Source organism: Phacochoerus africanus, chromosome 7 (assembly GCF_016906955.1).
Source record: "Phacochoerus africanus isolate WHEZ1 chromosome 7, ROS_Pafr_v1, whole genome shotgun sequence".
NCBI lineage: Eukaryota > Metazoa > Chordata > Mammalia > Artiodactyla > Suidae > Phacochoerus > Phacochoerus africanus.
This window is the reverse complement of record NC_062550.1, coordinates 65,376,040-65,448,128: the sequence shown is the minus strand read 5'-3', so window position 1 is coordinate 65,448,128 and position 72,089 is coordinate 65,376,040. Positions and strand designations below refer to the sequence as shown.

General features: G+C 35.5%; 2 protein-coding genes and 1 long non-coding RNA gene across 4 annotated transcripts in view; 2 read left to right on the top strand and 1 right to left on the bottom strand.

Annotated features, from left to right (window-relative positions):
* LOC125131228 (killer cell lectin-like receptor subfamily E member 1) overlaps positions 1-5,690 on the top strand; it is an 11,794-nt gene extending 6,104 nt beyond the window's left edge. The window contains exons 4-6 of one of the 2 annotated variants that reach the window (XM_047787558.1): positions 520-682; positions 1,881-1,981; positions 5,441-5,690. In XM_047787558.1, coding sequence (XP_047643514.1) covers positions 520-682; positions 1,881-1,981; positions 5,441-5,615 — 439 coding nt within the window. In that variant the 3' untranslated portion in view covers positions 5,616-5,690. The remainder of the gene's footprint in view (positions 1-519; positions 683-1,880; positions 1,982-5,440) is intronic. The other variant, XM_047787557.1, reaches the window with a different exon arrangement.
* Positions 5,691-16,871: 11,181 nt separating this feature from the next.
* On the bottom strand, positions 16,872-27,082 carry LOC125131805 (uncharacterized). Its single transcript, XR_007136022.1, has 5 exons — positions 26,938-27,082; positions 26,032-26,124; positions 25,145-25,228; positions 17,913-17,997; positions 16,872-17,666 (listed from the first exon to the last, which is right to left on the bottom strand). It is a non-coding gene; the product is annotated as an uncharacterized LOC125131805 (long non-coding RNA).
* A 32,485-nt stretch (positions 27,083-59,567) lies between these two features.
* On the top strand, positions 59,568-69,559 carry LOC125131227 (natural killer cells antigen CD94-like). The gene is made up of 7 exons (XM_047787556.1): positions 59,568-59,758; positions 60,739-60,807; positions 61,068-61,160; positions 61,306-61,368; positions 62,889-63,040; positions 63,820-63,926; positions 64,901-69,559. Exons 1-7 carry the CDS (start codon positions 59,752-59,754, stop codon positions 65,013-65,015), a joined length of 606 nt encoding a protein of 201 aa, XP_047643512.1. The 5' UTR covers positions 59,568-59,751; the 3' UTR covers positions 65,016-69,559.
* The last annotated feature ends 2,530 nt before the right edge of the window (positions 69,560-72,089 follow it).

Genomic DNA, 72,089 nt, shown 5'->3' with positions numbered 1-72,089 from the left:
AAGACAGAGGTAAGGGTTTTGTGGGTTTTTGTGTGTGTGTGTGTGGTTTTTGTTTTGTTGTTGCTTTTGTTTCTTTTTTTTCAAAGAAATTCTTGTAAGATTTCCAGCATTTGTAGGGGAATAGATTGCCTGATGTAAGGACAAATTTTGAAGGGTAGAGTTTGTATTAGATGGGCAAAATCTCAACAAAAGTTAATCTAATGTTTATATAAGGTGAAGACATTCCAGCCTCTAAATGTTATAAAGGGTATGGAGGTAAGAATACTAGTGATTCAGCCATTCCCTAAATGAATAGCTTCTAGTTCACCTGTGTTATGTGATCTATAAAGGGCCCAACATGTAACAGCAAGTTGAGAGAAAAATAAGAAAAATTTTCATTTCTAATTCATAATTTTATTTTGAGTAATTTTTGTTGCCTGCACGTAATGTACTCTAATGACAAAAGGTGGACTTCTGTTTGCATGGTACATTTTAAAAAATAATAAAATCAGTTTTTGTGATTGTTTTCAATGCCATGATAGAGAAACTGTGTCTGGGACCTCATCATTCTTGTCCAAAGAATTGGGTTTGGTTCCGATGCAATTGTTACTACATCTCCAAGGAAGAGTTAACTTGGAAAGACAGTCAACGTGCCTGTTCATCTCTAAATTCCAGTCTCATTAGGATAAACAGAGAGGAGATGGTAAGTTATTACTTTAACTGAGCATCGTGATGATATGTGAAATATTTGAAGTTGATGAGCTGGATTAAATTTTTACCTGACTTCTTTGACATTTTACTTGACCTCAGCACTAGACAAACAGCTGAAGTCTATAAGCAGTTTGTCTTTTATTTACATTTCATCAGCAAAATGTGGCATTGGATCGACCTCCTGTGTAAAGAGGAAAGATATGTTTTGAAATAATAGTGAGAATGCCTTTCATGAATGTATAAAGAATGATACAAACTATTACATTTAGAATGGATAAGCAATGAGGTCCTGCTGTATAAAACAGGGAACTGTATTCAATCATTTGTGACAGAACATCATATGAGAATAAGAATATATATATATGTATAACTGGGGCACTTTGCTGTACAGCAGAAACTGACAGAATATCGTAAATCAACTGTAATGTATATTTTTAAAATAATGAATTTAGAGGAGTTCTTTGGTGACTCAGAGGGTTAAAGATCCAGAATTATCACTGCTGTGGCTTGGGTTGCTGCTGTGACACTGGTTCAATCTCTGGCCCTGGAACTTTCAAGTGCCGTGGGCATGACCAACAAAGAAAAAAAAAAGAATGAATTTAGAAGGATACAGTTATTATAAGGACAATCTCAATCAGAGAAGAAAAGAACCTGGTGTAGTCCAATACCAAGATGGTACAGCCTTTGTGGTCCAAAACTACTGTCATTATGTAATCAGTGCATCAGGATCTAGAACACTAGATGAAGATGGAAAATCTGTCCCCAGCTCTGGCAATGTACATAGCACTGAGTTAAATACCTACTATGTGAGTTCCCCAGTTAAAGGAGATTCCATTATGCATATGAAGAAACATGATAGACATTGGAGGAAAAATTAATCTCCAAAATGTCTACCACGGTATTGCTGTTCTTTTAAAAACTTTGCTCCGTCATGCCCCAAATCCACACTATCTTTTTACTCATTTTTATTTATTTTCTGTATCTCGATGACAGCAGGGAATATGTGTTGTTCATTGCTGTATCATTAGCATTTCAAAATGGTCTTGGAATATAGCATGCTTTAATGAGTTTGTGGACTGGATGAATTGAATAAATATAAATATGATGTTGACATTTTTAAAGAGTACTTCCATGCAGTTGATTAAAAGGTAATAATGGGAACTTTGTATGTATTTTTTTTTTATCATTAGCATTTCTTCTCTTTAAAATATTTCTTTTGGATTGGAGTCTACTACAATGGGATTGACCGGCACTGGTTGTGGGAAAATGATTCACTTCTGCCCTCTGATATGTAAGTATCTGTCTAATATAATGCAGGCTTCTCTGCTCTTGACTTAATTGCTACATTTGACCAAAATAACAGAAATCAAGGGTTCCTAGGGAAGAATTTCAAGGTCATTGAGGGAACTGGGAAATGAGACAGTAACTTAAATCCAGTCCCATATCCAGCATGATTCAATAAGCAGGTAACACAACTCAGTTCCTTAATTAGCTCCTCCTGAGACTTTTTCTTACATATCATCTCAGTTTGTCGGGCTGTCATAACAAAGTATCACAGACCAAGTGTCTTAAACAAGAGAAATTTATTTTATAAAGTGCAGAGGCTAGAAGTCCAAGATCAAGATGTTGGCAGGTTGGTTTCTTCTGAAGCCTGTCTCCTGGGCTGTTTTTCCCAGAGTCTTCATGTGGCCTTTCCTCTGTACCTATGTCTAAATTCTCTCTTCTTATAAGTATACCATCTATATTACATTGGGACCCACCCTAATGACCTCATTTTAATTTAACTACCTCTTGAAAAACTTATCTCCAAATACATTCCGAAATACTTGGATTTAGAACTTTATCACATAAAGTTTGAAGGGACAGGGTTTCAGCCCATATCCCTCTTCCCTCTGGCTTCCCAAAATGAATGCCCTTTTCATATGAAAAATATATTTACCCAATCCCAACAGCCCCCAGTTCTTAACCCATCCCAGCATTAACTCTAAGTTCAAAATCTCATCTAACTAGCACCTAAATTAAGTATGGGTGAGACTTGATGTGAAATTCTCCAGGTGTGAGCCTGTGAATTCAAACAAATTACCTGCTTTCAAAATGCCATGGTAGGAATGACATAGGAATTCCTGTGTCAAAAAGGGAAAAATCAAAAAAGAAAGGAGTGATGGGTCCCAAGCAAGTCTGAGACCTAGCAGGAAAAATTCCATTAGATTTTAAGGGCCAACGGGTGGATGCAAACTGTTACAGTTGGAATGGATGGGCAATGGGCTCCTACTGTACAGCACGGAGAACTCTGTGTGATTGGGTCACTTTGCTGTACAAGCGAAATTGAAGAAATATTGTAAATCAACTATAATTAAAAAAATAAACTACCCAAAGAAGAAGAAAATCAGCATATCAGACAGATAATGACAAGGAGTTAGTATTCTCATGGAAAAAAAATAGAATTTCAAATTTTTTACAGGATTCAGTTTAACTGGTGAAAACAAACTTTACTTGCGGGGGGGGGGGGGGAAGGCTTTTTTAAGGGCCAAGAATAATTCCCTTTACCTCCATGTTCTCTCTTCTAGGCCTCTATGTTCTGGTCCCTGGGCAGTTCTCTCACCCAACCCCTTGGCTCTGGGCAGTGGTGTCCTGGCCCACTGACCCTAAGGAGATGTCCCACTCTCTGAGCCTCTGAGTAAGGGGATAATCCCCAGGCCTGTGCCTCTTGGGTTTGCAGTGCCAATGGAAGCCCTTCCAACCTCCAAACTGTCTTTGGGGTCCTTCTTTCCTTTTCTTGAAGGATAAAACTTTTTTTTTTTTTTTTTTTTTGCTTTTTAGGGCCACACCTGCAGCGTATGGAGGTTCCCAGGCTAGGGGTTTAATCGGAGCTGCAGCCAGCGGCCTACACCAGTCACAGCAATGCTGGATCTGAGGCACGTATAGCCTACATACACCACAGCTGATGGCAATTCCAGATCCTTAGCCCACTGAGCGAGGCCAGGGATGGAATCCATATCCTCATGGTTACTAGTCAGATTTGTTACCACTGAGCCACAATAGGAATTCCATCTTGAAGGATAAAACTTGTTCATAGCCATATAACTATATTGGCCCACTCTGTAGAATCCCAGATGTCTGACAGCCGTCCTTCATTTCATTCTTTGTCTCTGTCCCCTTCAGTCCAAGCTGGCAGTGTTTCTGCCAGTATAAGGTTCTCAAAAATTGTGTCGGCCTCCCACGTTTCTCACAAAAAATAATCTTTCTCATTTTTTGTAAGATGGACAGTCTGAGAATTTTCAAGATCTTCAGTTCTTGATTCCTTTTTGCTTAATAATTCCTTCTTCAATTTCTCTCTCTCCTCTCACATTTACTAAAAGCAACTAGGAGAACGAGGCTGTACCTTTAACACTTTGCTCAGAAATCTCTTCAGCTAAATATCAGGATCATCCATTACAAGTTTCACTTTACTGAAAGACCCTAGACAACCATTTGGCCAGCTTCTTTGCCCCTTTATAACAAGTATTGCCTCTCTTCCAGTGTCAAGTAACATGTTTCCCTTTTCCATCTGAGGTCTTTCCAGAAACACCTTTAACATCCATGTTTCCACCAATTGTCTCTTCCAGGCAATTTAGGCTTTTTCTGATGTGCATCTCAAAACTCTTACAGCTTCTTCACATTACCCAGTTCCAAAACCACTTTCATATTTTTTTTTTAGGTATTTTTTACAGTGTACCTTTTACTTGTACCAAAATCTGTATTCATTTTCTAGGGCTACTCACAACACATTCCCAGAGACCGAGTGGCTTACCCAACAGAAATTTATTTCCCTTACAGTCCTGAAGGCTAGAAGTCCGAGATCGAGTTGTTGGCAGGATTAATTTCTCCTGAGGCCTCTGTCCTTAGCTTGCCGATGGCCATCTTTTCCATGTGCCTACACATGATCTTCCCGTCTGTGTCCAAATTTCCTCTTATAAGGACACCAGCAATACTGGATTAGGGCCCACCCTGATGACCTCATTTTATCTTAATTACCTCTTGAAAGGTCCTATCTCCAAATACACTCATATTCCAAGGTACTAGAAGGCAGGATTATCAACATATGCATTTTTTTTTGGTCATACCTTGGGCATACTGAAGTTCCCAGCCCAGCAGTGAACTTGTGCCACAGCAGTGACAATACCAAATCCTTAACACCTAGGCCACTAGGGAACTCCTCAACATATGTATTTTTAAGGAGACAAATTCAGCCCATAACACAAACCATGGTTTAATATCTTCTTACTTTCTCTCTAACCACATTGTTCTCTAAGACTCAACTTTCAGGTCATTGGTATATCTTTAGAATCTTCTTGCATTTTAAATTCTACTCACTATGGGCCTAAAGGCTATAGAGCCTAAAAATGTTTCTTTTCTCCACTAGAAAAATTTACTGGGACCTGTTATTCATAGGCTTTTTATTATTTTGTTTTTAATTTCTGTCTGCTTTTATAAGCAATGATAACCAGCATGCTCTCCTTCCTTTCAGACACTTACATTCTTCTTTGAATTTTTATTACATACTTAAGGTTTAATAATCTATTAGTAACTTTTGAATTTATAAAGATCTTATTTATCTGTGCTACTAGTAGAAATTCAATTCAATCACATCATATTACATATATATTATGTTTTAAATATTTGTATATGAAGTGAAAGTTTTATATTTCTTCTCCCTAGTATTTGCTTGTTATATAATTGCATGGATACTATGCTATTTCTTCTCCTTTAGGTTTGATCTTCCTACACCTCAATCACTACAGGCCTGTCTATCTTACAAATCAAGAGAAGCTTATGAAAGTGAAAGTTGTGAAAATAAACAGAACTACATTTGTAAGAATCACCTTATTTATTCCATAAATTCACAGGAAAGAAGGGCATTACTCTTATCTAACCTTATGTCTTGATAGACTTGCCAGTGGTCACTTTCTTATTCTATCTAGAAAATATGTAAATTTACATCTTTGGTTTAATAAAAATAGAATCTGCTAAAAATATACGGCAGTGTCATTTTTAAAACGTACTACTATTTTTCAGCAGATATATTTTGATTTAGACTGCTTTTACTGAAATAACACTGATAATATCTAGGAGAATACGTTAATGCCAATGTATTTCAAGAGATATTGCCTTAAATACTTCCTGAATAAGACAATGAGATAAAGTCAATGAGATAAGGTTAGACTGTGTTGGAGATTAAACAGGTTGTCCTATGTAAAGTTACACTACTGTTGCTGATATATATGTTGCTTTTTCTTGTTTACAAAACTGTCAAAATATATTGTTAAGCAATAAAACACAGAACCAGATACAGAGATTAGTATAACCACACAAGAAATAGAATTATTTCATAGCTTTTTTTGGAAATTAATTTTCAGCTTTATTACTATCCAAAAGTCCAACTTACTTTTATAACAGCATGACTTTGAGACTAATTAGACCTACAGGTGAAAATGGGGAATGAAAAGATTTTGCTTTAAAATCTCAATTGTTAACACATTCTATGATGCCACCATCACCCTAATTCCAAAAGTAGACAAAGATACCACCAAAAAAGAAAACTATAGGCCAATATCTTTGATGAATATAGACACAAAAATTCTCAACAAAATTTTAGCCAACCCAATCCAACAACATATAAAAAAGATCATACACCATGACCAGGTGGGATTCATTCCAGGAGCACAAGGATGGTTCAACATGTGAAAATCAATCAATGTTATACACGACATTAACAAAAGAAAAGTAAAAAAACCACACGATCATCTCAATAGATGCAGAAAAAGCATTTGACAAAGTCCGACATCCAATCATGATAAAAATTCTTACCAAAGTGGGTATAGAGGGAACATACCTTAACATAATAAAAGACATTTATGACAAACCCACAGCAAATATAATACTCAATGGACAAAAGCTCAAAGCCTTTCCACTAAAATCTGGAACAAGGATGCCCACTCTTACCACTGTTATTCAGCATAGTATTGGAACTCCTAGCCACAGCAACAGACCAAAAAAAGAAATAAAAGGCATCCAAATAGGAAGAGAAGTGGTAAAACTATCACTATATGCAGATGACGTGATACTATATATAGAAAACCCTAAAGACTCAACCCCAAAACTACTTGAACCGATCAACAAATTCAGCAAAGTAACGGGATATAAGATTAACATTCAGAAATCAATTGCATTTCTGTATACTAACAATGAAATATTAGAAAAGGAATACAAAAAACAATGCCTTTTAAAATTGCATCCCAAGAGTTCCCGTCATGGCTCAGTGGCTAATGAATCTGACTAGGAACTATGAGGTTGCAGGTTCGATCTCTGGCCTCACTCAGTGGGTTAAGGATCCGGCATTGCTGTGAGCTGTGGTGTATGTCACAGATGTGGCTTGGATCTCACATTGTTGTGGCTGTGGTGTAGGCTGGTGGCTACAGATTAGACCCCTAGCCTGGGAACCTCCATATGCCACAAGTGCAGCCCTAGAAAAGACAAAAAAAATAAAGACAAAAAATAAAAAACAAAATCACACCCCCAAAAATCAAATACCTGGAAATACACCTGACCAAGGAGGTAAAGGACTTATATGCCGAGAACTATAAAACATTAATAAAGGAAATTAAAGAAGATTCAAAGAAATGGAAAGATATTCCATGTTCCTGGTTGTAAAAATTAATATTGTAAAAATGGTGGTACTACCCAAAGCAATCTACAGATTCAGTGCAATCCCTATCAAATTACCCAGGACATTTTACACAGAACTACAACGAACAATCCAAAAATTTATGTGGAACCACAAAAGACCCAGAATTGCCAAAGCAATCCTGAGAAAAAAAAACCAAGTAGGAGGCATAAATCTCCCAGACTTCAGGAAATATTACAAAGCCACAGTCATCAAGACAGTGTGGTACTGGTATCAAAACAGACAGACCATTGGAAGAGAATAGAGAACCCAGAAAGAAACTCAGACACCTATGGTCAATTAATCTTTGACAAAGGAGACAAGAACATAAAATGGGAAAAGACAGTCTTTTCAGCAAGTATTGCTGGGAAGCCTGGACAGCTGCATGCAACTCAATGAAACTAGAACACACCCTCACACCATGCATGAAAATAAACTCAAGATGGCTTAAAGACTTAAAATATAAGACAAGACACCATCAAACTCCTGGAAGAGAACATAGGCAAAACATTCTGTGACATCAGCCTTACAAATGTTTTCTCAGGTCAGTCTCCCAGAGCAACAGAAAGAAAAGCAAAAATAAACCAATGGGACCTAATCAAACTGACAAGCTTTTGCACAGCAAAGGAAACCAAAAAGAAAACAAAAAGACAACTTACAGAATAGGAGAAAATCGTTTCAAATGATGCAACTGACAAGGGCTTAATCTCTAAAATATACAAGCAACTTCTACAACTCAATAGCAAAAAACCAACAACCCAATTGAAAAATAGGCAAAAGACCTGAATAGACATTTCTCCAAGAAAGATATACAGATGGCCAACAAGCACATGAAACAATGCTCAATATCACTGATTATTAGAGAAATGCAAATGAAAACTACCATGAGATACCACTTCACACCAGTCAGAATGGTCAACATTAATAAGTCCACAAATAACAAATGCTGGAGGTGGTGTGGAGAAAAGGGAACCCTCCTGCACTGTTGGTGGGAGTGTAAGCTGATACAACCACAATGGAGATCAGTATGGAGGTATCTTAGAAATCTATATAGGAGTTCCCGTCGTGGTGCAGTGGTTAACGAATCCGACTAGGAACCATGAGGTTGTGGGTTCGGTCCCTGCCCTTGCTCAGTGGGTTAATGATCCGGCGTGGCCGTGAGCTGTGGTGTAGGTTGCAGACGCGGCTCGGATCCCGCCTTGCTGTGGCTCTGGTGTAGGCCGGTGGCTACAGCTCCGATTCAACCCCTAGCCTGGGAGGGGCCCAAGAAATAGCAACAACAACAACAACAACAAAAAGACAAAAAAAAAAAAAAGAAAGAAATCTATATAGAACTACCATATGACCCAGCAATCCCACTCTTGGGCATATATCTGGACAAAACTTTCCTTAAATAAGACACATGCACCCGCATGTTCATCGCAACTCTATTCACAATAGCCAAGACATGGAAACAACCCAAATGCCCATTGACAGATGATTGGATTAGGAAGATGTGGTATGTATACACAATGGAATACTACTCAGTCATAAAAAAAAATGATGTCATGCCATTTGCAACAACATGGATGTAACTATAGACTCTCATACTAGGTGAAGTAGGTCAGAAAGAGAAAGACAAATACCATATGATATCACTTATATCTAGAATCTAATATATGGCACAAATGAACATTTTCACAGAAAAGAAAATCATGGACTTGGAGAATAGACTTGTGGTTACCAAGGGGGAGGTGGAGGGAGAGGGATGGATGGGGAGCTTGGGGTTAATAGATGCAGACTCTTGCCTTTGAAGGGATTAACAGTGAGATCCTGCAGTGTAGCACTGGGAACTATGTCTAGTCACTTATAATGGAGCATTAAAATGTGAGAAAAAAGAACATATACAGGTATGAGTAAGTGGGTCACCATGCTGTACAGTAGGAAATTGACAGAAGACTGTAAACCGGGTATAATGGAAAAAAATAAAAATAATTATGTTAAAAAATGTTCATTTCTTTTGGTGGGAATGTAAAGGCCAGGGATCAAACCCACATCCTCATGGATACTAGTCAGGTTTGCATTTTACATTTTGCTGAATGTTATTGTCACATCTAAAGGATATATATATTTCCTAGTGATTTTTTTCTCACATGAATGCATTGGGTAGCATGTTTTTTAGAAAAAAATAATGGGAAAGCGAATGCATTATTAGGAAAAACTCCTGAATACCTGTATACTTCCTATTTATATAAAACAAATATTTTTGAAAATATGAATTATTCCCCCTTAGAGAACTAAATCAAGATTGGACAAGAAAGTTATAAAGCAGAGATACAAAGATTCATGTTAGACAAGCAAAAAGCTAGGCCATGAGACCATGATAAAAGTAATTCCCAGAGTTTCCGTTGTGGCTCAGTGGTTATCAAACCTCATGTCAGTATATCAATTAAATTACTCCCAATTGTCTCTTTCTTTTTTTTTTAGGGTCACGCCTGCAGCATATGGAAGTTCCCAGGCTAGGAGCTGAATCAGAGCTGCAGATGTTGGCTTATACCATGGCCACATCTGTGATATACGCTATAGTTTGCAGCAATGCCTGATACTTAACCCACTGAGTGAGGCCAGGGATCAAATTAATATTTATATATATGAAGCACACATATTCTCTAACTTTTAAACTGTATGTCTTGGCTGATGTATAAATATAGATCTCCTTAAATTTTTTACGGTAGAGTTTCCACTGTGGCTCAGCAGACTAAGATCCCAACATAGTGTCCATGAGGAGGCAGGTTTGAAATCTGGCCTCACTCAGGGGGTTAAGGATCTGGCATTGCCACAAGCTAAGGCACAGGTCTTTGCATTTTACATTTTGCTGAATAAACATTAATGTGCTTAATTTGCCTATGACCCCAGTAAGAACAAATGCATGTATGTGTATTTGTATATAACTCTCGTAAATCCCCCAAAAAAAGTCTGAATCTTAAAATACATTTCTCTCCAAGGGCTTTATATAAGGAATCATGGACTTCTATTTGCACAGTTATGCTTTCTTTATAGAAATGATGATAAAGTACTGTCTATAAAAGAATAATCACTGATTTGGGGGGCTTGACTTGTCTGCATTTTCTGACTCTTTTGGATGTTTATGTGTGCTTTATGCTAGCTATGTCTTTTGTCCCCCTGGATTAGAATAACAATTTTTTTTTTTTTTTTTTTAGGGCCACACCACCCATGGCACATGGAGGTTCCCAGGCTAGGGGTCTAATCAGAGCTGTAGATGCTGACCTGTGCCACAGCCACAGCAATGCCAGATCTGAGCCATGTCTGTGACATACACCACAGCTCACAGCAATGCTGGATCCTTAACCCACTGAAGGAGATCAGGGATTGAACCCACATCTTCATGGATAATAGTTGGGTTTGTCATCACTGAGCCACAATGGGAACTCCTCTTTTTTTTTTTTTTTAGAGTATAGTTGATTTACAATGTTGTGTCAGTTTCTGCTGTACAGCATAGTAACCCAGCCATATATATATATATATATATATATATATATATATATATATATACACATACATACACACATGCATACATATGTACACATTATTCTTCTCATACTATCTTCCATCATGGTCTATCCCAAGAGAGTGGATATAGTTCCCTGTGCTATACAGTCGGGCCTCATTGCTTATCCATTCTAAATGTAATAGTTTGCATCTACCAACCCTAAACTCCCTGTCCGTCCCGCTCTCCCCACTCCTTGGCAAACACAAGTCTGTTCTCTATGTCCATGAGTCTGTTTCAGTTTTGTAGATAGATTCATTTTTCTCTGTTTTAGATTCCACATATGAATGATATCATATGATATTTGTCTTTCTCTTTCCGATTTACTGCACTTAGTATGAGAATCTCTACTTGCATCCACGTTGCTGCAAATGGCATTATTTTGTTCTTTTTCAGTGGCCAAGTAGTATTCCATTGTATATATGTACCACATCTTAATCTATTCATCTGTCAATGGCATTTAGGTTGTTTCCATGTCTCAATGATTGTGAATAGTGCTGCTATGAACATGGGGGTGCATATATCCTTTTGAATTACAGTTTTGTCTGGATATATGTCCGGAAATGGGATCTCTAGGTCATATGGTAGTTCTATGTTTAGTTTTCTGAGGAACCTCCGTACTGTTCTCCATAGTGGTTGTACCAATATACATTCCCACCAACAGTGTAGGAGGGTTCCCTTTTCTCCACATCCTTTCCAGCATTTGTTATTTATAGACTTATTAACGATGGCCGTTCTGACCAGGGTGAAGTAGTATCTCCTTGTAGTTTTGATTTGCATTTCTCTAATAATTAGTGATGTTGAGCATTTTTTAAAGTGCCCATTGGCCATTTGTATGTCTTCTTTGGAAAAATATCTATTTAGGTCTTATGCCCAATTTTTGATTGGGTTGTTTGTTTTTTTGTTGTTGAGTGGTATGAGTTGTTTGGATAGTTTGGACATTGGGCCCTTGTCAGTTGCATCATTTACAAAGATTTGCTCTCACTCTGTGGGTTGTCTTTTTGTTTTTTGAATGGTTTCCCTTGCTATGTAAGAGCTTTTGAGTTTACTTAGGTTTATTTTCTAGTTTATTGTCATTATTGTAGTTGGAGCAAACAAGATGTTGTCTTTCTTTGTGTTTGGCTCTTCATTTGTCCATCCTCCTCTCCTAGTGGGTAAGGGCTGTCATGATTCTGAATTTAGTGTGGTTTCCTGTGCTCACACTTGCCAGACTGACAATAACAATGATGTTAATATGTTAATGAACACCTACATTCAGCCTTATCCACCTCACTTTCGGTCTCTTTCCCTCCTCCTTAAGCTATTTCCTGTGTTCCTTGGCCAGGTACACTGCTTTGACTTCCAATATATTTTACAGTTACTACCTGTTCTTTTAATTAGAAATACTGTTTCTTGTACTCCATACCCACCTACCTCATCCCCAAGACTGTATGGTAATATCAAGACTAGTGTAAGTGTTAAATGTTCTCTCAAGCAGCAACAGGTCTGTGGTTGGAAATATCACATGCTGTACGGTGTGATGTGTCAGCCACACATGTGCAAACGGTATTGAACTGATTCAGTGAATTCAACAGATGCACTATCTGAACAAAGAATGATAGGTCCATTGATCCTAAATGACCACCTTAGCAGCATTTCTGAAAATGTCAGCCCATGTCATACCAGAATCCAAACAATTTAGTTAAAAATTTAAACTCCAAACTTACTGTAACCGTTGCCCTCTGTTCTATAACCCCAATATAGACACCTATATGTATATTTTCTAATTTTTAAATTATTTATTAGTTGCTAGGAGATATGTTAATACTTATATATGTTTCTACATTGAACCGGTAATTATTATTATTATTGTTATTATTTTGGTCTTTTTAGGGCCACACCCATGGCATATGGAAGTTCCCAGACTAGTGGTCAAATTGGAGCTGCAGCTGCCAGCCTATGCCATAGCCACAGCAATGCCAGATCCAAGCAGCATCTGCGACCTACACTGCAGCTCATGGCAACGCAGGATCCTTAACCCCCAGAATAAGGCCATGGATCTAATCCACATCCTCATAGATACTAGCTGGGTAATACCACGGAGCCATGACAGAAACTCTGAATTGATAATTATTTTTTAAATTTTATTTTATTGGCACATAGTTTATTTACAGTGTTGTATCAATTTCTGCTGTACAGCATAGTGACCCAGTCATTCATATATATATATATATATATATATATATATATATATATATATATATACACACATACATACATACTTTTTTTTTCAATTGATCTTCCATTATGTTCTACCCCAAGAAATTGGATATAGTTTCCAGGTAATTATTTTAAAAGTCTTCAGTGCTTTAGACATTGTTCTAGGAGCTTCAGATAACAGAAGTAAAAAGTATACAAAATTTTTTCTCTGATGTCACTTTTTCTCAAAGGCTGACAGAACTAGACAGCAACAAAGTGGACACTACTTTTTTAGAACCAGAATTTCAGTGGTATGCATGTCTATTCTCTTCTCCATGCATTCTATTCATAGAGTTGTATTAACAGAAATTCAGTTAATTACAATATAGAGTGTATGTAGTAAGTTGTCTTTTTTAACGGCTCTGAAAAATTGTATTTTATATTTTTTAATTGTGATAAAAACACTTGACATGATGTTTACTTTCTAACCAGATTTTAAACTATAGGAACAATGTTCTAGAGTAGATTCCTAGAACTTATTTGTATTGCAAAACTAAAACTTTATACTTGTTGACCAGCAACCCCTCATATCTTCTTCCCCCAAGTCCCTGATAACTACCCTTTTATTCTCTATTTCTATGAGTTTGACTCATTTAGGTACCTCACATAAGTGGAATCATGCCATATTTGTCCTTCTGTGTCTGGCTTATTTCTCTTGGCCTGTCTTCCAGGTTTATCTGTGTGGTCACAGTATCATGTTATTTGGTTACTGTAGCTTCATAATATGTTTTGAAATCAAGGAATGTTCTACCTTCAGCTTGGTTCTTCTTTCTCAAAATAACTTTGATTGTTTAGGATCTTTTGTGGTTCCATTCACATTTTAAGATTGAGGTTTTGTGTTTTTTTTAAATGCTATTAGGATTTTGATAGAAATTGCATTGATTTTATAGAACACTTTGGATAGTCTGGACATTTCAACAATATTTTCTTCTAATCCTTAAACATACAATGTATTTTCTTTAATTTCATGGGATGATATATTTAATTTAACTTCTTCCATCTTCTTTAATTTCCTCCATCAATTATTTGTAGTTTTCAGGGTACAACTTTTCCACCTCCTTGGTTAAGTTTATTCCTAAGTATCTTGCTCTTTTTGATACTATTGTAAGTGGAATTATTTTCTATTTTTTTCATAGTTCACTAGCTCATTTTTAGTGTATAGAAATGCAGTTGACTTTTGTATGTTGATTTGTACCCTGTAACTTTGCTGAATTAGGTTATTAGTTCAACAGTTTTTTTAAATGAGGTATAGTTGACATATAACATTATATTAATTTCAGGATACATCACAATGATTTGACAAACAGTAGCCCACAATGCTGAACCTGCCTTGGTTTAATGTAGAGGAAGGGATTCGATGGCTTAGGGAGATCGGAATGTTAGAATGGATTTGTCATTCAAGACCATTCATCCATATGGGGAAGATCTGGAAGATGTAACTGTGAAAAATAAATTCGTAAGGGGAGGCCATGCATCCTTGAAGAGCTCTATGATCACTGCTATATAATTTGGGGTGAGATATACCTTCTTTTGAAAGAGCAATGATGGGGCATTCAGCTTAAATGTAATAGCAGTAATAATATAAGATCATGAGAATTACATATGGGGACTTCAAAATCCTGGTGCAGAAAATCTATTGAAAAGAGAAATTAAGATAATAAATATGCCTGGAGCCTCAGCTATCGAAATAGTTTGAAGAATTAGCTACCATCAGTTCTGCATTAGGATAATAAATTAGTTCTTACAGACATACATGTTAAGGGGAGGACACAGAGCAAAAAGGACCTTGGATATTTATTTTAGGTCTTTACTTGAGACTGAAAGAAACAGGAAGGCAGAATGATGTGAAGATGAGGCTTCTTAATGTGGCTTCCTCTTATAAAACAACATAGCTATTTTTTTTTCTAATAAAACATAGAGAAAAATATATTATTGGTGTGCATATATATATAATATATATATATATGATAAATGAATCTATAAGAATATGAAGAAGTCAAGGGAAACTAAGTAGGTTCTAAGAAAAGGAACAATTGAGAGAGATAAATAAAATTATTCTGCAAGTGAGAGTAGTTGATAGGAAAAGGAGAACACAAGAAAATTGACTTGGAGGCATTTAAGCTTCTTTCAATTTTTGAAATTAGAGTTGATTTCATTCTCATACACTAATATCAACCCTCTACACTTCCTGGGACCCTGAATAGCCAGGAAGGAGCCAAGAGATAGGGCTGAAGTTCTTGCTTGAACTCCTGCATCTTTGTCTAAGAATGATTCTAATATAAATACTTCTGCTTCATTGATTTCATTGAATATTATTCTATCAGGAATTATTCCATTAAATTATTATCATTCCACTAATTAAGATAATTCCTTTGTTATCCTCATAGTTACCTAATATTTTGTTATTATTTTAGTGGTTATCCTGAAAATTTCAACATGCATTCTTGAGTTTATGAATGTCCAAGATAAATAGATGCTCTATCTCTTCTTAGCTATTTTATTAGCCTTAGGTACTCTTAACTTCATATACCTCCCTTTTAATTTAATTACAACACTCACAATGTATTTCGAGATCATGCAGTTTTAAACCATAGACATTAATATTATGGTTTTCTATAATCACTGTTCATTTAGATTTATACCCATGTTATCTATTTCATTGCACTTTATCCTGATTATTGGCTTAACTTGGGATTATTTCCTTAAATCTAAAGACCATGATAGTCTATCCTTAGCGCAGCCTTCAGGGATGAATTTTTTCTCTATGTAAATTATCTTTATTTCACCTATGGAAGATAATTATACCCTCATATGATTCTCATATAGTCAGAATCTTTTCTCTGGAGATATAGTTTTAGTATGGCAGTTGTCTTTCAGTAATTATATGGCTTTCATGTTTTTATACGTTAGCTACCATTTGCTTCTTTACAAGTAAATTCTGTATTTCTCTGCTGGCCCTTCAGCTTTTATTTGTCTTTGGTTTTTAGCAAATATAATGATATGCGTAACTTTGTTTTCTTCTGGGGTTCATAATGCTGTGTCAATATGTAGTTTGAGGTCTTCTATCAGTTTTGGAACATTCTGAGACATTATCTCTTCCACTATTAGTTATGAGTAAATTGTGATTTACAAAAGGAAATTTTGAGGTAACAGATCATTAGGAGACATTGCTTTAACAAACTCATTACTTTTCAGGTACATTTTAAATTTGCTTTTCCTGAAAGAGTTTGCAGATGATCTGTCTATACAAGTTTACTTTGAAGTATAGTATGTAGATGAGATGGGAGCAATGCAGCTAGGAAAGACTTTCAGGTTTGCTTGTTGAAAATTATTCAGAGTGGAGTGCAGCCTTAGTCAGGGAGAATGTTGTCATTATGAGGAGTGTCTTCCAAGAGCACCATGTGGAAATTGTCAGCTTCTATATCATGAATCTACCATCACTGATATGGAATGAAGTTTTTATTAAAGGCAATTAACAGAACATGAATCCAATGAAAAAGAAGAAACAATACAGAGGAAACAGCCACATAGTAGATGAGAACTAAAAAACAAAGACATATTTTCAAAGCTCACTAGAATCTACTAAGGGAAAAAAATCACTTCTATTAATCTCTTTTTGTTTAATATTCCAGGAGATAATTAGTATAAAAAGTTACTCTTCATGAAGAACTAGTATAGTGTTTCATTCTTGGAAGTTATTTTTCTCATTTATTCCTCTCTGAAATATATATCCTGGAGAAAAAAGTAAATCTATAGCTCTGTATATTTATAAAGAAGCAATATTCTTACAACTTGATGTGATATGATTTTTTATTTTAGGGTCAGCATGTTGTAATGGTTTGATGCATGTTCTCTAGAGTAAAGCAATATTGGCTTAAATCATGTCTCTAATTCTTACTAGCTAGACAATTCTGGAAATATTTCTTATCTTCTCTTGGCCTGCTTCTTTATCATTTGGCAACAACAATAATAAGGTTATTGGGGCAGTACAGCTTTAATACATGATATATTCAAGTAGTATATGAATACTAGAAGAAATCAATAGATGTTAAATATTTCTTAAGTGCTAATTATGACTGAATGCCCTTTAGTTTTATGTTCTATGTGGTATCCCCCCTTCATTTGCCAAGGTCTGAAATTGTAATATATCAATATTTACTTTTCTATGCAAATATATTTATAATTTAAGCATCACATAATCATTTAAGCCCATATTTTGATATTTTGGGTTTGGTTAAGAAAGCTCCAAATATTATAATATATAGAGTTTAGCATGTTTGAATGAACTCAAGATGTAAAAATATCTCTATACTTATCTTCTGCACAAAAAAATATAGAAAGAAATATCATGCCATATATTTCCAGTTCTTCCTTGTTATGTGTCTTGATTAGACTGGATCTCAGTACCTGAGAACATTTTCCTTGTTGCCAAGATTTTATTTTCAGCACAAGTAAAATATCAATTTTCTTCAGAGAAGGACCAGTTACCTTTACAAACAAAAAGTATATACATGAAGATAACTTTGTCACCCATGATATCTCTATGTACTATAATTTTTGTATTAACTTTTTCAATTATGCTTTCCAACTTCAAGAGAAGTTCATGATAGACGAGAATTTCTCTAAGTGCACTGTGTTATTAATTTTGATCTTATATTTACTAATTGTATACATACCTCGAGATTTAAACAGTTTACATTAATATCAAGATTCCCATTGTAACCCAACACATACCTGTTTGGCTATATTATTTCGCAGTATGAAACCCCTCTTTGCAGACTGGTTTCATTTGTCTTCAGAATCCCTTCTAGACAAGAAACTGAAATGTGTAAAATTTATAAAATACACTTTAAGACATCACTTCTAAAGATTGAGAATGCAAATAAAATAGAAATTTAAAGCATTTTAAATACAATTTATCCATTCATTTTAAATTATTAACTGCAGAAAATACTGGGAAGTATTATATGCAAATGACTGATATAAAGTGTGAACTTGTTATTTATGACAGATATTTATGAGGTAATGACTGATGTTTTAATAACTGAAAGTTTTCACATCTGATTGATGCTATTCTAAGCAGTTAGTAAATCTGGACAGTCAGGACATAATGATCAAAGCTGTCTTTGGAGCAAATGCCTTTGACATAGTACACATCTGATCAGTCACAAAGCACTATTTATTCTGTCACTACAATTCTTCATGTCTGTTCCCTTCTTCACAATAACATAACATTTTCCATATTCAGATTTTTATTATTGTTATGTTGAGCTTTTATAATATTCTACAAACTTTCTGCCACCAGTTCTCAATTTCCACTATTTTCCCCAAAAGCCACTAGAGTTAATACTCTCAATGCATAGCTTTACTAATGCTATACTTTCAACCATCTTCAGAGACTAGCAATTATTTATGCACTAGAATTCAATCTCATTAAAATAAACAGTTTATAAAATTGTGACTTTTTTAATAACTGTATTTTAAACTATGTTCAAATATAAAACCTTTAACACAGAGAATTTCACATTGATGTATTTTGTTTTAATTTGAAGAATCTGGTCCTCCAGGTAACACAACTTTAATTAAAACAAAAATAGAGGGAGTTCCCATTGTGGTACAGTGGAAATGAGCCCAACTAGTATCCATGAGGACGTGGGTTCGATCCCTGGCCCCTTGCTCAATGGGTTGGAGAGCTGGCATTTCTGTGAGCTGTATTGTAAGCCACAGATGCAGCTCAAATCCTGTGTTGCTGTGGCTGTGTGCTGTGGTGTAGGCTGGCAGCTGTAGCTCTGATTTCACCCCTAGCCTGGGAACTTCTACATGCTGTGTGTGCTGCCCTAAAAAGCAAAAAAAAATTTAAAAATTAAAAAAATTTTTAAAAAGGAAGAAGAAAAAAGTAGAGTGAATGGAATACTCCTAGTTCAAATTTGTTTTGTTTAGTCTGAATGGTCTCTGGTTACTTCTAAGAGATTTTGGAGACTTCCCATAAATTGTACAAAAAATCTATCTGAAGACCTTATTTTATAAATGTCTGATCCCAGTCCAACTAAAAAATTATGTAACTTGTTAAAAGTCAAATTTCGGAGTTCCTGTCTTGGCTCAGTGGGTTAAGAACCTGACTAGTATTCATGAGGATGTGAGTTTGATACCTGGATTTCTCAATGCATTAAGAATCCAGCATTGCTGTGAGCTGTGGCATGGGTCTCAGGGGCAGCTGAGATCTGACATTGCTGTGGCTGAAGTGTAGAGCTGCAGTTGCAGCTCTGATTTGACCCCTAGCCTGGGAACTTACATATGCTGCAGGTGAAGCCCCAAAAAGAAAAAAAAAAATCAAATTTCAATTGGTCAAGTGCAGAATTATATGGCCAAGACTTTAGTTCTCTATATGTTATTCAAGCTGGAGCCCAAAATACATTGCTGGGCTCATAAGAATAAATTGTAATAGAGGGTGGAGCAAGATGGCAAAGTAAGAAGATGTGGAGCTCACCTCCCCCCACAGACACATCAAAAATACATTTACATGTGGAACAGTTCTCCTGGAAAACTAACTGGAAACTGCCAGAAATACTCCTCTACAACCAAGGTTGTAAGGGTGATATACAAGTAATTGGGTAGGACTAGGAGAAAAGCATTGGATGGGAACCTGTGTCCTGGGAGGGGACTAATAAAAAAGGGAGATTGCATGGGTGGACACTTGCCCCAGTGAGGGGGTTGAGCTACAGCCTGGGCATCCCAGTCTTGTGGTTCTACATGGAGGAGACAAGCCCCCTTGGCTTCCTGGAGAAGCTCCAGGACAGAAAGAGGACATAGAGAAGCTTACATGCCACTACATGAGGAGTGCAAGGGTGGTGGCTCTAGTGTGGTCCTTGGAGGAGCAGTGGCAAAGTCCCCAGTGTAGGAAGTCCCCAGTGTAGGAAGAAGGAAAAATACACACTTAAGGGAAACATAGCTAGTGTGAACCCAGAGCTCAGGACTTCTGCCCTAGCAACTTGGGAGCAGATTCTAAGGGCCACTGAGCAGAGAGGAAGGTCCACCTTATACACAGATGAGATCTATGTGATAATAAGATAAAGTGTGCCAATCTACACACAATAGGGGTTCCAGAAGAGAGATAAAAGTGGATCAAAAATGTATTTGAAGAAAGTATGGTTGAAAACTTCCCAAACATAGAGAAGGAAACAGATATCTAGCTAGGTACAGGAAGCATAGAGGGTCCCAAACAAGATGAAACCAGACAGATCCACCAAGACCTATCATAATTAAAATGGCAAAATTACAGGTAAAGAGAGAATCCTAAATGCAGCAAGAAACAAATAGAGTCAATTACAAGAGAACCCCCATAACGCTATCAGTGATGTCTCTGTGGAAACTTTGCAGACCAGAAGGGACTGTTTTTTTTCTCTTGGATATATTCAAAGTCCTGAAAGAGAAATACTTCCAACTTAGGATACTATCCAGAAAGATTATCATTTAGAATAGAAGGAGAGATAAAGAATATTTTAAACAAGCAAAAACTAATAGAATTCAGCAATACTAAACCTACACTAAAAGAAATATTAAAGGGTCTTCTTCAAATAGATAAAAGTAAGAATTCTATGGGAAAGGGAAAATACCAATAGAAAAGGAAAATATATAATCAAAATTGAAGATCACTTAAACCAGGATGTAGATTAAAAAACAAAAAAACCCTCAAATATATTAAGTATATGTACACTATGGGTATACATATGATTTTATATTGGGCTTTTTTCTCTTATTTTGCTATACTTGTTTTATGCCAGTACTGTGATGTTAATTATTTATAACCTGATAGACTATTTTGGTAGCTGGAAGGACTAGATTGATACTTCTCTTGTTAATATATTTCAATATGTGTTTTGTTAATCATAATTTTTATTTCTATGTATTATTTTTAATTAACATACTTATCATGAAAATACATTTGTATTGGAATCACCTAAAATCTTAGATGAATCGGGAAGAGTAATCTACACAGTATTAATTTTCCACCAAGGTCGATTTACTATATGCTCAATTCGTTAAATGCTCTTCTTTGTGTTTTTAATGAAGTATAGTATTTTTCATGAATCATATACATTGTTAGGTGAATTAATTTATTTAATCAAAAGTATTCACTGAGTACCTCTAATATGAGAAAATAGTTTTCAAAAGGAAAGGATAAAATGTAGAGCAAATATAGAAAGAGGCCTTTTTTTTTTTTTTTTTTTGCTTTTTAGGGCCACACCCAAAGCATATGGAGTCCAATTGGAGCTACAATTGCCGGCCTACACACAGCTACAGCAACGCTGGGTCTGAGCCGCATCTGTGACCTATACCACAGCTCATGGCAACGCCTGATCCTTAACCCACTGAATGAGGCCAGGGATTGAATTGGCAACCTCATGATTCCTAGCAGATTTGTTTCCACTGAGCCACGACAGGAACTCCAGATATGGCCTTTGTTTTAACAAGCTAATCACCTAGTAGGAGAGACAGACATTAAGTAAATAACTACACATAGAACTATACAAGTGAGGCTGAAAAATGGTATAAATGAATGGTACAAAAGATTTCGTAGTAGAGAAAGTTGGCCAAATTATAATTAATTGATTAGTCTAGGATTTGGTTATCTAGAAAAAAATGTAGAAGTGGATATATATACATACACACACACACACATTATATATATATATAATATATATTTATATTATGTTAATATAATATTAACATATATATATATCTGACAGATTCACTTTGCTGTATACCTGAAACTAATACAATATTGAAAGTCAACTACACCTCGATAGAATTTTTTAGATTTTTAAAAAAATTAAAAAGTAAAAGGAAGGATGCTTCAGGTAAAAAGTGAAACAAAACAGTCTATGCATATGCTTTGTAGCTAGAGGGATCACAGGTAGTTATAATTCATATCAATCGACCTTGAGAAGTCCTGATTTATGCTTGTTGTCCCACAGTAATTATTAACCTCATCCACTATCATTCCTAAAATTATCCTTGTTTTTCTGATGCTACATGGTAACTCTAACGCTGAGTTATCCAGTGAATTAAAGGACAACTACTGATTGGAGCCTAGAGAGTGAGAAACTATGTGACACTAGCTGGGGTACAGAGCCATGGACCAAGTTAGGAATGACCTTATAAACCACGTTAAAGCTTTTAAAATTTATTATTGAATTTACAGTATTAAAGAGCTAACAGTGAAGTTATGGTGAATTTACAGAATTTATATTTTGAAGTGGTTACTCTAGAAATGATTACAAGAAGTCAAGCATGGAGGAGAAAGAGAAAGAGAGGTAGGGTTAGAGAAAAAGAGAGAGAGGGAATGGGAGAGAGAATTGTCTTGGATCTGATAGGTAGTAATGCAAATGTAGAGAAGTGTACTAGTTCACTAAATTGAGAAAATCAGTGGCAATTAGATAACACAGTAGATTCCTCTGTTCATTTCACTAGATATCAGTTTCCAAGAAAGACAAGAGTATTAAAATATCTTTTTTTTTTTTTTGTCTTTTTAATGCTGCACCTGAGGCATATCGAAGTTCATGGGCTAGAGGTCCAATCGGAGCTGTGGCTCCAGCCTATGCCAGAGCCACAGCAATGCAGGATCCCAGCCATGTCTGCAACCTACACCACAGCTCACGACAACGCCGGATCCTGGACCCACTGAGCAAGGCCAGGGATCGAATCCGAGTCCTCATGGATGCCAGTCCGGTTCATTAACTCTGAACCATGACAGGAATTTCAAATATCTCCTTTTCTTTCTTGATGCTGGTAAGGATTTGGACTGGGAAGATTGTCTGTTTAAAAATATTATGGGCTAGGTGCTTTTCAAGATATTGAAGAAGAAAAGTCAAGTGAGAGGCTTAATACGTGGACCTGGATGTTAAACCACTAGCTCTTGATGATATATAATGAAACTCTTAAATTTGTATCCAGCATTGTTATTAACATGTTATTCTTATCATGATTGCTTTTTTTCAGTAGACTTTCTTGGTATATATGAGTAAGAAAGCATAATATCTACTTATAATTTTAAACTTAAATATTTAATTTTAAATACGTGCATCTAATAATTTTTCCTGCATTATTGATTTCTTTGCCTAGGACATCCAAATGAACACTGAATAATAGCAATTATATCAGTCATCCTTGTCTTCATGATTCTTTGAAAATGATTCTAATTTTTTTTTAACCCTGAAAGATATTTGGTAAAAAATCTTCCTTCTACTTGCAGTTATTACTTTTCTCCTCTATACTGAAAAATCTGGTAAATGTACAAACCCTCCCTTGCCGTTAACCAAAATCTGTTCATCGTGTAGTGTTATTTCAGTACAGTAATGTATTATGCTAACTTTTTTTTGTAGCATTTGGTTTCTGTGTTTGTGAGGGATAATGTTCTAAAATATTTTCTTGTGTATGAAAATAACTTGAATAGTGCTGTGCTTACATTATAAATTTAGGTTGGAATTTTCCAGCTTTTGTTAGCTACTAAATAATTTGTCTACAAGTGATTTTTTTGCTATTAAGATATTTTCAAGTTCATTCCTAAAAATTATCAGTCAGGTACCTATTTGGATGCACAGAAATATGCATTCAAATGGATTATTTATTTATCTATAGAATGTATTTATATTATTCAATTTCTCTACATTGTCTTGAGTCTCTTTATCATCATATATGCCTTTGTAGGAAATCATACATTTAACAAGGTTTTTATTTTATAAATGATATAGTTTGCTCTGTTCTAATTTATTTAGACCTACTGAATGCCTTTTGAATAAATTTGTCCTTTATGTGTTTTGGGCTTTCGTTTTCTCTGCTTTGTGAATATAAATTATCTTACTTTTTGTATTTGAAGGAATTCTTCACATTTCTAGATTGCTAATTGTGGTGACTGATAACTTTACTCTTTAAAAAGACATATGTAATTTTAAGACATACTGGGTTCAAGCAATGTGTAGACCCATCTAGCATACTGATAAGTTTTATCTTTTTTTTTTTTTTTTTTTTTTTTTTGCTTTTTAGGGTCACACCCATGGTATACGAAAGTCTCCAGGCTAGGGGTCAAATTGGAGCTGCAGCTGCTGGCCTACGCCACAGCACAGCTACAGTAACTAGGGATCCAAGCCATTCCTACAACCTACACCACAGCACACAGCAACAACAGGTCCACGACCCACTGAGTGAGACCTAGGATCAAACCAGCATCCTCATGGATACTAGTTAGATTTGTTTTTGTTATGCTACAAGAGGAACTTCAGTTTTTTTCATTTTTTGATGACTCTCTGCTTACCGTCTTTTATTTCCTCTATTAAATTCTTTCTTTCAAATTACCTGACTTGGCCTTACAGTTAATTTTTAACAACTCTACCAATAAATTCTATAAATATTTTTGAGTTTTAGCACATCTCAAGCTGGTGACTCTAAAGTCAATAGCAATATGATAAAATATAGAATGCTGCTATTATTTTTCATTTTTATCAAATACTCACTATCCATTCACATTTTTGATCAGATCACCAGGCCTATGCTATTGATGAAAACTCTAAAATTGAATTGCTAAAATTACTTCTATATAATTAAAATAACAAAGGAGACCTTTTAAAATAAGTTGAGGAAATCCTTAGATTCTGTTTTAGATTATACAAAAATCGCATTCTAGGTGTTCCCATTGTGGTGCAGAGGAAATGAACCTAACATGAGGATGAAGGTTCAATCCCGGGCCTTGCTCAGTGGGTCGGAGATCCAGCATTGCCATGAGCTGTGGTGGAGGTCACAGATGCTGCTCAGATCCTGCATTGCTGTGGCTGAGGCACAGGCTGGTAGCTACAGGTCCAATTTGACCCCTAGCCTGGGAACTTCCATATGCTGCAGGTGTGGCCCTAAAAAGCAAACAAATGTATTCTAGTAATTTTCGACAAATTAATGCAAAACTGAAAAATGCTTACCTTTAGCTATCATAATTGAAGCTATTATCAGAGCAATTAAATAGAGCAAGGCAAATATCACTGCAGCAATGCACCATGGAGATCCTGCCCAAAGAGAGAGAAGTGGTTCACTGATGATCAATGGAAACAAGGTTAAGGAGTTGGGGTTAGAAGGAATTTGGGTTAGGAACACTCCACCCATTAGAACTGGACTGAACTCTAAGCCCATGGGAGTACTGCATGGTTAGTATTCTCCAGTCTGTGAGGAAAACTCTAAAAATTATTTTGAAGATTTGGAAATAGCCAGGGGAAATATTAATATTTTTGTGTAGGAATGTTCTTGAATTCACAAGTTTCTCTACTGAAGAAATTTGTGATTACAAAGGAGCACTTTGGAAATCCTACTAGAGCTTTAAATTATCACACTCTTTAATTAAAAATTTTTTTTCTTCCATCTTTGTGACAGAACTAGTTTAAGAATAAAACTCCTGCTTTAGCTGTTGGCCCTGACGGATATTCTGTGACAGTTTTGATAAAAGTCTGTTGATTATGACATACCTCACAAATGCCACTCTCTTTTAGAAATACTGCAGCATTACATGAGCATTTACTTTTGGTAAAGCTAAAATATCAAACCGGACAAGTATCTATGAAATATTTATTATTCTATGGGTACAGTACATCATTTTAAGCCATTGTTCCTTGTTGAAACAAAATGATCAGTAGGTCATTGTTCATTGTCATTTGCTCTTAACACAGGACTTTGGGTCACTATGACCAATTAAAAATTGTTGGTATGAAAGATGAAATCCAATTCAGATATTAGTCCTTGAATATTTGTTCTCATTACTGGTTCATTAAAATAGCAAAGCAAAAAAGGGAATTTAAAATTAAAAAATTTTTTTTACCTCTTCTCTTTAAAATCCTGTTTTTTTCCCTCTCCTGATTTGAAGAGTCATAAATTTTGACTTGAGTGTATGTTACATCTTCCTCACAAAACTCTAGAAAACATATTAGTAAAATGTAAGCAATGATTATAATTTTATATATTCACATGTATGTATTTATACATATTTTATGATACATATATACAATTGAAGAGCATGTTAGAAATCATAAGCAAATTTGCCCCTGCTTTTTCAATTGGCTCAGTTAGGCAGTTGCTTTGTAAAATGTGCTATTTTTTCTTTTTTAATCCTTTGTTTCTTATCTATAAAATAGGAATGTCAATAGTATTTATTAATAGATATATTGTGGAGACTCCGTTAATGTACATAAAAAGTCAATAGCACAGTGCTTGGAGCAATAAACATGAAATAAGTGTTATTATTGTAATACAGAGTAATTGTAAAAATACAATGGGTGATAGCATCAAGAGTAACACTGGTTGCAGCAGTAAGACAAAGAATTAAACAGTTAATTTACCTATAATTTAAATGTCTATAAATTCTCCTTCCTATAGCTGAATTTAGTCTTAATGAAAGAAGCATGAGAAAAAAAAACATCTAATTCTTCCCAGGTAGGTAAATTTTCTTAGCAACATATTGAATGTACTCCTTCAGTGCAAGTGAAGCAGAACTCAGTCATAAACTCAAGAACATTTTTCCAAATAATACTAAATCTAACTTTGTTGTAAATATTTACTCATCAATGATTATCTGAAATTGAAATCTTCAATAGGAAAATTTTTTAATTCAATTATAAAGACAAAAGATTTTTAGCTCTTCCTCTAAAGGTACGTAGCTACGGACTTTGTTATTTTTGGTATTATTTTCTCATTAAATAAAGGGATTGCTTAGAAATAGCAGCAGTACCTGTATTCATTTCACACAATTCCTCTGGCAAAGAATGATGATCAATAAAGGGGCTGGATGGTGCTGGTGTCTCTTGTTCCATAGGTGAGTTTAGATTGCGTGGATCAGATGATTAGCAGAGGGTCAGAATGAAACAGGATCAAGGAAACAGATCTCTTCATATTGCAACATCAGACAGGATGTTTACCCCAAATTTAATGAATAAAGTACTTTTACACTTAAGAAAATAAAAGTCAATGTAATTCAGCCCTTATTGATTAAATTTGTTATTCCTCCATGTATAACAAAGCCCTTTGTTATCTCCAAAGATAAACTTTTATTTAAAATCATATTAATCATGATTTCTTCTCTGCCTTGTTATTTTTCAAAAACAATGAATAAACAATGAAGTCTAAAACAATTTTATGTGGATAAATGACATACTGTAATAAATAAAATGTTACAAATGCTGATTTTAGATATATATTTGTATTGTTATACATATTCATATTCATTGTTTGAATGTTTCGTAGAGAAAATTAAAATGACATAAAACTCCATTACTTTAATACAACCTCTGTTGAAGTAAGTATTCATAACTTTCGTCTTAGTTTTCAAGTGTCCAATGGATGGTAAAAAAACAATTTAACTATCAATAAGTTAAATAATAAGTTATAATGTATCTCTATAATAAAATTTTCACAGTCTTTAAGTATAGATGATATAGTCCTACAAATTTTGATACGACTAATTTTCTATGATATACTAAGTGGGAAAAGGTACAAAATTATTGCATGATATGATTTTATATTATATTTGGTAGAAAAAATCTATTATCTGTGTGCTTACCGTATAATAATATGTACCTAATCCATACATTTCAGATTGTAATGTAAAAAATTTAGGTGACTAACTTGGTAAATTTTTGTTTTTATGCATGGAGTTTTCCATTTTTGCTTTGCTGTTTTTAATTAACATAACATTTTTATAATTGAAAAGATTAAAATGTGCATGTGTGCAATTTCATTCTCAGCCTAATGTGTGCTGTGAGATATTCACACCACAGTGACCACAGGGGCCCCTGCCCTCACCTTTGATCAATATAAATAAACTTCATAGCAAAAGAATATAATTTGACTAGGAGACTATAAGTGTTCTTAGGTCTTGTGTTGTGGAAGAGGGTAAAGACAATTTTCAGTTATAGATGTTAATAGTGTATGTACACATGCTTTAAGTTCAAGTAAATGTGAAAAAGATGGAAAGAAAGTATAACTTCAAAAATCATGGAGGACAACATAAGTTGAGAAAAACATTAAATCCAAAAGAAGCTAGAAAAAAGATGGAAAAAAAACGGGTATAGACAGGACAAACAGAAAGCATAAAATTATGATATTGATAAAAAATGAAATATATCAACAGTAAATACGGATGCTTTAAATGCTCTCATAAAAAGATAAAAATGATCACATGGATTTTTTTAATTTAAATGTTGCGTTTTATTTACAAAATTCATATCTAGTACATAAGGATGCACAATGGTTGATGATAAAAGATAAAAAATATATATAAAGCAGACAAGGATCAAATTAAAGCAGTTATGGCTCTTGATATCTGACAAAATACACTTTAATGCAAAATCAAATACTGAAGATGTCTTTCTTAATGATAATAAAAGTTTTCATTCAATTTTGATTTAGTTCAATCACAATTTTTTTTTTGTCTTTTTGCCATTTCTTGGGCCGCTCCCGTGGCATATGGAGGTTCCCAGGTTAGGGGTCAAATCGGAGCTGTAGCCACCGGCCTACGCCAGAGCCACAGCAACACAGGATCCGAGCTGCGTCTGCAACGTACACCACAGCTCACGGCAACGCCGGATCGTTAACCCACTGAGCAAGGGCAGGGATTGAACCCGCAACCTCATGGTTCCTAGTCCGATTCGTTAACCACTGCACCACGACAGGAACTCCTCAATCACAATTTTAATATAACTTTTTAATATAGCTTCAAAATGTAGCAAGGATAAATTATATGTATATACAGAAATAGCAATAAACAAAACATGTTCAAAGCCTTTTTCCTAGTGTTTCTTTTGGAAATGTATCATTATTCTTCATATTCTTCAGATTTCATTAAAAATGTGGGTTTTTTGTGAACTACTTTTCTTCCCTATCTTTTATCCCAATTAATGTTTTGTTTGCTTGTTTGTTTTTTGGTCTTGTAGGGCCACACTTGCAGCAAATGGAAGTTCCCAGGCTAGGAGTCGAATTGGAGCTGTTGCTGCTGGCCTACAGCACAGCCACAGAAAGCAGGATCTGAGCCATGTCTTCAACCTACACCACAGCTCACAGCAATGCCAGAATCTTAACCCACTGAGCGAGGCCAGGTATCAAAACCGTGTCCTCATGGATACAAGTCAGGTTTGTTACCACTGAGCCACAATGGGAACTCCTTTTTTTTATTATTATTAATGTTAATTAGACTTCCTAAATTTAGGCATTGGTGTCTCATTATCATTGGGTTGATAAAGTCTTTGCTATTAATTTTACAGAGATCATATCTGCCTCTTTCTCTCTTCACTCTGAAGTGCTACCTTCTAAATGCATTTATTTAAGTTGCTTCATGTTCTACCTTTTTTATCTATGTGGTATATTTTAAACAGTGGCTTTAGACATGTCTTCCAGTTCATTAATTTTCTCTTCATCTGTGTCAAAGTAGATGGTAAACATATTGAATATTTATTTTATTTTATTGTATTTTTACTTAGTACTTTTTCAAATCTACTTAGTCATTTTAAGAGTTTCTTTTTCCCTAAACACATTGCCAAATTTGCCTTATATTCCTTTCAACACTGTAATATAAATTAGTGTTTGATTATTATAGGAATAATTTTGTGAACGTCTCCTGCTGTCATTTTTGTTCTTGGCTGGTTCTTTCTAAGGTGCCTTGTTTACACATGTGCTGAGTTAAGTTTTTTTGTTTGTTTCTGACTCTGAGCCTTTCATCTTCCTCACCAATTTATTCAGGAGAAGTTATTAAGCCTGGGAAGAAAGACTTGTCCTAAAGAGTATTTGCATTTTATTTTGCTAGGTGACAAAGAAACATTGTTTTGGACACATTTGAAATAAAGTCTTGGGGAAGTGATGTCACCAGGATAGAAACATCATTTCTGACTCCAGCCACCCTCAAAGAAGACAACTAGCAACTATTCATAGACAAGATACCATTGTGAAAATCCTAGAACATGAGAATGAAGGTGAAGTCCCCCCCACAATGCTTAAACTATAGAAACCAAGAAGGACTGTATCTGAAGGGTAAAAGGAATGGTTACGTTCTGACCACAATATATGTGATAAATCTCATTAATAGAATGAAAAAAATATGATAATCTCAAAAGACACAGCAAAAGCATTTGACAGAATTCAACATCCATTCAGGATTAAAAACTCTTAATTTACGTATAGAAGGAACATACCTCAACATAATAAAGTCTTTATATGACAAGCCCACAGCTAACATTATACACAATGGTGAATGGCTGAAAGCTTTGTTTCTAATGAGGAGTGAAACAAGGATGCTCACTCTTACTACTCCTCTTCAACATGGTACTGAAAGTCCTGGGTAGAACAATCAGACAAGAAAAAGATATAAAAAGGCATGAGAATGGGAAAGCAAGAGGTAAAACTGTCTCTATTTGCAGATGACATGATTTTATATATAGAAAATCCTAAAGATTCATCCAAAAACCTGTTAGATCTAATTAAAGAATTTAGTAAAGTTGCAGGATGAAAAATTAACATACCAAAATCAGTAGCATTTCTTCACATTAACAACAAATGATCTGAAAAATAAAGACTACAATCTTATTCACAATAAAATTAAAAATAATAAAATACTTCAAAATAAATTTAATTGAGGAGTGAAAGCTTTCTACTTTGAAAACTATGAGGCATTGATGAGAAAAATTGAAAAAGATACAAATAAATGGAAAAATACCTCATGTTCGTGGATTGCAAGAATTAATACTATTAAAGTCTCCATACTACCCAAAGCCATCCTTCCTGATTTGAAATGATATCAGAAATCTATAGTAATCAAAACTGTATAATTTTGACATAAAAGCAGACACATAGATCAATGGAACAGAATTGAGAGCCCAGAAATACACTCTTGCATATATAGCCAGTTCATATTTGATAAGGGACACAAGAATACTCAATGGAGATATGTGTCTATTCAATAAGCAGTGCTTGGAAAATTAGGTACTCACATGCAAAAGGATTAAAGTAGACCTTTATCTTAACTACTCACAAAAATTAATACCTAAAATTGCTAGAAGTAAACAAGGAAAATCTTTACATGAGTCTTAGCAAAGGATTTTGGATGTAGCACCAAATTCACAAGCAACAAAAACAAAGTGGAATTACATCAAAGCAAAAGCTTCTGCATAGCAAAATAAACGATCAACAGAATGAAAAGCCAACCTAGTGAATGGGAGAGAATATTTACAAAACAAAAGGGATTGGTATTCAAAGTATATAAGAAACTTAGCAGAACTTAACACAAATTATAAATCAATTATACTTCAATAAAATAAATAGATAAGAAACCCATACAACTTAATAACAAAAACAAACATAATCATAAATAATTTAATTAAATAATGGGCAAATTACCTGAGTATATATTTTCTCAAAGAAGATATTCAAATGGTCAACAGGTACGCCAAAAGATGATCAATATCACTAATTATGAGAGAAATGCAAATCAAAATCACAGTGAGATATCGTCACACTTGTTAAAATGTCCATAAGCAAAAAGACAAAAGATAACAAATGGCAGGAATGTAGAGAAAAAGGATATTTGTGCACTGTTGTTGGAAGTATAAATTGGTGTAGCCACTATGGAAAACAGTAGAGATTTCTCAAAAAATTAAAAATAAAACTACCACAGCATCCAGCAATTCCGTTTCTGGGTATATCTGGAGGAAATAAAATCACTATCCTAAAGAGGTATCTGTATCCACATGTTCATTGCAGCATTATTTATAATAGATAAACATGAAAAAACCTAAATATCCATGTACAAGGAATGGATAAAGAAAACATGAATACTCTTCAACCATAGAAAGAAGGAAATCCTGTCAATTGTGGTAGCATGGAGTGAACTTGAGGGCATTATGCTAAATGCAATAACTCAGATTGAGTGTGGCCAGTACTCTATGATCACTTATATGTGGAATCTAAAATAAAATAAAACACAACACAACAACTCATGGAAATAGAGATAAGATTTGTGGTTGCCAGAGGTGGGGTGAGGTAGATGGGGGAAGTAGATAAATGTGGTCAAAAAAGTAAAAACTTACAGTTATAAGACAAATGCACAGTATGATAATAGAAGTATATTATTATAAAAAAAGTATATTATTGTATATTTGAAAGTTGCTAAGAGCAAGAGTTTCTAAAAGTTCTAATCACAAGGGGAAAATGTTAACTATGTGAGGTGGTTGATGTTAACTAAATTATGATAATCATTTTGCAGTATATATATACAGATATATTGCACAATAATCTTTTTAACCAAAGAGGCACAAGGAGCATGACTTTAAGGATATTATTTCTTTTTTCTAATTAATTTTAAAATTTTTTTCATAATTATTTATTTTCAATTGTTTCTTTTAAGGATACTATTTCAAGAAGGAAATTTTCCTTTTAGTAATTTGGGGGAAGATGATTTGATTTAAGTTTACCCTTAACCTAAGACTGTAGTTAAGGTTGCCAGATTTTACAAATAAATATCCGCTTGAAAAAAAAGATTCTTTAGCTCTGTTGACTGGCTTTCTAGATATGATTTCTTACCAAAATTACTATTTCAACTTATTTGTAAAAGCCATAATGCATTAAAAAATCATTTTTCCTTACAACTATCAAGAGTTTTAGTGAGTTACTTAACCTACATATCAATAACAGACCAGATACATGGAACACAAAGCAGAGCAAGAATGCTTTTTTAAATGAAAATAATATGTTACGACATAAGGATATTTTAATAACTTCAATATAAATGAAGTTATTGAACCAAAAATGTCAAAGCTATCATTGATTCAACAAGTAGATAGCTTTAAAACATGCTGTCATTAAATATCACAGATTGAGAATTAGGGGCCTGAATCTTTCCCCACATACTAGACATAATTAAAATTCTTGATCCAGAGTTTGGTGTATCCCTATGCCTCCACTTGCTGACAGACACTTAAGTTGATTCCGTGTCTTGGCTGTTGTAAACAGTGCTGCTATGAACATCGGGGTGCATGTATCTTTCCAAATTAGCGTTTTTGGTTTTTTTTTTCCAGGTCTTCCGCAGATTTTTTAATTGGTTTTTTTAATATTGAGTTTTATAAAAGAATGAAATTCTGCCATTTGCAGCAATGTAGATGGATGCAGAGAATACTATGCTTAGTGAAGTACTCAAAGAAAGGTAAATACTGTATTTTATCACTTATATGTGAAATCTAAAAAAAAAATACAAATGAACATGTATCCAAAACAGAAACAGACTAACAGATATATATTGAAAACAAACTAGGAGTTGTTAAAGGGAAGGGGAGGGATAAAACTAAGTGTATGGGATTAAGATACAAAGTCCTCTGTATAAAATAAATAAGCAACGAGGATATATTGTATAGCATTGGGAATTATAGCCATTATCTTGTAACAACTTTCAATGGAGTATAATCTATAAAAAATACCAAACTACTATGCTGCACACTTGAAGCTAATATTGTAAATTAACTATACTGTTTAAAAGATACAAATAACAAGTAAAATAAATTTGTTAAAAGCCGCTAAAGATCAAGGTGAGGTGTAAGATCCTGATGTGATTCAACACCAGACAGTTCGACTCCCTCCAGCAGAGGTATGCAATCTGAATGCAGAAAGAGAGAAGATGGAATTTAATTCAGCTGGGTGTCACAGCTAATTAGGTATATACAATGGAAAATGAGCAGTTAATGGCAATACAGTCATTCATGAGACCCAACATTCCATCTAGGTTTTTGTGACGAAGTCATAGCAGTAGTGTTGTATAATGGAAAATAGAAGTCAAGAGAGAAGTACATTAGTGATAGTCAATAAGAAATTCAATGAAATGAAGACAGTTAAAAGAGAATTGTTGCCCTTATAGATGTTTTCAGATGTTTAATGTTCCGAAGATGCTGTTGCTTCTGATCATCTGTCTCAAATTAATGGACCCATTGAGACTAAAATCCATTTTTCTATATTTCTGCTATTGAATCTCATCTAGCATGGCACATTGAAAACTTTAAAACACATTCATTGAGGAGTTCCCATTGTGGCTCAGCAGTTAACGGAGCCGACTAGCATCCATAAGGATGAGGGTTCAATCCCTGGCCTTGCTCAGTGGATTGGGGATCCAGCATTCCCATGAGTTGTGGTGTGGGTTGCAGACACTGGTCAGATCCCATATTGTTATGGCTGTGGTGTAAGCCAGCAGCTGCAGCTCTGATTCAACCCCTAGCCTGGGAAACTCCATATACCAAGACTGCAGCCCTTAAAAAAAAAAAAGACAAAAAATAAAAATAAAATAAATATATTCATTGAGTTAGGGAAGGGAGGAAGGGGCAAAGAAATAAGAATAAACAGATGTCATTGACTTCCTAATTATTTAATTTTTACTGTAAGGGAGACCTCAGTACCTAAATGAATCGATTCCCATTTTGATTTTGGATAATTTAAAAAATGTTTTTAAACTCAGCTTATTACTACTTTTCCCACCTTATGGTGGAAAGGGATGAATAGTAAGATTAGGAAGCTGAATTTGAATTTGTAAATTAGGAATGCACTTCTGCCATTAATTCATTATGTTGATTTATGCCAAAGGCATATGTAAAAATAACTTTTCTTCCCATTTACTTATTGTCTAAAATTAGATAAAAATAGTTTACAAGCTAGCTGTGAGAACAGAGTTTTAAAAGTATTTGAATATAACTTAACTGTAGAATGTTCTATAAACATTATATTTATTATTTGTCCTGTGATCTTACTCCAACTATTTCCCCTGCTTTTTTAAAAAATTCATATACTTTATTTTTTAGAGTAGTTTTAGGTGACAGAAAAGTTGAACAGAAGGTACGGACAGTGCCTGCACATATGTATAATATATATTATATAAATATTATATATGTGTCCCATATAAGCTTCCAAGTTTCAGCAGCTACGAATAAAGTTTCTATAAACATGTAAGGGCAGTTTTTTTGTGTGACTATAAATTATCAAATCATTTAGTTTAATACAAAGGGGTGTGATTGTTGGATTGTATATGTTGTTTAACTTTGTAATAAACTGCCCAAAGCTCTTCTTTTTTTTTTTTGGTTGTTGTTGTTATTTCTTGGGCCGCTCCCGCGGCATATGGAGGTTCCCAGGCTAGGGGTTGAATCGGAGCTGTAGCCACCGTCCTACGCCAGAGCCACAGCAACGCGGGATCCGAGCCGCGTCTGCAACCTACACCACAGCTCACACCACAGCTCACAGCAATGCCGGATCGTTAACCCACTGAGCAAGGGCAGGGACCGAACCCGCAACCTCATGGTTCCTAGTCGGATTCGTTAACCACTGCGCCACGACGGAAACTCCCCAAAGCTCTTCTAAAGTGGCTGTTCCTTTTGCATTCTCACCATCTATAAATAAGAGTCACTACAGCTCCACACCCTTGCCAGCCTTTGGGGTTGTCAATGATTTGGACTTTAGTCATTTTAATTACTATGTAGTGGTTGCTCATTGCTGCTCTAATTTGCCATTTCCTAATGTCCTTTTTATTTGCCTATTTGCCATCTGTATATCTTCTCTGGAGAGGTCATTTCAGATGTTTCTTGATTTTAAACTGAATTGCTTGTTTTCTTGTTGTTGCACTTTAAAACTTCTTTGTACTTTTTGACAACTCCTCCCTTATCAGATATGAAGATTTTCTTCAGTAAGTGGCTCACCTTTTCGTTCTCTTGACAGTGTCTTTCACAGACTGGTTGTTAATTTTTTTTTAAGTTTTATTGAAATAGAGTTGATTTACCATGTTGTGATCATTTCTGCTGTTCAACAAAGTGATTCAGTTATGCACATAGTCACATCCATTCTTTTTCAGATTCTTTTCCCATGTAAATTACCACCAAATATTGGGTAGAGTTCCCTTTCATGGGTTATGCTTTTGGTGTTGTATGTAACAATTCATGGCCAAATCCATTATATATTTAGGTCTGTGATCCATTTTGAGGAAAATTTCTGGAAAGGTTTAAAGTCTGAGCCTAGAGTCACATGTTTGAGTGTGGATGCCCATGGTTCGAGCACTGTTTCTTCAAATGTCTGTCTTTTCTCTTTGAATAGCCTTTGCTGTTTGTCGATGATCAGATGACTCTCTTTGTGGGGTGCGTCTCTTGTGATTCTGCTGGTGTTTTAAATTCTCTCTCAGGAGATTTAGCTCCTTTTCCATGGAGGCTCATTCTAGGACGCTGGGAATCATCCTGTGCCTTTTCCTGATGTCCATGGCCATTTGGAGTGAGGTGAATTCTTCGCTGCTACAGTGTATTCCACATCGCCTTCCCCTTCTGGCCATTATATATTTCAAGGAATGTGGTAAGCAGATACTTTTTTTTTTTTGTCTTTTTGCTATTTCTTTGGGCCACTCCCGAGGCATATGGAGGTTCCCAGGCTAGGGGTCAAATCGGAGCTGCAGCCACCGGCCTACGCCAGAGCCACAGCAACACGGGATCCGAGCCGCGTCTGCAACCTACACCACAGCTCACGGCAATGCCAGATCGTTAACCCACTGAGCAAGGGCAGGGACCGAACCCGCAACCTCATGGTTCCTAGTCGGATTCGTTACCACTGCGCCACGACGGGAACTCCGGTAAGCAGATACTTTATCAAAATTTTTCCCTTCTTTTCTTTCTTTGAAATTGAATGCTTACTTCTATACAACATGATCTTTTAATATTTTAGTTTCCGCTTAAAGTATGATCTAATTATAATATTTGACTATTTTTGTAGCATATTCTAAACAAACATCTCTCACAATTCTACAAAAAAGGAAGCAATATTTTTTTACACTGATACCTCTGTTGCCAACACAACATTCCTTATTTATATCCACTTCATAAACATAAAGTCTTCAATAGGAAAGCTACTCCAATAAATGCTATGGAAGGTATAAATATGAATAAGAGATGGTCTATCCATTATATACTTTATGTCTTATTTAATAGCTGTTTTTTTCTTTTCCTTCCTTTCTTTCGTCCTTTGTTTCTGCCTTCCTTCTTTCTCTCTCTTTCTTTCTTTCTTTCTTTCTTTCTTTCTTTCTTTCTTTCTTTCTTTCTTTCTTTCTTTCTTTCTTTCTTTCTTTCTTTCTCTTTCTTTCTTTCTTCTTTTTTTCTTTTTTTTAGGGCCACATATGCAGGATATGGAAGTTCTTGGATGAGGGATTATATTGGAGCTGCAGCTGCCAGCCTATGCCACAGCCCCATGAACACTGGATCCAAGCTAAGTACAAGAACATAGAAATAGTGAATTTCCATTGTGGAGTGGTAGAAACGAATCTGACTAGTATCCATGAGAATGTGGATTTGATTCCTGGCCTCACTTAGTGGGTTGGGGATCCAGCATTGCTGTGAGCTGTGGTGTAGGTCACAAATGTGGCTTGGATCTCACATTGCTGTGGCTGTGGCACAGGTCAGCAGCTGTAGCTCCAACTTGACACCTAGCCTGGGAATTTCCATATGCTGTGAGTGCAATCCTGAAAAGAAAAAGAAAAAAAAAGATTTTAATTTATAAGTCATAACTTACTTACGACTCACTTTTTGTTGTTTTTATGTAATGTTATTAAACGATGTATAAGGTGTATTTCTGTTTCCAAAACTGGGGATAGAAATCTATTTACTGCAATGATAGAGAAATGTCGTCTAAGACCCCACTGTCACTCTTGTCTAAAATATTGATTTTGGTCCTTGTTTTGACTTTGGGGATTTAGGACTTCCTTTGGCAGCCCTGCTTCCAGAGGGATATTTCAACATGTAATGATTTCATCTCTGCCATCCTTATGGATTTCAATCAGCCTTTTCTGTTTGTTTGTTTTTAATCAGTGATATTTGCCCTGGTTTGGTAGAGAATATAACTTAACATTCTGAATATCTTCACAACTTGAAACTTCTTGAGAGCTAGGTTCTACTAGCAAAATTTGACAGTGAAAATATGGAAGTATAGCAGAGGGTGGAGAGTTCCCATTGTGGTGCAGTGGAAACTAATCTGACGAGTATCCATGAGGATGTGGGTTCAATCCCTGGCCTCACTTACTGGGTCAGGGATCCAGCATTGGTGTGAGCTGTGGTATAGGTCACAGATGTGGCTTGGATCCCTCATTGCTGTGACTATGGCATAGGCTGACCCCTGTAGCTCTGATAGCCTGGGAAATTCCATATGCCTCGGGTGTGGCCAAAAAAAAAAAAGCAGAGGGTGAAAGAAGGCAAGACACTTAAAGCAACAGATGGAACTCAGGACCACGTGAAAGGTCCCCAGTAAACAAAGTCACAGAAAGAGAAGAACAAAAGAACACATAGCAGCAAAGGCAAGATGTTGACATAGATATTTGCTGATTCTTTTGTAACTAACTGTACTTCCCTGATAATCCTGGATGCTCTTGTATTACAAAATTATGTTTAAATTTCTTGAATGCACGTAAAAGTTTATGGAGGCAGGAGAGTGCTTTTCAATCTTCATTATTTTTAAGAATTTTCAAAAATTCAGATTCCCATGTTCCACCACTGAAATTGCAAATCAATGTGTTAGGTGAAAATAAGGAATCTATAGTTTAAGTGAGTACAGTAGGTGATCCTGAGGTAGATGTTTTACTGATTAGTCTTCAAGAAAGATTGCAATAGAGAAGGGAATTGTCCAAAGTTTCATATAGAATTGTTAACTTTAACCCTGGCTCTGTTGCTGACGCCCATATACAAATCTTTGGTTGTCAAATATTGAAAAAAAAATATTGTATAGCTTTAGTCTAGTTACATAGTTCACACTAATTGAGACAATTTGGTACTCAACAGCTATTTTTCTAACCACCACCTTAGCTCTGTCAACAGTACTTTGAATCAAGATCACAAGAAATCTTGCCAAGCACCTCTGAGCCTCAGCCCAGGTCCTTCCTCTTTAACAGAGATGTAGCTTGACTATCAAAATATGCATTATGAAAATATTCAATTCTATGCCTTTAGGTTCCCATTTCTATGTCTACTGTTACATTTCTTATTTTTTTTTATAATCAATGCCAATCTGAAACATTTTCTTTCATATTTATAACACTAATTGGTATGTCACTTTCTAGCCATACTAAAACCAAAATCAAATAAAAAGTAGAAAAACTAAGTAAATGAAATCTTACAAAACACATATGCTTGCATAATCGCAGCTGTGTATTCCTGAATATATCAAAAAATCTGAATATTGAAATATTCAAAGTCCATTTAAGGTATGTACACAATGGAATACTACTCAGCCATAAAAGAGCACAAAATAATGCCATTTGCAGCCACATGGATGGAACTGGAGACTCTCATACTGAGTGAAGTAAGTCAGAAAGAGAAAGCTAAATACCATATGTCATTGCTTATATCTGGAATCTAACACATGGCACAAACAAACCTTTCCACAGAAAAGAAAATCATGGACTTGGAGAAGACTTGGAGTTGCCAAGGGGACGGGGAAGGGAGTGGGATGGATTGGGAGCATTGGGTTAATAGATACAAACTATTGCCTTTGGAATGGATTAGCAATGAGATCCTGCTGTGTAGCCCTGGGAACTATGTCTGGTCACTTGTGATGGAACATGATAATGTGAGAAAAAAGAATGTATACATGTATGTGTAACTGGGTCACCATGCTGTACAGTAAAAAATTGACAGAACACTGTAAACCAGCTATAATGGAAAAAAATAAAAATCATTATATAAAAAAGTAAGAAAAAGAAAGAACTGAGTATACTTTAATCCATATACTGACATTGGTGATCTTTAAGATTTTATCCACATCTTTAATATTTTATCCACGATGCTGAAAGCCAAATTATGTATAAAGCAATTTTTATATTAGTTTGGTTCCAAAACCTGAACTAAGCTAATTATGCTTTTTGTTTTATGCATTTTGCCCAGGAAATATTGATGTGCTTGGTTATAAGTTACAAAATTCCACTGGTACTATTAATTTATGTATGTATATGTACATATTATAAGGTACAAAATTGTGAATCTTAAAATACATTTCTCCTCAAGTAACTTGGATACAAAATTAGGGACTATATTTGTATCTTACACACCATTTATTTTCAGGGTTTACTTTTTAGAGAAATGACTAGAAAATACATATATAAAAGAACAATCTCGGATATATTCTGCTTGATTTCTCTCTCTCTGCCCTACTGTTGTCACCTGCTTAACCATATTAGCAATGTCTCATGTTAACCTGGATTAGAATAACATTCCTTATAAAGAACATCTTTTTTTTTTTTTTTTTTTTTTAGTCTTTTTAGGGCCACAGCCGTGGCATATGGAAGTTCCCAGGCTAGGGGTCGAATCAGAGCTATAGCTGCCAGCCTACACCACAGCCACAGCAACACCAGATCCTAGTTGTGTCTGCAACCTAGACCACAGCTTAGAGCAACACAGAATCCTTAACCCACTGAACAAGGCCGGGGATCACACCCATGGCCTCTTGGATATTGGTGGGGTTCTTAGTGCTGAGCTGTGATGGGAACTCCAAGAACACCTTACTATTAATGGAAAAATAAGTTTTTACTTTAGATTGTGTTCCTGCTAAAATTGACATTTAAGTACAGGACAGTCTTACTACTGATTGCTAAGATCAGGTTGCTTCTTTCATTTTTATTTTCTTTTTTACTTTTTTTTGGCTGCCCCGCGGCCTATGGAGTTTCTGACCAGGGGTCAGATCCGAGCTGCAGTTGTGACCTACACCACAGATGCAGCAAAACCAGGTCCTTAACCCACTCTGCAAGCAGGATATCGAAACCTGCATCCCAGCACTGCAGAGACACCACTGATCCTGTGGCACCACAGCGGGAACTCCAAGAATAAGTTGCCTCTTTTAAAACACTCAGTAAAATTACGACTCTTCGATTCATTTTTTTTTTTTTTCCCTGGGATGATTTTTGCCACATTCCTGCTCTCTTATCCTGTCATGTGAATTGTCTGCCTTGAAACTTTCTGTTCCAATCACTCTTCTATCATGGTAACAGTTTAGGAGGAACTCAGAGAGAAAAAATGCCTTTTAGAAAGTTGTATATACACAGGACCCATGAGAATGTTTGTATGGTATTATTTAACATCTTTCCCCATAGCAGCTTAAGGGTGGCTCTTCTGTGTTCTTACTTATTCATTATTTCCGTCTACAAAATGTCTACCTCTAAGCACTCTATCAGAAGAAAACTCAGGTTAACCAAGAGATCTCGTGTAGATACATCGCTAGCATTTACAGTCTAATCAGTGCTTTATGACCCTCTTGTTATTTGACTTTGCACTTGGCTCTTTCCTCTTCCCTCCCTCTCTCTTAGTGGGTAAATGCTGTTATGATTCTGAATTTGGTGTCATTTCCTGTGGTCCTGTTTGTCCAAATGATCATGACACAGGTAATAACAGCTGAAGTGATTGTGATCACCACAACCAGGCTTTAAATCTCCCTTTGGGTCTCTTTTCCTTAAGCTTTATCTTCTGTTCCTTGATTGGGTGAACGGCTTCAATTCCCACCATCTTTTGTAGAAGCTTCTTGTTTTATGAACAGGCAAGCTACCTCCTCTGCTCAACATTTACTCACCTCATCCCCAAGCTGTTATGGTCATAGGGAGGCTGGTGGAGGCGTTAAATGTTATTTCAAGCAGCAGCAAGTCTGCGGTTGGAAATATTCTATACTATACAATACACCTCTCTACCCACAGAGCACATTGAGCTGATGACTGAGGTCTGACCAAGAGGGCAGGACCAATCTAGACATCATTGCCAGGAAGCTTAATAACCTCCAACTTACTGTAATTAGTGACCTCTCTTCACACACACACACACACACACACACACATACATACATGCATATATATCTTAATGCTTTTGAGCACTTCTTAGGTGTTAAATACTTTGTTTATAAAGTAAACCATTCTCACAACATATTTCTAATAAACAATTTACTTGCATTTCGCTTTTTCAGAGGACAGAAACGAATATCAAAGGGGTCCTGTAACCTTCTCAAGTTTACACATCTAACAAGAAACAGACACTGGAAGCTACTGACTTTAATGACACCTCATATTTAGCAGGTTGAGGAAGGGCAGAGAAGAATCAGGATCGATTAGAAATTGGTTTCGAATGCTAGACCGTCTACATTTGTATCATCGTCTCATTTTCTCTGTGCTGCTATTTTTCTAGATTCTCTGCATGCCTTGTTTTGAATTATTCCACTGATGCCACAGTTTTCCTGGTGCTGAGGCAGGTGTGTTGATTCTGACCGCATTTAGTTGTTTTTTGTTTGCTGCTTTTTTAAAGTTTTATCGAAGTGTAGTTGATTTATAATGTTGTGATAATGTCTGCTGTACAACACAATGATTCAGTTTTACATGCACACACATCCATTCTTTTTCACATTCTTTTACCATAGATTATCATGGAATATTGGATAGAATTCTCCATGCTATATAACAGGCTCCCATTGGCAATCAAGAGACATTCAATTTTTTATGAACCTACTAATCTCCTGATTCCATTTATAAATTGATATGTTCATTCATGGAAAAGGTTATTATTTTAAAAATCTGCTGTATCTTGATTCTAGGAGTTCTAGATACAGCAGTAAACAAGACGGGTAAAACCCTTGTTTTCATGTGACTTTTTTCCTGCAATCCTGACAGAGCTAAAGACAAAGCAGACGCTATTTTAGAGTCAGAGTTTAATAATACACACATGAATTTTCCTTTCTTATCCACCTCTTCTGCACTCTTGGAGTTCAATTTGCCCTACAAAGAAGTTATAGCCATTTCTTCATTTGAATGTACTTTGGTGGTTTTTTTTTGTTGTTGTTTTGTTTTGCTTTAGGTCCTGAGACTGTCATAACAGTTTATGTACTTTTTTATTCATATAATGAACTTCAGGGTTTTTTTTTTTTTAGATTATTAAAAACTTGAGAGAGATCAAGATGGATATACAGTAGAGGGGACAAGGTTTGAAATTACATCAAAGAGTCATTGGGGGAATGAAAGGGTATGTATGGAAATCAGTATAGTTATTAAATGTTATTATTTATAAAGTACTTAGAGAGTACATGGCTCATATAGTAAGTATTTGTTGTAGTTTGTTACATAAATACATAAATACATAAATGCAAATTACTGAGAAAGTTTTCAGGCTCAACATCCACACTTCCCATGAACAGGCTGCAAAAAATATTATGCAAATGATAAAGCATTTTCCCTGTCTGTTACATAGTACAATAAGCACACAAGATGTCAGCACCATTCATTCCAATAATTCTTTCAGCAAATAGAGTCCATACTGGCATTTTCTCCATTACTTTTTCTAGAGAAGGGAAATACTTTTTCTAGAGAAGTATGTGATTTCCAGCTTCTGTGAATTTTTATCATCATCAGTAGTGATGCATTAGACGAAAACTAGCAATGAGCTTTTTATGTAAGAAGTGATTAGAAATACCTTTTTAGCAACCACCACAGGAGATAATTTATAAGAGTGTAATGAGGTTCCAAGACTTTATATGTTTGAATACCTCTTCCAATTTAGGAAAAATGTATTCTTCTTCTTTGGAAAACAAAGCATTTTCCCCATTATTTTAATATTTCTCCATCATTGTTCCTAGTAGAGTTTCATTCACTCATATTAACTATAACTTCTAGCCAAAGTAACTAACCTCTATTGCAAAGAGAAAACTCCTAAGTTGGTAATTAGAAGCCATCTATTATGCAAAAAAACATTTTATCAGACCAGAGGAACACACCAGTCCATATAACTCAACTTCCTACTGTTATACATGTCCATTTTACATCTTGAAGTGATTAAAAATAAACACATTTTAACATATTTATTGGAAAAATACACATATGCTTTTCACTGTCTTTAAGTTATTTTATAACTCTGTAAGTTGTAGAAAACTGATAGAACATTGTCAAACTCTAACTGTTATCATCATAGTATGATTATCAACATAGTATGATTCTCCATTTGAGTGGTTACATCAGGAGATTATCAGAGTGCCTTTAGTTCTGAGTTGTTTCAGTTTTTTTAATAATTTCAAACATTATCTCTACTTTTATAATGAATATTATCACTTTATGAATAAACATTTGTTTTAATAAAGTTAAAATCTATTTAGAGGAAATATCAGTAACACTAAAAGTTAAAGCACGTTAGTGGACCACTTTTTATTCGAAAGAAGACAGAGATGCTGAACTCCTATCCCGGTCCTTGTGATTCGTTATTGCTTCATTGCTTTAAAAAGATTGAGTTCCAAAGTTAGGCAGCTGTGATGACAAAAGCAGAGTGTACTCTTTATCCTCCTGTTCCTGGGTTCTTGTTCTCTAATTTCTGCTCTCAGATTCCTCTCTTCCTTTGAACCAGCTCAGCATCTGGCTCTATTTTTCCTTATGTATAGTTGCATATACTCTATAATGTCAGTATTTCCTGGAAGTGCAAAGTATGTTATGAGAAATAATATTCACACCAATGAGTGTAAATCTAAGTATGACAGCCCCATTGAATGACTTCCAAAATCTTTCATTTTCTAGGGAAATGTTGCTTATTGCAGATAAGGAAATGGCCATGATGTTGGAGGGAGGGGGACTTTATTATTTATCTGATGTGAAGAAGGCCTGGGATAATAACAATCTACACAAGTCCACATTCTGCTGTGAAAAAGAGGAATTGGTAATGTATGCTTCTCCATATTTAGTAATCTCTCTATTTTGAATCCTGTGCCATATCTGGCATTTATCTTGTCACCTAACTACTAATAATTATAAAACATCATCTATCTTGGCAGGTTAGAATGGTTGTTTTACACTAGGTCCTTTGATTTACAGTCATCAACTTATTTAGTCACCTTCAAACAAATGAGGTTAAACATTATGATTTTATGAACTGTGAAATTCTGGCTTAGTAGTTGTTATTTAATTCACCTAGCTAGAAGTGGGAGAGCTTCGCTTTGAATCTAGGTCTTTCCTATTCCAAGGCCAAGTGTATGAATCTATGTTATTCATGCTGTGTTATTCACTACACTGGCTTAGGCCAAATCAATTCAATGAGTAGTCTGAATACTAGAATTTTACCTGAAATTAGTGCATCTAATTTAAGGAGAAAAAATGAAAACAACCATAGCTTGGAGTCAGTAATCATAACTGACCCAAATGGGAAGAAAAATCATTTATCTCAAACTGTGGTTGGTCCAGTCAGAACTAACATGTTATCATAAAAGATACTTCTTTTCCTATGTAAAAGAATGTATATATTGATCATGCAAGCAGTCCTGATTTCTTGTGCCATTCAATTATTTTTTAATTTCAATAAAAATTTAAAACAATGAAGGGAGTTGATGGGAAGAACTAAAAATTATAATTTACTTTATTTTATTATATTTAGGCTGCATATAGACGTTCCCAAGCCAGGGATCAAATCCAAGCCACAGCTGCAACCCAAACTGCTGCAGAGACAACGCCAGATCCTTAACTTGCTGAGCCACAGCAGGATCTCTAAAAATTTCAATCTAAAACAATAGAAATGCACCTTGAATTTTTCCCATTTCCAAAACATAAGATGTCAAATTTTATTGTTGGAAAGCTGCTAATATTTTAAACATAACCGTAATCTTAATATATGTTTTTCTTTTTTGTTAACATCTTACTATAATTTAAAATACGTATTAGAGCTACTATTAGAAATCAGAGTAAATTTATTGAATTGTATCCTAAATTTCTTGAATATTTATATTTGTAAAAATATAATAAAGGAAAATAAAATTGCAAACAAAAAGAAAATGTTCATGTAATAATTGACATACAACAATGAAATATCACACACTATAAGGGGAAATCATAGAGGAGGTACTAAAAAAGATGGAGATTAACAGTCAAGAAGACATTTAGATATAAAAATAAGTTAAAGAAAATATGTGATAAATTAATCAGATCTGTTGGCAGTTCCAAATAATGCCTTCTCTATAACCCCTGCTTTAAATTTAGCATTTGACTAGGTTTAAATATAAGTCAGTAATGTTACTTTTATTTTTATTTTATTTTGCTTTTTAGGGCCACACCTCTGGCATATGGAAAGTCCTAGGCTAGGGCTTGAATCAGAGTTGCAGCTGTCAGCCTACACCACAGCCACAGCAACATGGGATCCGAGCTGCATCTGTGACCTACACCACAGATCATGGCAATGCCAGATCCTTAACCCACTAAGCAAGGCCAGGGATCAAACCCACATCCTTGTGGATGGTAGTTGGGTTCATTACCACTGAGCCACAGTTGGAACTCCCAGTAGTGTTACTTTTTGAATATATTTTCATGTTTATTTTGACCAGAATCTAAGAATGAACTAAAATTAATATTTTAATTAAAGTTGAAATAAAACTAATGTTTCTTGGTTAGATAGAATTTGTTAGATTTCTCAAAATGCTGTAGGTAACATGTGCATGAAGAAATGAAATAACATACAACACTTAGAGAAAACAGTGGAGCAAGACAACACAAAAACCTGAAGTAGGTAAGTTCTTTTAGCTTTGAGTGAGCCTTCTAACCTATATGCTCATCTCATATTGTTTCTGTTACCTATTGCTGTGTGCCAAACCACACAGAGTGTTAATGGCTCACAGAAACAAGCATTTTATTATTTCTCATGTTTCCCTGAGTTGGACCAAGGCTCAGTGAGGATGGCTTTTATTTCTGTTCCGCATAAAGCTGACTGGGTTCATTCATGGAGCTGCTGTTTGGACAGAAGCATTCTTGATGTCATCAGTTATACATCTGGTTCCTCATCTCTACTGGCTGCAAGACTGAGATTTGTCTCTCCTTGGTCTTTATTCTCAAAGACTTCTCTCCCTTCATGGTCATTCATCTTCCAAGCGTCCTCTCACTCCGTAGCTTCTCCAGCACAATAGTTTTAGACTGCTTTCCATGGCAGCTTACTTATTCACAAGAGAGAAAAAGGCTCAAGGATTCTTATGGACTTGGGGAGGGAGCTTAAGAAACGTCCTATCAACCACATTGTTTTGCTTAAAGTAACCAGGTAGACTCAGATTCAGAGTGTAAGGGGACAACACAAGGGAATGAATACAAGAAAACAATTTTCTTTAGGGGGTCATATTGTAATGATATACCACATATATGAATCAATTATCAATTTATTCATGTGTCAATAAATGTAAAAATTGAAATTGAACATCTGCTGTTGCTCATCAATGGTAGGTGCCAGAGATGCAAAAAGAGTAAAACACAGTCCTAGTCTGATGTCAGTAATGTTATGGATTCTGAGTCTCTACAAGATTTAATTCAATCAAAAGGGCTTATTTTCATAAGATTGATTTGGTTCAGAAAAGCAAAAATCAAGCAAAATCTAGAAATGAGAAGATAGCTCAAACATATCTAGGTTGTATTGAAAATCATAAATGTTGAGTTTTATTTTTTACTATTTTTTATTTTTTTTATTAAGTATAGTTGATTTACAATGTTGTGCCAATTTCTGATTTACTTCACTTAGTATGAGAACCTCTAGTCCCAGCCATGTTGCTGCAAAAGGCATTATTTTGTTCTTTTTATGGCTGAGTACTGTTCCATTGTATATACATATATGTGACACATCTTAATCCATTCATCTGTCATTGGACATTTAGGTTGTTCCCATGTCTTGGCTGTTGTGAATAGTGCTGCTATGGACATAAGGGTGCATATATTTTTGAATTATAGTTTTGTCCAGATATATGCCCAGGAATGCTTTTGCTTGATAATATGTTAACTCTATTTTTAGTTTTCTGAGGAAACTCCATACTGTTTTCAATAGTGGTTTACCAACTTACATTCCCACCAACAGCATACAAAGGTTCACTTTTCTCTACATCCTCTCCAGCATTTGTTATTTGTAGACTTAGAAATAATAATTTTTTTATTATTGGAGGTAGATGTTTGGTCATCTAAGTAAGTTGTTTCTTATTTTTAAATGTAGCAACTTTAGATCTTCAAAAGTAAATGTAGGGGGAAGTAAATGGGAGGGTACACCTAGCTCAGATATAATACTTCTGGGTTTTGTGCACTCCTTTGGTTTACAACTTAAAATTTACTTGTATAAAAAGTTCTGCTCTAAAAGGTAAAATTTTGAAAATCACTGACAGATCTAATCCTTCATTTTGGAATCGTTGCAACTAATACCTAGAAAATGGACTTTTTCTAGATCACATGCTGGTTAATGGTGCAACTCTGTTTGCAGTACTTGTCTTCTGATTCACACTTTAGCATTTCGGCCACCATACCTCCTGAATATAATTCCATTTAATTCATTTCTTTTATACTGAACACGGAGATTTCTAGTTATTTTCTTTTTCTTCTAGGAATCAACATTTTTTTTGTCTTTTGTCTTTTTTTGTTCTTGTTGTTGTTGTTGTTGCTATTTCTTGGGCCGCTCCCACTGCATATGGGGATTCCCAGGCTAGGGGTTGAATCGGAGCTGTAGCCACCGGCCTACACCAGAGCCACAGCAACGCGGGATCCGAGCCGCGTCTGTGACTTACACCACAGCTCACGGCAACGCCGGATCGTTAACCCACTGAGCAAGGGCGGGGACCGAACCCGCAACCTCATGGTTCCCAGTCGGACTCGTTAACCACTGCGCCACGACGGGAACTCCCGGAATCAACATTTTAGTGTATAAATCATTTACTCAGTTTGTGTCTGAGATAAAGATAGTTGGGTTTTTTTAAGTTTTGACTTTTTTTCACTTAGCATTATAAGTATTTTTTCCAAGTGTTAGGCTCCTGTATGACCCAATGGACTAGCTCAAGTTAGATGCCTCCTGGCATCTACAGCCTCTCTATAAATATGAATCTAAGTGAAACCAGGATCATTTCTCTGTAGCACTATCTACAGTGACTTCAGTTGTGTCTAGCAAAGCATGCCTGTCTACAGTATAACCAAAGTCTGGGATAATATGTGCATTTTAGTACCACTGATTTCCTTTGAATTGTAGCACGTAACATTTGTGGCGTTTGTCCTATTTCATTACTGGACAGTTAGTGCCCAGTATGGGGCAGAAGTTACTCTTTTGTCCATAAAAATAATGACATTCATATATATATATATGTATTTTTATGTAATAATCCCCAGTACATCTGTGGTTATTTATGTTCTAAAAACCAAATAAAGACTCAAAATTACCAGGATAATTGAAACAAAATAACATACATTCTCTTACAATTAAACAAAGCAACTCTTTACATTTTTATCTGTTAGAGGTCAACAAAACTCAGCGAGACTATTTGGCCATTGCTAGTCAATTGACTTTGAGCAAATTTCTTTGATAATCCTGTGCCTTGTCTTCAACTATGAAATTTAAGAAATAATGCTATAAATAACATGGGGTGAAGATTAAATGAGATAAATTATGAAAAATATCTAACACAAAACTAGCAAAAACTCCAAAATTGTTTTACTATTTTATGGATAATTATTCTATACTATAAATAAAATAAATTTTAGACTACCTCTCAACTAAAGAATTAAAGGGTAGCAGTTGCCCTCCTGGCTCAGTGGCATCAAATCGCCCTAGCATCCGTGAGGACGTGAGCTCAATCCCTGGTCCTACTCAGTGGGTTAAGGATCCACTGTTGCCATTGCCATGAGCTGTGGTGTAGGTTACAGACCCAGCTCAGATCCTGCATTGCTGTGGCTGTGATGTAGTCTGGCAGCTATAGCTCTGATTCGACCCCTAGCCTAGGAACTTCCATATGCCACAAGTGTGGCCCTAAAAAAAGGAAAAAAAAAAAAAGAATTAAAGCGTGAATTACAAAATTTTAACAATAATCTTTCATGTGAATGTCTTTTCTCAGATTCATTTCTGGCTAGCTGAGCTCAAAAATGTGTAAATTGACATTCACCACTGGATAAGAGTTTAGCACAAAAGTTAAAAATTGAGTTCTTGAGACTGACAGGTTTTTGCTGATCGGAATAATCTCCTGTTTGGAGACGCATCTCAGTATTCTTAGAGAATTCTTTTATTTACCCTGCCTTTTTTTTAATGCCCATTTCATCAACAGATACTGATCACAGAGTTTTTCAATATAAATGTTTTTGCCTAAAGACCAAGAAAGAGACTCAGTGCCATTTTAATGATACTTAGTAAAAAAACAAAACAAAATAAACTTGAGTTTTAGATTTCAAAAAGTTACCAATTTGTCACCTTCTGTTTGTTATTTGAGTGAGAACCCAAAGGGCCTCCAACAGTTCACCACAAACACTGCAGCCACAACAGCAGGCAGAGCAAGCTTATTACAGCTCTTCCGTGAAATTGGTACACATTGGCTTAACTTTCAGGCAATGGGACTTATCAATTAGAAGAAATGTACATGGAGGGCTGAAGTTAAGAAATTTTGACACAAATTGTGCATTTTCTTCATTCTAGTTTTTATAAACTATTCCCAACCCTAAACAACCAGAGCATGCCAATGTTTTATCCAAAATGTATGTTACCAGTTAAATCACCATTGTTTGAGTGCTTCTTTTTTTCTCCAAGGACACCTCATTTCATAAAATAGCTATTAGGTAGAGTCAAGTGCTGAGAAAGATCTAGAGAGAAGTCTGAAATTGTCACCTTGTTTTATTTCTTCCATTTGAATCTGAGTAAGCTTTTCCTGAACCAGATGAAGAATAGGTTGCTGCTATGTATTTATTACTAGTTTTAATCTGTTTATTTTTATGGGAAGCAGTACTTTTGGTTAATCAAAATAAACTTCATGTCAAAAAAGGAACACTTTCTTATGTTATGTTTCTGGTCAATATCCATGATTGAATGTGTAAATTTCAGTTAAAATTGCAACTATAAGATGGTACCATACTTGTCAAAACAAAAATACAGTATCCAAATCCATTAATATAATTATAAAGATACTGGGTAACGTGTCAGAGATCAAAGTAAAGTAATAAAATTGAATAAGAACTGAAAATCAGATTCTCAGCCACGATAAATAGTTCTCACTTGATTGCAACCACAATGTGATCGCCTTAACTTCTTAGAAAAGGTCAGAGCAGGATATTTTAAAGGCCAACCCTAATCACCTCTTAGAAAAATTCCATCAGTGGAAATGAATGACCAGTAAGAAGTTGGCTACTCAAGTGTAAATGTTGTCAGGCTCTTTAATTCTAGGTAGTACAAGATACTTCAGAGGTGTGAGAAACTGAAAGAATTTCCTATTGCTAGGTATACTTGTGTAATCTTTATATTAAAGAAAATACTGCACAGAGAATTCCTGGTATATTAATAAATTTCTGCAGCAGTGAAATAGGGGAATACCAAAATATTTCTTTAAGATTGAATATAGTCATTGAATTAATGTGTATGAGACCTAGACATTAAGCATTAGAATAAACATGTTTTGTGGGCTCAATAAATGTTAAAATTCTCCCCTACTGAACCAATTCATGAAATGAAAATTGGGAAACAAAGATAAAATTTCAGTTATTTGTTTTGCCTTTAACAACCTTACTTCAGAGTAACAAAATAATTGGTGGTAATTATTTTCTAGAATATAAAAGCAGATTGTGTAATGGTGTTTTTACATGAATTTACACATGTGATAAAATTTCATATAACTATATACACACAAAACACACATGAGCAGATAATATGCATGTGAAGCCTGAATAAGAGCTATAGATTGTACCAATGTCAATGTCTTGATTTTGACTGTGTATTCTAGTTATGATATTACCATTGGAGTTTCTGTGTTAATTTTGCAACTTTCTGCCCATCTATATTCATTTCAAAATAAAAAGTTAAAAAAAAAAAAGAAAGGTTAACAGACAACTGTATATTTATTCCCTCGGTATAAGCACTAGCCATCCTCATTTTTTTGTGCTTCCTAAGTCTTAGCTGCACTCTAGTTCTTTCACTAAAGTAAATTCTGTTATATTCTTCAACAAAAGGTTCATTCCAAACCAGAAATTGTAATTCAGAGACTGTGGATGTGCTAAATGTTTTCAAATCAAAGCTCATGGAACTCATTACTCCTCTATTATAACACTCTTTCTGGCTGAATTTGGACTTGAAGATTTCTAAACACTGCATTCCCAAATATGTACTCTAATTGAGTACAATTGGTACACAAAAGGTTATTCTCATCTTTTCACTGTAAAAACTCTAAACTGTAAAAAGTGTATACTGTTCACTGTAAACTTGGACGTGGAGATCAGCGGTAGAGTCATTGCGAAAGACCAATCTTAAGAACACAGCAAAACAAAACCAAAAGCAAACATGAAACATTATTGAAAGGGGTCATCCCTTTCCCAAAGGTCATCCTAGAAGTTCAGTGTCTCAAAATTTCCTTTGGATAATCATTGCTAGCCATTTTATTTTGAGTAAAATTGGCCCCACCTTCGTTTCCAAATTGGAGCCCCGTAGATGTAAGTCAGTCAGTGGAAATTTTGGATGATTCTCACAAGAACTTGAGCAAAAGAAAAAAGAGGCAAAACTAAACTATAGTGTGAGAAGTCAAAATGGTGGTCATATCTGGAAGGAGAAAGAGGGTAGTCCCTAGAAGGTTAAATGAGGGAAAACCTTGAACGTGCTAGAAATCTTCTATTTCTTGACTGGGATAGTAGTAACATGGCTGGTTACCTCTGATAAAGTTTTTGTGCTTTTACTACTTTTCAGCATGAATGTTTTATTTTTAAAAAGAGTAAGAAGAGGAGTTCCCATTATGACTCAGCAAGTTGAGGACACGACTTTGTCTCTGAGAGGAGGCGAGTTCCATCTCTGGCCTCTCTCAGTGGGTTAAGGATTTGATGTTGCTGTGGCTGTAGCATAAGTTACAGATGCAGCTCTGATTTGGCCTCTGGCCTAGGAACTTCCATATGCTTCAGGTGTGGTCATAAAAAGAAAAAATAAAAGACTAAGAAGAGAAAACATGTCTGTTGAATTGTTTATTATTTAGGTTTTGATATGAGGCAGTTCTGTTAACTATTTCTCACTTTATAGTAAACACACTTCCCTACTTCCAAGTCTATTTAATTCTATAAAACCATGCTCAATTTTAATTTTATTATGAGTTCTTTCTTCGTTTCATTCTGATGTTGTCTCTCCCTTCTCTGTGACACTGTTCTGGAACAGAGTGGATTGGTAACAGATTCAGATCTGAAATCTGTGTGAAATTTGAGAGAAGAAAAGGAAGAGAAACAGGATAATGGTTCATCTCCACTTAGATTACCCTGGTAGGTTCAAAGCATGTTCCTGTGCCCGTAAGTATTTTAGACTTATGCCCATTTGTATACTGATATGTGCATACAAACACACACACATGAAACCTCTTTACTTTCGTCCTGTAAAGTATAGGAAAAGGGGAATCTTAAAACCAAAACTACTCTATTTGTAAGAAATGGCTTATTTAACTGTTTACTTAGAAAAAAATCAAATCTCATCTGACTAAAACTGCAACCTCTTACATTTTAATAAATCATGCTTATTTCTCTACCTCTAGAAGACATGAACTGTATCAATGTATGTTTTATCTTATAATACATAAAGTACATTTGAACATGTGTATTGTTGATTAAACATATCTACATGAAATATTAAGATTAAGAAAAATTATTTTTACAATTTCCTTATTTTATGATAGTTTATTAAACTTAATTTGAGGCTTGCTTTGAAGCCATGGTTTCTCATAATGCTATACATATATCTTAAGAAACTGGGATCAGTATTCTTATTTTGCACCTAATTGTATAGTTTAAGCACTAATAATACAATTGAAGAGTATATGATTTGATTTCACCATTTCACCATACAATGTGCCAATGTGGATAAACCCCATAATTTATTTCTTAAGATAGACAATGTGACCGTCAAATCCAAATCGTTTTTATTCTTGACTAAAGTGAGAATTAGGAAAAATAAACTTGTTATATGATAACAGATGCAGATTAGAAAATGCCGTCTTGGACTTTCCGTCGTGGCTCAGTGGTTAACAAATCCGACTAGGAACCAGGAGATTGAGGGTTCGATCCCTGGCCTTGCTCAGTGGGTTAGGGATCTGGCGTTGCTGTGAGGCTGTGGTGTAGGTCGCAGATGCGGCTCAGATCCCACGTTGCTGTGGCTCTGGTGTAAGCCGGCGGCTACAGCTCCAATTGGACCCCTAGCCTGGGAACCTCCGTATGCCGAGGGAGTGGCCCTAGAAAAGGCAAAAAGACAAAAAAAAAGACAAAAAAAAGAAAGAAAATGCCATCTTTCAAAATATATCAAGTCTAAAATAAGCTATGAATTATGTTTCTTGGAGGTTTAATTTTTTTTTTTTTTGCTTAACTATTTTTCTGCAGAAACAAAACATGCATATGCTTTAAAATTCCACAGTACGGAAGATCTTATTATGAAAACCAACAATTATTTTTCCTGTCTGTCCTCACTCCCGTCCTGCTCCAAGGGGCAGCTGATTCTCTTTCTGATGTTTCTACTTTCATTAGTTTTCTCTATAAAAGGATAGAAGGTGTTTATTATATTATCAGCCCAGGGTGAAATATTGGTCCTTTTTTTGTCTAACCTAGTAAATATTCAGAAATATTCTTTTCTAACTGATCATTAGGGTTCCATTCTGTTTTATTCTTATTCTTAATCTTATTCTTATTATTAATGCTGAGGACTTACAAGGATTTTCGGATATTGCAAGAAACAGGGATGTCTGATGGTGTTAAATAGGATAGATGCTGTCTCTTTCAAGGGGATATTGTCTCCAGATGATAATAAGATGAATAGCTAGAATACATCTTGAGAGCAGGAAATGCATGATACCTTCCCACATAGAGGGTGAATCATTTTCAGATGTTTATCCATTTGCTATTATGACTCAAGATATTGAAGAAGGAAATGCTGGCTTGAGTGGCAGATGAGGGTTGCCCAAAGCAACCTTCCCGCTCACAATGCATTCTTTCCTCTCAGTAACACACAGCCTTGCCCTTCTGACCTCATTTTTATCTTCCTGCCTCCTCTGCCAGGGCACCAACTAGCTTATTCTCCTTTCCTCAGGCCAAGAGAATTTTTCTTTGTCTTAGGGATGGGTGACACTTTTTTCACACATTTCTTTTTTTGCAAACATGCTGCTGCAGATAGTCCCAGCATGTGAGACAAGCAAAGGGACCTGGGATATTTATATGCAAGTCCTGTGAGGTTCCTGTGCTTTCAGCACATCTTGGGGGAAAAGGAAAACTGGGGGAACGGGGGATGCAGAAATCTGTCTGTGTACAATGAGAGTTCCTGGGGATACAAAAAGGGCAATGATAACTTCTGCCACAAGGGAAGATGAGTCAGGGGTGGGCGGGGGGTTAATTATGTACACATAATAGTATGCATGTTTCTCCTGATCTCTGTGGGCAAATTTTTACTGGTTCCTGAAGAAGGTAGCACAAAGAATTGAATCATTAAATCAGACTCACAAGCAACCTTGGAGATTTTACCCAGTAATAGGCTTTACTAGTAATTTCAGTGATAAAATCACTGTGAGGTACAGACAAAGCCATGAGAAGTCCGGTTTCTTCCTTCTTGCTAATGCCACTGGCCAGGTCCTTCCCTTCCACCTTGAGATGTAGTGTGTTCCAGACTAAGAGATCAGCAAGGTCTCCAAAAAACACTTGTGGCTGCATCACATACACAAAAGGAGATACTATGGTCATAATACATCATTTCATACTCAGATGATTATATGGGTTCTGAGACATTTTCTAGGATGCCATGCTCTATAAACTTAGAGATCCCAATTCCATCTCTTGCTTTGTTTTATTTTGACCATAAACAATGTTAAACAATCTAATACATCCTGCTAAAAACAGTCCATGATCAGGATTTTGAAAAGCAAAGCCCACTAGTCTTTGCTATTAGGTTTGTCATTAACCTGTGTTTACACAAGGAGATTCTACCAGGTCAGAATCCTTTTTTTTTTTTCTTTCTCAAGAAGCCCTCCCTACCCCTTAAAAGGAGAATAGTTTGCAACCTGACGCTAGCAACTTTCCTTCCACTCAGAGAATGCACACATTTTCCAGGTAGTGAGATCAAAATAATATTCCCACTTGGGGTCATTGGAAGGCATACTATGACCATGTTCTGGAACATTTTAGTTCTACATTGCTAGATAGGGGAAAGATCTCACTTTTGATATTTTAAATGGACAGTCCTTTATTTTCCCCAGCTCTTTGTTTGGGTTTGAATGATCTTTTAGTTATTGGAGTTATCACTTGTTTTGCTTTTGCTTTTGCTTGCAAAGGCAGTAGTAAATTACAAGGGAGAAAAATTGTAGTTTCCTGCAGTGGAAGAAGAGTTCATACAAAGAGAGGGGCATCTCCTCTGGAACGGTACCTAACATCAAAAACAAACATTATAAGTGGAGTTGAACATTTCAAAGGAATTTCAGCCTGGGTTCTCTATGCAGCAGACCCTGATAAAGGTTGAAATGAAAATTTTATTTGGAATATATTTACATAAAACTAGGAAAGGGGGTGTTAATACAGGAAAGGAAAGGCAGAACACATTAAAGTTCATACTCTTAATCTAGATGCTTAACTAGAAGAGACTGGAGCCTAACACTATTGAGTGATTCTGGGAAATGGAGAAAAACACAATGTTCAAAATTGCCTCCCATTTGAGTCAAGGTTACTGGACTACACCCAATCCTGAGACCCATTGGTGGAGGGCCCTCTAGATGAGGGCTCCTCAGCACTTCCGGAGAGTCCTATGTGAGAGCAGCAGGGCTTTCAGCAGTTCAGGAGGAAAAAGTCTGCAGACATGGAGTTGCAGATATTGATTGGCCATAGTTTACAAATACCACAAGGGATGTGGGTGGGGCAATGATAACTTCTGCTCCAAGTGGAAATAAGTGACAGGGAAATTGGCACAAAACAAGTCACCTGCCTATGCACAAAAAGGGATCAATCAATCAGGGTTAATAGTTCAGAAAGAATTAAAAGATGTTTTATACATATGCACATAACATATATATGTACATATCACATATCACTATATATCATCTCTCTATTTATCTATCTATCCATCCTTCTATGTATATCTTGTGTTCATGCATTCATGTGTGTATTCAGTTATTTTATTTGTGACTTGAGCCTAGAGGTTTTTTGTGTGTTTTGTTTGTTTGTTTGTTTGTTTCCCTTTTTGCCTTTCCTTGGGCCGCTCCAGTGGCATATGGAGGTTCCCAGGCTAGGGGTCCAATCAGAGCTGTAGCTGCCGGCCTACACCACAGCCACAGCAACACGGGATCTGAGCTGCGTCTGCGACCTACACCACAGCTCACGGCAACGCCGGATCCTTAACCCACTGAGCAAGGCCAGGGATCGAACCCTCAACCTCATGGTTCCTAGTTGGATTCGTTAACCACTGTGCCACAGCGGGAACTCCCCGAGCCTAGAGTTCTTGAACTGAACACATCTTTGACAGATTTTTACTTTTGAATCAGGGAACTAAAATAAAAAGAGAGAAAGAAAGAGAGACAGAATGATCGATGTAAACTCTAAGCCTGCTTCTGAAAACTTAGAATGACTTCTGAAAGAAGATGGTCTGTTAGAGTGGGAAGTATAATAATCTTTTATAATATATTCTGTCAAAATTTGAATCAACTCAAAATAAAGCTGAAAACAAAATCCTGCACTCCTATTTAGTTAAGGCAATTTTACATGGGCCAAAAAATAAGCAAAATTAGGCCGCTTTTTCCTAGTCCAGCTTTGTACAAGGTTAAACTGAAGGAAAAAAAAAAAAAGACTTCAAGAAGGCCCAGGATCATTTACAAATCACCACTTGACTTAGATTTGCATAAAATCTGGATGAAAAACTTTCATGTTTACATTCTCCACTTAAGATTTACATATTAGCTGTTTCAGTGATTCAGTGAAAGCAGCCCGACACCCACCATGCAAATTTAAAAGACAGACACCTTTTAACTTCAGGAAATCAAGAAATCAAATCACAGGGCTTGGTTTTGCTTTTCTTCTTCTTCTATTTTTGCTTGAAAGGCCTGTCTTTTACAAAAAGGTTCATCTACGGTACTATTATAATGCTTCAAAATAAACAATATAAATAACAACAACAAGGAAAAAGTTGGCAATCTATTTTTGTGTGGAGATGAATGGTAGATTGTATTTCTAGACACTTTATCATAGATCAAGGTCTCTGTTCTCTTATTCTGCCTATTGCTCCACACCTGAAGTTCCCACTATTAGGGTTAATCTTCAGAGGACAAAAATTTGTTTTTGTTTTTGTTTTTTTTTGTCTTTTTGCTATTTCTTGGGCCGCTCCCGCGGCATATGGAGGTTCCCAGGCTAGGGGTCCAATCAGAGCTGCAGCCACCAGCCTACGCCAGAGCCACAGCAACGCGGGATCCAAGCCACGTCTGCAACCTACACCACAGCTTACGGCAACGCCGGATGGTTAACCCACTGAGCAAGGGCAGGGACCGAACCCGCAATCTCATGGTTCCTAGTAGGATTCGTTAACCACTGCGCCACGATGGGAACTCCTGAGGACAAAAATTTGTAAATAGAACTGTTGGTATATTATCTGAATGAGACAACACAGTAAACAATTATAACAATGTTAAAAATAAGGACAGTAGAGCAGCTGCAGTCATGTTAAAGACTAAGGCGACAGAACATGATGGAGTTAAGTATTAAAAGAAACATTTAAGTCAAGGTGAATGAGGTACTAAGTGTGAGCTTAGAACAGATGAAGCAATTGTAGAGCATAGGGTGGGTGTGTGTGTGTGTGCGTGCATGGAACAGGCATGGGAAGTCTCTCTGGTTCTACCTTTTGTCTTTGCCTTCCATATCTGGATTAATGAGGCAGGGATCAGAAGCACAGAATGAGAGATGGAAATACCAACCACTCTGTACTAAAGAAAATAAATGAAAATTAACAAAACATAGAGATAGGCTTGATTTGAAATATATCCTATGTATGCTCTGGAAAAAGGCTACCTAGGTTTCCGGCTTATGTGACCTTGGTCAAGTACTTAGCTTTACTATGCCTTGGTTTTCTCATCAGTAAAATGAGTATGTTTGTATATCTTTATTATTAGTCATTTCCAGAGATAAATGAACTAATGTATGCTGAGTGCTTTGAACTGTGTTTGGCACAGGTAAATAATAAGTATTTCTCATTATTAAAAAGGAAAATCCTGTGTGGAATTTTGTTATACTAAGTAAATTTCAAAAGATGATTTGATGTTTAAATATTAAAAAAAAAACCTCCCTCTCACCTTCTTTTGTGATAGTCAAAGGGTTTTCATTACGCAAGTTCAGTGAGAATTTCCTGTACTGCGGTTCCAGAAACATTTTAGAAGATAAGTGATTTACTGCTTCTTGTTCATACTACACATCCATGTCTCATCGACAGATGATTCAAGCACACTTAAATACACAATTTTTCTTTACTTTTAAATTTCTTCATACACAATTTTTGGGGTCCTTAGCCTCCAGCTCAGCTCCGTGATCTAAGCCCATTGTCTTTCCTGAATCAACTTTGGGACATCATTTCTCATGGCAGGTACGTGCAGCCCAAGTCATAAAGTTAAAAAATAAGAATAACCAGGAATGATGTCTCATGAGTATAGCTAATTTCAGGCAATGCTTTAAGGGGAAAAAAAGTGGACGTTTTTCAATTTCCCATGTATCAGCCCTTTCTACTTTAATTTCATTTTTCTGATTCTTCATTCTGTAATTTGGCAATGACTTTGTGAAGCATTTCCAGCGGGTTTAAAGGGTGGATTCTGACAGAGATAGCTCTAAATTCTGATTGGGTTCTGAGTTTGCCAGGAAAAAATATAAACATAATTCTAAGATGGTAATAAGTATAAAATGTTAAATATTGACCACACGATGTTTAAAAGTTTTTTTGTTTTGTTTGTTTCTAATTTACCATTTGGGTTGTGACATCCCCAAACCATTCAGATTCTCGTTTAACTTACTGAACTGTTGTTAATGACAACCCTCTTTGGGAAAGTCCAAATGTTAATACAGACTCTCCTGCGGTTGGATTGTTTTAGGATTGCCTTTAAGCAAGTGATTTTGGGTATGAGAAAATATTATGTTTATAAAAAAATGGTTCTTGTAAAAAATGATTGCTTGTGTATCATAATTCACTGTATGTGAAAGGAGTCTAGTAGGTAGAGTATTATGAGTAGGTTGATTGGGGAACCTCTCATCACATCAAGTCCAGAATATTCCTGTGTCTTCTTTTCCAGGTGCAGCATCTACAAGGCTGTGAGCAGCCTAACATTTCTGACACCGAGTTTAGCAGAAGGCATAGTCTCAAGTGGTCTTTGTGACCATGAGAGAGTATGTTAAATGAAAGACTCTGAGTCTAGACAAATTTTGATTTGATTTCTGACTTGGATACTTAATACCTTTGATACCTTGAGAAAATAACATGATTAATGGACCCTGAATTTCCTTGTCTACTTAAAGGGGATCATGGGGATTATACTCTAATCTCGTGATTTTTTTGTTTGTTTTTGTTATCTTCAGAACTTGATACCCTTGATCTCTTCTTACTACCTGTCTCTAAGCTGATCTTTCAAATGCAAAACATAAATGGTAAATACATTTTATTGAGACAGGGCTGATAAGGAGGAAAGGGTATGGATAATCTCACTGAAGAATAAAGTACATATATCAGTTTTGGTCTTGGGTGGACTTCTGAATGGAATGTCTTCATTTTACCATGTTTCCTTGGCAAAATGATTGGGTTATCAAACCAAAGAACTTTTTGGATTCTGTCATTGATTTCTACTTTTGAGAACCTCACCTCCTGTGTTTGTTCTTTAAATAATTACACTACCTTTCTTTCTTTACAGCTTTTCAGACCACTGCATGGAGGTTGATTTCTGGTGTCTTAGGAGTAATATGCCTTTTGTTGATGGCCGCTTTGGGAATTTTGTTGAAAAATTGTGAGTTTTTCTAGTCAAGACTATATAAAGATCAAAACTGAAATGAAACTATTTTACAATAAAGGTTTTAATTTACTTATGTGGAATATTTTGTTATTTCATAAGCCTGTGTCTGCTTAAGTAAATTTCAAATCATTTCTTACAGCATTTAATAAACAAAATGTTCAACCAACTTTCTCTCCAGGACCCTCCACAGATCCCCTGGAAGGTAGGTTCTGAACTTTGGAAAACTTTAGTGTTGGTAGAGCATGAAATAGACAGTTTCTTGTTTTTCTTACACAGAAGCATGATAGAATATTACACTTAGTCATAAAAGTTTATCTGATGATTGTAGGATAGTATCATTTCATTGTTCATTTCATAATTTATTAAATTGTATCAAATGTATATCATTTATATATTTAAATAATAGGGAAAATATTTTTATATCCTGAAATGACGTATATTTTCCTATGGGAGTGCTCATGTTTAAGTAACTAATAAAAAATGAATTATGGTCAATATCATAGCTAACCCTAATAACTTGCTTGTGTTTGCACATAACCTATACTTTTTTTTAATCTCTTTACCTTTACGTCTGTTTCTTCCATAACTGAGAAAGCAGCACAGAGATTTCTTAAATTCTGAACTCTTCATAACCAGTGAAAATCAGCTTAAAGCCCAAGTTGTTAAATGTATTTTTCCCCAAGCGCTCTCCAAGTCATGTCACCATTTTCTGTGTTCATATAGCACTTCATTCAAATATTTTTTTCCCTTAGCCTTTTCCCAGCTTTATTGAGATGTAATTGACAAAGGACCTTGCTTAAGTTCGAAGTGTGCAGTATATTTATTTGATATACCCATTACAATATAATCACCACCATAGAATTACCTGACATTTCCATCATGTCACGTAATTACCATTTCACTTTATGGTGAGAAATGTAAGAGCTACTCTTGAAGGAAGTCACAAGTAGATAATATAGTACTATTAACTCTAATTACAGTGGTGTGAAGTAGATCCCCAGAATGGATTCATCTTCTCCCTGGAAGGGTGTGTGTACTCTTTTGACCAACACCTCCCCATTTCCCCCACATTCCAGCCCCTGGTAACCACTCTTCTACTCTATGACATAAGCACTGTTCATTTGGCTGATCTGAGTGCCTACCCTGTGTTATGGCTTTTATCAGTGAGAAGAGTAAATATTGAGGACACCGTCACTAGTAAACTGGTTGGTTGGGCTTTATTTATCTTCATTTTGAAAATAAAATATATGGAATTCTTTACTGACTCGGAAAATATGCTAAGATACTTTCTTCCTTTAACTATCTCTTTCATCTAGTTTACTTTTAATAACACCACAGAGATCAGTTTTGGGTCATTTCCTCACCAAAGGCTCTTCTAGCCACCCCTCATCCTACACACTGCTACATGACATTTTAACAACTGAATGTCTTGTGTATACCTACCCCAATTATCCTTAAATATAATTCTTAAAAGATTAAATTTGTATAATTTTATCTCTATCTCTAGAATATAATCTCCATGAGGAAAAACAGTCACATCTGACTCATTCACTACTTACATTAATATCCCCTGAACAGTGGTGTATGTAGTGAATTCTCAAAGAATATTTGTATAAAAAAATAATTTTTGAATGAGAAAATGGCACTGGAAAATGGATGCAGCCAAAAAAAAAAAAAATTGAATCTCCAATGTCATCAGGCATGTTTTATTTTTTCTTTTAGGATCTGACTGCTGTTCTTGCCAAGAGAAGTGGATTGGGTACCAATGTAACTGTTATTTCATTTCTAATGAATCAAAAACATGGAAAGACAGTAGGAATTTTTGTATTTCTCATAATTCCAGTATACTTCAGATGCAAAACAGAAATGAACTGGCATGTATTTAATTCTGATTTTCTACATTTTTTTGATCTAGAAAAATATATTATCTAAGTAAGTGGAATACTTTAATTTAAATCTTTAATCAGACAGTAAATGGATATTTATATTTGAACTAATTTCCTATACTTTGAAACATTCATAAAATCTACACAAATTTTCTCAAAGATTTACATTATAGGAATGTGACAGATAAAGTACAAGAAACTTTTTAGAGAGAATTCAAGTAATAAATAATAGGTAATTGTTTTTATTCAAAGTAATTTGAATGTTTAATTCTTTAAATGAATTTATAACTTATTTTGTAACTATATAGCTTTTGTTATCATTGATTGATATCATTATCTTGGATATATTGTGAAATGAATGTGAAGAGTGCCCATTTCTTAAGAAAAGGTGAACATTTTCTCTATCTGCATGCAGAATCTGTGCTAAGATTTACCCCTTAAAATAATGTTGATTTGAGATCAAATTCTTTTGTTGATCCCCTGAAGGAAGTGTTCCATGAAAACTCTAACTTCCTTTATAACATTTTTCATCTCCTCAAGAAGTGAAATTTTGTGGGTTTTTTTTTTTTTTTTGCAGAAATGAATATACCTGATGAATGAGAAACATGAGGCATGTGACTGACTCTCCCTCCTAAATTAGGAGTTAGAATGATTTTACTTTGAATCATTGAAAAGCTGAATCTGATGCTGGACATTGACCTTCTTGAAAGTACATTATTCTTAGAGTAGATTCCAAAGAGGTTAATATGTTGGTCTCTGTTTCCAAGCAGGATTTTATGAACTCCAGTGCACATTTTTACTGGATTGGACTCTCTTTCAGTGAAGAGCATCATGCCTGGCTTTGGGAGGATAATTCTACTCTATCCCAAGATCTGTAAGTTTCTGGCAGTCAAAACCTGTTTCTGTTCCATTTTTACTTTATCTTTAGAGCTGACCAGAAAATGCAATATCCAGGAACTCTTTAGCTGAAATATCCCGCTGAGGGCATGAGAATATGGAAAAGAGAATGGATACAACAGAATAAAATTTTAGCCCCATCCGTAACACCCAAATGTATGCTAAAGTAATATGAAGCTAGTGTACTTATGATACAAAAGAGGGTTTGTTGTTGTTGTTGTTTTCCACTTTTGGTCACCCTGCGGCGTATGGAGTTCCCGGGCCAGGAATCAGATCTGAGCTGCAGTTGTGCCCTCACCAACACCAGATCCTTTAACTCACTGTGCCGGGTCAGGGGTGGAACCTGGTCCTGGTGCTTCTGAGACACCACTGATCCCATTTTTCCATAACGGGAACTCTAAAGAGCTATTGATCTATGCTTTTTTTCCCCCTGACTTGATACTAGCACTTGGATATGTATGAGCATGTACAGAGTCTCACATACACAGAAGCAGTCCAGGGAAAACAGTGTATCCATTATTTTCCTCTTCTGGTGGATCCCCAAATTCTCAGCATTCTCTCATGTTTCAATCATTCTAAGCTTCTTTTCTGTATATTTGTAATTTTCAAGTCTCATTTTCATTCATAGCCTCATGACAAATTTTATGCTCTGATCTTTTTCCCAGACTAGATTAGCTAATACATCTTCAAACACAATAGAAATATATAACATACCGAAATTTAAAAACAGCAAAAATAGAAAATCCATGACCTCTATGCTATTGATTATTGAAACACTTACTGGGTTTTTATAAAACTGTGCAAACTGACTTGAATGAAAATAAGATAATGACGCAATGTGGTAATATCTCATTCAAACACTTTTAAATGTTCTATCGTTTAACAAAAACATCATCCTTGAACATTCTCATTTCCTTTTTCTATATATTAAACATGTCTTCTTTATTGCAGATTCTCTAACCTTGTAAATACAGAGAACTGCATAATCTATAGCCCAAGGAGTAATAGTTTAGATGAAGACTGTGGACGTCGACATCTTTTTATCTGCAAGCAACAGCTTAGTTAAGAGGTTCTTGGGCAGAAGAAGTGGGAATGAAAATCTAGTATTACTTAGAATGGTAACATACTATTACTGTCTACCTCTGGGATCTGTAAATGTTTCAAATTGCATTTTGTACAATTTTGATATACTTGATAACTTGTGTTTAAAATTTTTTTGTGTGATTGACATAACATTATAGACGTACAGTGTAGCAATAACTAGACGGTAAGTCTAGTTGATAACCATCACTATACATAGTTATCATTTTTTATTTTGCCGTGTGTTTTAAAATTGATGAAACTTCTGTACTTACACCCGAAATTATAGTCAAGATAAATAATTTGTAAATGTTTTATATATATGCTAAATATTGAATTTAGTAGTTTTATGCATACAGTCTTGTAAAGTTTCTGAAGAAATTTAAATATAATTTAATTCATGCCTAATAATATATAGCAACATTATTTCCGTCCTTCATATGGCATAATGAATTGAGAAGTTTCATCCTCTTCTTTTTTTCTAGAGGTGAAAATAATTTTAATGTTCTTTGTTAATTCTTTCTGGCTATCTATACATCTATATGTCCTAATTGAGAGCTGAAACTGCAAAATAACAGTTTCCCACATGCATCTCCCATCTTCAGATGGTAGAACATGTGTGCAACTTTTCTTCGTGCTACCGAGTTCTGCAGAATATTGGAGGTATTTGGCCAAATATATGATTCTCACGTGATTGTTGTCAGATTTTGCAAGGGTAAGGAGAATCTAAGCTTTGATCACATAAAGTTACAATACCTATTTCTTTACTTCACAGATCTTTCTTAAAAGTCACTCTATGCATATAAATGTGCATTGAAGATTTTAATCTCTAATCAATCCCAAAAACCTTTTCCTGTAAGTAATGTGTCAAATACTGAACAATTACCCTTTCCGGGGCACAGCGAGCAGCCCATTTTATTAAGGGGGTCTCTGAGTGGGTCAAAGAGGGAGTGGGAACAGAATGAGTTCTGATGCCAATGATCTGGAGGCGATTTTTCCTAAATTAACACATATCAAAAGCCGATTCTCTTTTTTAAATAACTACTGGATATACGTCTTAAGAAATTGTATTGACATCTCTGTTTTTTACAGCAGGCAGATAGTTAGGTATGAGCGGAGAAGCGGGGGCATAGGACCAGATGGCAGGAAACCACACGTTGTGCAAACGGCAGAGACCGTGGGCAGACAAAGAAAAGCAGGAACCTCCAGGCTCACAGGAAGCCACACATTTGGGGGTAATAAGTGCCCCGGAGGCAGACAAAGAAAAGTGGGAAAGGGTGTGAATCTCCAGCATCTGAATGTAACTGGTGGCTCATCATGCCCTCATTACAATAACACTGTAATAAAATTAGCTATGCAGATAAGAAGTATCTGTTTAGCATGGATGCCATGACCTCCCTTTGGGAAGGTGGAGCTGGGATGAAAATGAAGGAAAATGACCCTCGAATTGGAAGATGTGTTGACTGAAAAAATAGGCACAACCTAAAGTTGAGAGTTATGTTTCATTCAATGGACAAAACTGAGGACTTAAGCCCAGGGGGCAACATTTCAAGTAACGCTGAGAAAACAGCTCCAAGGAGGTGAGGAGGGAGCTAGGATATATAGGAGTTTTGCAATAAAGGGCAGGTGATAGAAACAAAGGAATATTGTTAATGATGGTGGTGGCTAAAATCACTATTGATGATGGAAATGCTGGCTTACAGGAAGGATACTGGTCACCCATGTAAAATGTCCATCTCTCAGTTGGCCCCAGCATATTAGTTACACTCAATCAAGACCATCCAAACAATTTCATTTTATTCTTCTTTCCACTTTTACCTGAATTCTGCTTTCCTTCATTCTGAAAATATCTTCGAGGTTCTTGGGAAGGGAAAGTTTTCTTTTATGTAAAAGTTTCACGTAAAATATGTTTTTCCCCTCTGACATCATATTTCTGCGTATTCTCTAGGGAGAGATACTTATTCTTTTTTTCTTTTTTCTTTTGGCTATGAAATGTGCTAATATAAATGGAAGTCTCTAGTTAAGTGAGTATCTCATTGTTGGATATAGAGAAAATGGAAGACGGTAAGGAAATGAGCAAAAGCCCCCTCCCCAATTTACAAAATAATATTGCCAAGAGTTGGTTTATTCTTAATTTTCATCCTCTTATTTTGTATGTGTTACCATTGCTGAAATGTGGCCTCTGTCTGCCAGTGCTGAATAGAAACATGAGACAGAGTTTGGGGAGAAGGAGGGAAAAAAAAAGTTTTTATTGCTTTGCCAGACAAAGGAGGTCATAGGAGGCTAATGCCTTAAAGACTGTGCCCTCCTTTGGAAGAAGTGGTTTTATAGTTTGGGAGTGGAAAACAGGGCTACAGGTAAAGATCAAGGTAGATGCAGGCTTTCATTCTTCTTCACAGTTGGTGTTTAGTGGCCCCAGGATTGGTTTCAGATAGTCCTCCTCTAGGGGTGTCATTTGTTGGGGGTTTTAATTCTGCAGAAAAAGTCAAAGATTTTGTCATGTATATTTCCTTGAAGGGGAGATAAGACCCTGCCCCAAGGCAGCACTACTGTTTATTGACTGTTCTTCCTCCTTTGTCTCTGCATCCCCTTCCTTCCCTGGTTATCAACTGCTTGAACCTGCCCTTTGGAACCCAGGGAAGATCATGAGGGCTGAAGCTTATTCCCTAAAAACGAGAAATGGGTACACAAACATTTGTGCCCAAGAGCCCCACAGGGCCCTGCTTAGATTCATTACCCATTACTCATTATTATTTTGAATGTTACCCATGATATAATGTGAGATATGTGCCACATTACTTTAAATTTAGAAACTCAAAACAGCACGGAAGTTTATTATCTTTTATCTATGGATAAGGAACTAGGTGTGGTTTAATTTTGTAATTTGCTCAGGGCTGCTCAAGGATGGAACCAAGGTCTTGACTGGGCTGCATCCTTATCTGAAACTCAGAGCTCATTCAGGCTTCTGGCAGAAATTTCACTTCTTGTGGTTGTAGAACTGAGACCCACAACCTGCCCTCTCCATAGGAAGTTACACTGGGGCTACTTTCTTCTTCTGGACAGGGGACAGGGAAGAGTTTCCTTGACTCTTTATGGTCTTTAGGGCTGTTCAAATTGTTCACCTGATGAGGCCAGGTCTACTCATAATAACCTCTCTTTTGATGAACTAAAATTCGACTCATTTGGGACCTTAATTATAACTGAAAAGTGGCTTTGACATTTAATGTAATCTAATCACAGAGAAGCATCCCATCATATTATAAGCCCCTCTGATCTTTGAGGGGAGGGGATTATACAGGTGCACACCAGGGCATAATTATTTGGGGAAGTCATCTTAGAGCTCTGCCTACACTATTAACACATCCAAAAGTGTGTCGTAACTGCTACTTCATAGTTATATTCAATTTAAATACTTCTTTTTGATTCCTGATGACATATTCCTGATTCACATATTCTAGGGCAAGTAATCTTTTTCTATTTATTCCAGTGACATCTAAATTTGCCTAATAAAAATGAGTTATTTTACGACTGGACTGAGACAGTCTTTTGCTTATCTCCAGAGATACTTGAGACTTATTTTTGACTATTGGCCGTGATAAGGGCAGTGAGTTAACCAACAACTAATTAATGATTTATGATGATTTTTTTAAGTTAAGAAATCCAAGTGGAATTATATGATCAGTTTGCTTATTGATACTCACACTGAGGGAATTGATTAGATATTCTGTCTTTGCTATGTGACCAGACACTGCAGGGAATTTCTGCCTCAGCTCTCCTGAAACCCAGTTTCAACGCACATACCTCAGCACAAATAACGGTAGTTTCATCCAGAAATGATGAATCATGTCTTCAGGCAAGAACTGTAGGCTTTGTTCCTGGATGTTTCTTTGAATGATCTTTCTCTTCTTCTCTCTATAATTTGCTTTTATTAAAAATTTCCCTGAGGATGCTCATTGGAGCACTTGGATTTGTTTCAGTGATCTAAACTTGGAAATCTTTGGAACATTTAAACCACCGTTTTCATTCCATACTTTTGGAAATTTGGAACTTTTCTCTTTATATCCTAGTATAGAGGTTGAGATATTTTCTCTAAATAACTGAATAATAAATTTTTCAACTTTGTGGGCCATTTCTATTGAAACTACTCAATTCTGTCATTGCAGTACAAAAGAAAATGTTGTTAATACATAAATGAGTGGTTTGGCTGTATTACAAAAGAAGTTTATTGACAAAAAAATGATGGTGGGACAAATTTGATATACAGCCCATAGTTTACCAACCCCTGTCAAAATGTATAAAAGGAGAATGGCTAGAATCAATGTTACTCTACATTTTGCCTTATATCCTTTTCCAGGTTATAGCTTATCAGTTATAAATGTACTTATAAATTTTGCTGTATAAAAACAGTTGTATCTTATATTATCCATGTGTACTGGCTATTATAAAACATATTGTAAAATCCAGTGTGATACTCTTCCCCTGTATATGTTTACTCAGTTCAGCATTAAAATTGTTAGACTTGCATTTTTCAGTCATTATAGGCTCCTGCCGTTTGTTAAAACACTAGATAAATAACCCAAGGCTACAAGAAAGCAAATGCATACATGGAGAACACAGTCACCTCGGCTTAATATTTAAGAGTTCTTATTCACTGAAAACGTATGAGTTTTCTATACCAGTTTTACTAGTTAAGAGTATTAAATAGATTTTAAGGAAAGATCTAAAAGAAAGGGTACTTTAATAGATATACTAGCTAAATTCTCAGTTTTATATTGCAAAGATGGTTGCCTGATTCCAAATATCCCTTGACCCTCCCAAAATCCATAAAAATCAATAAGGAAAGCAAGTAAAAAGTCCTCTGTCCTTTCGGCATTTCCAGAGTACAATAACTTTCAAATTGTTTACAAGTAGACATACAAAGTGTTCACAGAGATTTTGCTGCAGCCTAATAATGAATGGTTATGATGCACGCTAGGGAAACTAGTCTTTAGGAGTTCCCATTATGGTGCAGCAGAATGAATCCAACTAGTAACCATGAAGTTGTGGGTTCCATCCCTGGCCTCACTCAGTGGGTTGACAATCGGGCATTGTTGTGAGCTGTGGTGTAGACCAGCAGCTGTATCCCTGAGTCAGCCCCTAGCCTGGGAACTTCCATTTGCCCTGGGTGCAGCCCCTAAAAAGCTAAAAAAAAAAAAAAAAAGAAAGAAAGAAAGAAAAGAAACTAGTCTTTAAAATATTCTATGAAAAAGTAAAATAGAAGACATAGATGAAGTACAGACATAGTTAACCTATAAAGATAAACTGCAACAATAAATTACAAACTGTTTAACATAAGTAAGGTCTTGGTAGTTCATAACACTGGGAAAGTTTTGAAATGTAGGACAAGAAGTGAGGAACTTGGAAAAGCATATTTTTTTTTCCTTTGGAGAAGGTAATAAAAAGAGGGTGAAACCTCTGATGAGATGTGAATGTGAAGAAATAATTTGAAGGATTTAGACCATGAAGAAATGAAGGAGAAAAAAGACATGCCTTTGCCTTCCTCACCTCCATATCAATATCATCTATGAAGGAAACTGCTAAGAACAGGGCAGAACTAACAGAAGAGGGAGCTCTTTAACTAGTGACCTTGACCATTAAATAAATAGGAACAGAAAAAAATGTATACAAAACCACTACATCTCTGTAAACTTTAACACTTCTAGAATGTGAATAAAATATTTTCTACCTACAAAAAAACTCATCCACCTTAAAAGGGAAACAAACATAAACATAAGGCAGAAGAACTGTGATATAACACTGCAAATTAAATTAGATATCCTTACGCAGTCATTAAAGTTTGAAGCAAAGTCGAAAGACTTTGTGGAAGAGAAAAAGTGGAAACCTCCCAAAGTTTTCTGGTCTTAGGAAACAAAGACTAGACAGAAGAAGGGGTTATAAACAAAAAAAACAAAAACAAAAACAAACAGTAAATAAAAGCCAAACTGACCGTGGAAATCTGCATTGTGGTTACATCTGGTGACAATGACTGATTCTGGGAACAGCTAGAAGCTAAGAAACCAAGTTTGTCCCTTGGTAGAAGACCACAGCTTCAGGACAAAAAAAATAAAGTGGAAACTTTACTGTTAATGAGGGGAAAAATGGCAAAAATGGAGAAAGATGGGATTTTAAAATACATGGCTAGAATCAACCTCAAGACATTTGCCAAAATTTGATGTAGTGTATAGCAAGATCGTAAATAATTACAATGAAAAAGAGAACTGAATTCCTCATAGATTACAGGGGTATAGTAACTTGGTGTTACCCAAACTTAATCCTTCTAATTCCCTAATTAAGGTAATCATCTCCCCACCCTCTCAACTTAAAAGAAACTCAAAAGAAGGACTATTTTATAGTGGAAGCTAACTTCATCTGGACCAATGCGCTTCTTTTATACACAGTATCTGATTGTATGCCAATACAATAGAGAAAAAACTATAAGTCTTTCAAAAAGGCAAGAAAATATTATCGATGATCAAGAATCACACACACACAAGCATGAGATTCAGATACACAGAGTCCATATGCAGTGTTGCAAAAGATGACTTTAAAATAACTATGATAAACGTGTTAAAAAATTATGGAAAAACATAGAGTAGGTATAATCAAGAGGTATTAAGAATTTCCCTGGAAATCTGAATATCCCAAAACAGCCAATGGACATTTTAAAACTGAAAAGCTGTAATACCTGAAATTAAGAAAGCAATGGATAAGTTAAACAGCGATTGAAATGGAAAATATAGCCCTGGTGAACGCAAAGACTGGCCAATATAAAAATATATGAACTCAAGCAGGGAGACAAAGCAGAAAAATGAAAGCAGATAGATAAACAAAATGTGTTACATATTCAGCAGGACAAATTCGTCATAGGACAAGAATAGAGAAAGAATATGACAAGTAACCTCTGCCCCCCCTCAAAAAGAAAAAAAAATGAAATGTGGCAAACTCAGGAACAGAATAAGCAGGAATAAACTCACAGGAATAAACTCACAGGAATAAACAGGAATAAACTCACAGGAATAAA

What these genes read in the sequence shown, in the direction of transcription:
- LOC125131227 (XM_047787556.1), top strand. An exon ending in TCAAATGCAAAACATAAATG is followed by an intron (nt 60,808 to 61,067) that starts GTAAATACATTT and finishes CTTTCTTTACAG; the next exon opens with CTTTTCAGACCACTGCATGG. An exon ending in TCTACTCTATCCCAAGATCT is followed by an intron (nt 63,927 to 64,900) that starts GTAAGTTTCTGG and finishes TCTTTATTGCAG; the next exon opens with ATTCTCTAACCTTGTAAATA.